Source organism: Hippocampus bargibanti, linkage group LG06, assembly GCF_051943395.1.
Source record: "Hippocampus bargibanti isolate YZ-2025 linkage group LG06, ASM5194339v1, whole genome shotgun sequence".
Taxonomy (NCBI): Eukaryota; Metazoa; Chordata; class Actinopteri; order Syngnathiformes; family Syngnathidae; genus Hippocampus; species Hippocampus bargibanti.
In genome coordinates, this window is record NC_142739.1 from 7,996,835 (window position 1) to 8,057,782 (window position 60,948).

The 60,948-nt window shown below is 40.1% G+C and overlaps 4 protein-coding genes and 1 long non-coding RNA gene across 9 annotated transcripts in view; 1 reads left to right on the plus strand and 4 right to left on the minus strand.

Moving 5' to 3' along the window:
- nek10 (NIMA-related kinase 10) overlaps nt 1-13,104 on the plus strand; it is a 20,064-nt gene extending 6,960 nt beyond the window's left edge. For 2 of the 4 annotated variants that reach the window (XM_088999453.1, XM_088999455.1), the window contains 24 exons: nt 320-447; nt 1,426-1,487; nt 1,552-1,623; nt 1,717-1,781; nt 1,844-1,946; nt 2,029-2,157; nt 2,418-2,564; nt 2,756-2,801; nt 2,874-2,995; nt 3,166-3,268; nt 3,348-3,423; nt 4,859-4,988; nt 5,099-5,169; nt 5,372-5,579; nt 6,784-6,853; nt 6,968-7,024; nt 7,095-7,144; nt 7,378-7,411; nt 7,489-7,580; nt 7,660-7,770; nt 7,860-7,959; nt 10,013-10,053; nt 10,726-10,781; nt 12,967-13,104. In XM_088999453.1, the coding sequence (XP_088855579.1) occupies nt 320-447; nt 1,426-1,487; nt 1,552-1,623; nt 1,717-1,781; nt 1,844-1,946; nt 2,029-2,157; nt 2,418-2,564; nt 2,756-2,801; nt 2,874-2,995; nt 3,166-3,268; nt 3,348-3,423; nt 4,859-4,988; nt 5,099-5,169; nt 5,372-5,579; nt 6,784-6,853; nt 6,968-7,024; nt 7,095-7,144; nt 7,378-7,411; nt 7,489-7,580; nt 7,660-7,770; nt 7,860-7,959; nt 10,013-10,053; nt 10,726-10,781; nt 12,967-13,012 (2,119 nt within the window). In that variant the 3' untranslated portion in view covers nt 13,013-13,104. Of the gene's footprint in view, nt 1-319; nt 448-1,425; nt 1,488-1,551; nt 1,624-1,716; nt 1,782-1,843; nt 1,947-2,028; nt 2,158-2,417; nt 2,565-2,755; nt 2,802-2,873; nt 2,996-3,165; nt 3,269-3,347; nt 3,424-4,858; nt 4,989-5,098; nt 5,170-5,371; nt 5,580-6,783; nt 6,854-6,967; nt 7,029-7,094; nt 7,145-7,377; nt 7,412-7,488; nt 7,581-7,659; nt 7,771-7,859; nt 7,960-10,012; nt 10,054-10,725; nt 10,827-12,966 lie in introns of those variants that run through there. The other 2 variants (XM_088999454.1, XR_016115406.1) reach the window with 2 other exon arrangements.
- A 2,818-nt stretch (nt 13,105-15,922) lies between these two features.
- On the minus strand, nt 15,923-34,121 carry LOC148896308 (retinoic acid receptor beta-like). Of its 2 annotated transcripts, none has more exons than XM_088999458.1 (8): nt 31,589-34,121; nt 30,034-30,188; nt 27,872-28,013; nt 21,749-21,921; nt 19,594-19,770; nt 18,332-18,536; nt 16,305-16,463; nt 15,923-16,121 (listed from the first exon to the last, which is right to left on the minus strand). In XM_088999458.1, the coding sequence occupies exons 1-8, from the start codon at nt 31,776-31,778 to the stop codon at nt 15,973-15,975; spliced, it is 1,350 nt and encodes a 449-aa protein (XP_088855584.1). In that variant the 5' UTR covers nt 31,779-34,121; the 3' UTR covers nt 15,923-15,972. The 2 variants fall into 2 exon arrangements, with proteins under 2 accessions (XP_088855584.1, XP_088855583.1); XM_088999457.1 differs by having other exon boundaries at nt 21,749-21,924.
- A 138-nt stretch (nt 34,122-34,259) lies between these two features.
- On the minus strand, nt 34,260-43,647 carry nr1d2a (nuclear receptor subfamily 1, group D, member 2a). Its single transcript, XM_088999456.1, has 8 exons — nt 43,333-43,647; nt 40,470-40,718; nt 40,299-40,387; nt 39,863-40,007; nt 38,227-38,852; nt 36,798-36,983; nt 36,505-36,715; nt 34,260-35,219 (listed from the first exon to the last, which is right to left on the minus strand). Exons 1-8 carry the CDS (start codon nt 43,361-43,363, stop codon nt 35,020-35,022), a joined length of 1,737 nt encoding a protein of 578 aa, XP_088855582.1. The 5' UTR covers nt 43,364-43,647; the 3' UTR covers nt 34,260-35,019.
- Nucleotides 43,648-45,364: 1,717 nt separating this feature from the next.
- Nucleotides 45,365-46,212, minus strand: LOC148896310 (uncharacterized). The gene is made up of 3 exons (XR_016115168.1): nt 45,609-46,212; nt 45,512-45,567; nt 45,365-45,430 (listed from the first exon to the last, which is right to left on the minus strand). It is a non-coding gene; the product is annotated as an uncharacterized LOC148896310 (long non-coding RNA).
- A 4,851-nt stretch (nt 46,213-51,063) lies between these two features.
- On the minus strand, nt 51,064-59,480 carry LOC148896311 (ubiquitin-conjugating enzyme E2 E1-like). The gene is made up of 6 exons (XM_088998764.1): nt 59,347-59,480; nt 57,904-58,087; nt 57,219-57,269; nt 54,663-54,795; nt 51,894-52,041; nt 51,064-51,356 (listed from the first exon to the last, which is right to left on the minus strand). The coding sequence occupies exons 2-6, from the start codon at nt 58,056-58,058 to the stop codon at nt 51,259-51,261; spliced, it is 585 nt and encodes a 194-aa protein (XP_088854890.1). The 5' UTR covers nt 58,059-58,087; nt 59,347-59,480; the 3' UTR covers nt 51,064-51,258.
- Nucleotides 59,481-60,948: the final 1,468 nt, after the last annotated feature.

A 60,948-nucleotide genomic window follows, 5' to 3' on the forward strand; every position in this document is an offset into this window, starting at 1 on the left:
TTGCTGTTCGTTCGTGTGCTTCCGCCGAAGATCACTCCGCCAGCCGTGGTGGGTGTGTATTATGAAAATAGTGCTTATTATAAGGTTTCATTTTCATAAATGTGACGTTTGTAAGACGAAAAGTTTGTAAGATAAGGTGTTTGTAAGTTGAGGTCTCACTGTATTCTGTGGGTCTTGGAATTTGAGTGAAAATGGCAAAAACCCTGGCACTGGAGTGGACCCATTTTTGCACGTCTGGCAGTGAATGAGTTAAGAATCTTTAAAATAGGGCCAAAATAAACATCCAAGAGAAGAGAATGACAGAGTCATCTTTTTTCAGCGATCGGCACTTTGTCTGTGACCGCTTGCCTGTCGAGAAGCTGTCGAGCGGCAACAGTCACATGCGCGGAGAACATACGAAGATCGGACCTGGGGAGGTTGCTGACAACCTTGTTGCCCTGAAGTCAGGTCAGGTAGCAAACAACAACAGCACAAACAAGACACATTTTTCTTGAAGGTTAAAGGTCAAGGAGCAGTAGTTCAACTAAATGATTTGTTGCATGGAAAAACAACATTCAATCTCCCTGGAGATGTCTTATCAGACCAAGAGAATGTCAACATATCATTTCCTCTACAGAGATTCAGTCACATTACATAAGATGTGACTTGCTCTCATTCCAAGCTTGTTTTTCAATAACTCAAGCGGCCATGCTTAATAATAATCATCTCAAATTCATTCTTCCATTCTGTGCCAGATAACCTCTCCAACGGCACCCAACCGATTCAAACTCAGTCAAAGTAACAAATATGCGGATTGTTTAAAGGAGGTTAGCTATAAGTTTTATTTGCCTAACAACCCGAAGGTTCTAAAATGTAGCACTTTAAAAGTTAAGGTGTTGGTTAGCAGTGTTAAAGTGCTGCGTTAGTTATGATTAACAGTTTGGGGCTAGCTTCGCGTTTCAAGTTAAGGTTAGTGGTAGGTTGGTTAAAAATGTATTAGCTAAGAGGCTATTTGTAGCATGGTTACAGGAGGACAGGATATACATTTTAAAATTCTATCTCTCAATTATAAAAAGATTAACAAGACTAAGACACATTTGGAAGCGCTTAAGTTTAGTTAAGTTAGCGATTAGTAATTGGTCGAAGGCTACAATTTGGAGTAAGAACTAGTGGTTTGGGGTTAGCAGCAGTTGGTCACAACACTCTTGCACATTGTTACTGGGGGGTATTCTTGAAATGTGATTTGAGTGGATTGGTATGGCGGAATATGTTAGCTAGCGGGTCTTTCATTAGGTTCAAGACTGTTCTCAAGAACAGAAAACGCATGAAATTGTTTATAAACAAAAAAAGGTCAGAGAACATTGTAACAGGACAGTTAAAAATATGCATTATTACTGAAATCTATGAAATAACAAATATTCCTTTTTTTGTTTTTGGGGGAGGCAGCCTGCTGCACAGCTCTGACCGAGCTCAGCCTGGAAGACTCATGCGCTCATCAAATTGTGCTGGTCAGTTTACAACACGAAATGATTCCCAAACAACAATTGAATCCACTTGACTTTGCCCTATCAGGAAAACGGAATCTATGTCCTCGCCAAATTGATTTTACCACAAAACTCTGGACCCAAGGTATCATCTTTGCAGGTATGACGTTTTGTGTTTCAGATATGTGAGTGATGATGGTACACGTTGTCTGTGTCTGTGTGTGTTTAGTAATATGACCCAATGTGTTGGCAGTGTTACGCCTTCCGGGCACTGCGCTTTCTTTTCAGTGTGGAGAGGAACAGACATCGCTTCAAGAGGTATTCATGACATCATCCCAGTTAACATGAGTGATATGTCGCTTGTTTTATTCTCCTTCCAGGCTCTTTCCCACGGACCTTTATGAATCATTTATCGACGTGGGCCATTACATGCGAGACCTGGAGGCCTACGAGGGTCTTCAAATCAAAGTGTCACAGTATTCTGTGAGAAATAAACGCGAACCAAGACAGATTATTTTATAGTTTTCTCGTTTTATCGAGTGATATTTTTGGGGTTGTCTCACAGGAGGAGGAGTTGGAGAGCCTGCGAGATAACATCATGGCCGTGGACCACAACCGGACTGTTCTTGGGCTGATTAATGGCTACGCTGTACTGGATCACCTTGGCACTGGTGCCTTTGGAAGTGTATTGAAGGTGCAGGCTCGTCAGCGTGTGGTGTCAGCCCAGAGTTGTCTTTCGAGCTGGCAGTCAATGAGTTAAAAATTCTTTGTAGGTACTCGATAGGGTTGTTGTCAGGGGATTATTTCTCCCTGGAAACACAGGATGCGGCGTACAATCATCAAAATGACTTTCAGTCACTACAAACAGAACAATCAAAATAATTACGGGAAGCAAGTCGCGTTTTGGTCTGCTCAAATCTCAAGACATAACCCGACTTCCGTGACTCTGTTGAGGTTTTTCAGGTCCAGAAGCAAAGCGCTGGGAATATGGTGGCCCTGAAAGAGGTCAACCTCCGAAACCCGGCGTTCGGCAAAGACAAGAAGTCACGAGACTGGAATGTGGAGAAGATCATTGCCGAGTTGACCATCATCAAAGAACAGGCCAGAGCATTTGTTGTTGTTGTTGTTGTTCGAACAAAGTAAAGACTTAGGGAATCTATCTTAGGGCATGAAAGTGTTAAAAAGAAATAGTTGTTGTCATGGTCTCTCCATAATGTCCATTTTCACCGGTCGCTGGCAATTCCAGAATATAAGTCCACCAATGAACAGAACACAATTGTATTATTCTGCAGATGTCCCACCCGAACATCGTGAAGTACTACAAGACCTTCGTGCACGGTGAGGTTCTTTTCTGACAATCACGTCGTCTAAGAAAATGCGACATAAATTGACCGGCTTTCCCCTTTTAAGACGACAAACTGTATATTGTGATGGAACTGATTGAGGGAGTTCCTCTACTGGAGCGATGCAACTCACTGAAGGAGAAGAAGCAGCGCTTCACTGAGGAACAAATCTGGAAAATCTTCATCCAGGTAATAAAGGGACGATGCTGCGTGTGTATATTCTCATCTTCAAACGGACCATGCTTGGGTATGTGCGTTAGGGTTAGGGGTTGGGCGACTAGATGGTTAGGAGAAGGGTTTAGGAATAAATCTGCAGATCGTGGTATTGAAATGCTCTGTGGGTGTGATTTCCTCCACAGATGTGCCTGGCCTTGAGATACCTTCACAAGGACAAACGCATCGTCCACCGCGACCTCACACCCAACAACATCATGTTGGGTGACGAGGAGAAAGTCACCATCAGTAAGCTTCATCCTTCTAAGCAGCGATGTCACACACGTGTTTTGGCTGGGGTCTTTAGCATATTTATTTTCACCCGCAGCCGATTTTGGCCTGGCCAAACAGAAGCAGGAGAACAGTAAACTGACCTCAGTGGTGGGCACCATCTTGTACTCTTGGTGAGAAGAGACGACGTCCATTTTCTGTTTTTTTAAGGGAAGTTCATGTGCCGTGTTATCAGGTGTATAAGGCGGACCGTAGTATAAGATGCGCCCCCGAGTATAAGGTGCACCCCCAATGAATAGTGTATTTTCAAACTTTTCCCATATATGGGGCGCATCAGACTTCAATGAAGGTCATGTTTAAAATATGTTTCCATAAATAAGCAGTGTCTGAAACTCATGACAAAAAGTTAGCGGACACCAGGGCAGACAACTGTGAAAAGTTGCCTTCCCCATTTTTCACAACTTGCATAATAAGACGACTAATCGCAAAAAAAAAACATTGTTGCAAAGTACTAAGGATTTATTTTATTAAGGATGTACCGACCACAAATGCTCCCTTGCTTAATTGATGGTAAATATCCTTTGCAGATGATTTTGCTCCAATTGTGGTTTGTCCATACACTGTTTGGCATGTTGCACAATGCAATGTTTGCGTTGCGTCGTCTGCTACAAGCCACGTAACTCCTCTTTCCACGATCCTTTTAATAATCATACATTGATTTTTAAGTGCCTTGCAAAACTCTCAAGTACACTTTACAGTCACCGGATAATGTACGTCTACGTTTTGTAGTGTCATAAATTTTGTTAGCTTATTTTCAATCTTTCTTCTGGGGGTGAGGTTCTGTGCATCTACTTTAGAAAATGATATGCAAATGCGGGCCTTATAACACTCGGGAAAGTCCGGGATCACGAAGCAGGTTTCTGATTGGCTGCCGTGCCGAGTATTCAAATTGCCAAACTAAGCAAAATTCCAAAATTTCCAAACCCACCAAAGATTTCGAAATCTGAATAATTTATTCAGATTTCAGAATCTTCATTCAAACGTTTGCTTTATCAAATAAAGCAGATGCTTGATTTGAAAAAAACATATCTATTTTTTTCGTGAAAAAGTTGTCGGCCACCCGGGCGGAAATGTTTTGTAAGTTGTACGCCCGACGTAAAAGATGCACGCCCCGGGCATCCGGACAGACGTTATTTCAGACACTCATACAAAGCACACCACATTATAAGGCGCTACAGTAGATTACGCACGACTTGTTCTACAGGGGGAAATGGAGTCGGTGGCTGCTGACAGTCATTGCGCGACCTGTTGTGGCTCAATATGACTTCACATATAAGGCGCACTGGATTATAAAGTGAAGGGTCTTCTTTTGGTTTGGATTGGATTTACCTTTATTAGTCTCGCAGTGGAGAAATTTACATTTAATTCGTTTATATTTTGAAGAAGATGAAGGCTTTTGGGTGCGCCTTATTCACCGGAAAATACGGTAAATGCTTATAAAAGCATGCTATTGAGTTGTAAAAACAAGTCGAAGCTAAATCAAGACATATTTTGCCTCTTTGTGTGTGCACATGTGTGGGTGTGTGTGTGCGTGTATGTGTTTGTCAGTCCAGAGGTGGTGAAGAATGAGCCATATGGCGAGAAGGCCGACATTTGGGCTCTGGGCTGCATTGTCTATCAGATGGCCACCTTGGAGCCGCCATTTCACAGCAACAATATGTTGTCGCTGGCAAACAAGGTGGCCTCAAAAACACACGCAGACGCACACACATACATGAACTGAGATTTACATAGCCTTATGTGTGAGAGAATCAATATTATTCAATGTTGTTTTTGTGTGTTTCGTAGATTGTTGAGGGCATCTATGAGCCACTAGAAGATGGAATATACTCTGAAAGGATGGGGGACATGATCACATGGTACCAGTCATATTAGATAAACACATAAACAGTTTGTATGCATTTTAAAATGGTTGTGTTGAAAGAAAACATTTTTAACCAAAAGTCTTTGAATCTAGATTTTCAACATTATAGAATAGGTGGATTTGAACCACACTTTTTAATTTTTTTCCCTGTTCTCGCTGTGAGGAAATCATATCATCACTGTGTGTCAATAACGCAGGTGCTTGAGTCCAGACCCAGAGCAGCGTCCTGACATTGTGGCAGTTGGCTCTCAGATTGCTGACCTCATGATGAGGCACATGGATGCTTTGTATGCTTCCCACTATGCTCTGGAAAAGCAAGCCGAGCGCGCCAGGAAACGAGCGCAGAGGTATTTCCTGGAAGGGCGGCGGAGTGGGAGAAGCTGTTGCAGTTCACTCCTGACTCAGGTAGTTTCTTCTCTCTGGAGCAACACTGTTTTTAAAAAAATATCTCCACTGTATGATTGCCAGACTTGATTTATAACTAAAATGCTGTAATGAAGCCTCCTTTTTTGACAAATGTGGACTAGGGCCGTCTTGATTAAGCTTTTTTTATATATTTGATGATGCTGTTACCCATAATATATTGAATACTCCCTTTGAAAACAGAAGCCAGTATATTATTCAACTATTTTCTTTGAAAACAGAAGCCAGTATATTATTCAACTATGTTTCTATGTATATTTTAAAGGTTGGATTGGTGACATGAAAACAATTCCCATTTTTGTGTTGTAAAAAGCAAATACAATTTGTAACAACCATGAAGTCAACACATAATTTGCCTTCTGCATGAGATTTTCGGCTGGGGGACTTGAGTTTGGAACCTGTTTGTATTTTTTGACTGGTTTTGGATGAGATAAAGGGAAAGTTCTTGAACCGTTTAACATAGCGTCCCCAACCTTTTTTTTTTGAGCCAAAGACCAGTTTAATGCAAGACAATATTTTCAGGGACCGTCCTTTAACATGAGATAAATAAGATGAATACAAAAAATATATATGAGCAACATGAAAACCGTCTAATTTTCGAAACTTAAAAATAAACATGATACATGACAGGAGGAACGTTCGTTCGATCTGAACGCAACGCTTTGTGGTCACTATTATGAGGTTTAAACGTGCCTTCAAAATAAGATACGTCGCAAATACAAAGTGTAAGAAAATACGACTCACCAACCATCGCCGCATATTATGCAGTTTGCTTGGTGCATGGGAATCTCGGGTTGAGATGAATCGTATTTTAACTCAGACTACTGATACTATCGATTAAATGTAACTTTCTTTTTCTTGAAAGGCTTTAGCTTCACTTCAGTCAACTGGCTGGGATGTTCCCCTTCCCAACGACGTGTTTTGTTTTGATTTTTACTCATTTTGCTAGCTGCTATGTTTCTTTTTCCCGGTAATTTATCAGGTGACCAAGAAGCGTACCTACATGCGTCATGTTGTGACATACTCTAGTCTAGACGGAATTAACAGAGAGTCCGGGATGTTTTTCAAAATAAAACGCAAAACGCCTTTCCCAAATACGACATAAATAGAAATAAAGTAAATTCCTTCTTTATGTAGAGCCTCGTACCAAACGACTCAAGTTTTTCCTTCTTTTTTGTGCTTCCAGACACAAACATTAACAACGCCTGAATTTGTGAGTTTTCCCCCAGGCAACATGGAAAATAATCTCAGTTTAGGTAAGTGTCCTTGAGAGTTTTGAAAGGCGTTTATGAATGAAATATATTATTATAATTATAGTTTCACAACATCAACCAATCTGTGACACTGAATACATATTAATATTGTTTCAGACGACGCTTCAGACCCCGAAGAAGCAGGGACTAAAGACGAGCAAGGACCACCCGACAGTCAGTTGCGTATCTGCAGTTTGTATGACCAGCTTTTAGCCACCTAATTTTTTTTCTTACAATTTATAAGGGTCAATATCTGCCGCCTGCGATAGAACTCATCTCACTCCATGTGGGCAAGTAAAACTTGGTTGTATTTACATTTTTCAATTCAAGTGATAAAATTCAGATTTTTTTCTTCTCTCGAGTTGTAAAATTGGGATGGAAAAAAAACTTGGTTTGGGAATATTGAATAATTGTGCTACTTGAGTGCAAAAAAACTGAGTCATTGGACAATAAGTCCAACCCTGTCAATATCATGAGTTGCTTTCAGAAATGCTTATTAAAACGTTTCTTTGTGTCATTTTAGGGAGGATTTATTGACAGTGAGGGTGAAACCCAAATCAGGTGTCTATGGAATGTGATTAAAAACTATCATTGTTGACTTTGAGAATCTCAATTTGGTAAATTTGGTATCGGGTCAGGAATCTGCGTCTCCCTGAGGAACCTTCGCCAGATCGAAGATCCAATTCACAGGTTGCTGGTGCAATTGCACAAAGTGCTCTATATCACGCAGGTACAAACTCCTATTTCACCTACTGGACAGTGTTCTTTTCAAATGAAATCTTAAACTAACATTTTGATCCTTTTGCCAGCAACCTCCAGCTCCACGTCACAATGCTAAGAGGCAGCTTATCGAAAGATTCAAAAAGTATCTTTTCCATTTTGGCAGTGACCCACACAACCTGAAAATGGAGCTCAGCAAGGTTGGTTACCGAGCCTCCATTTGGTTTAGATATCTGGCTTCTTGCCAACATTTCATAAAGGAAGTGCCTGCAATATTTCAACGGTGCAGCTGGTCCAGGGGTCATGTGATTTGATGGAGTCTGGTTCCAGCAGTCCAGACTGGTGGCCGGTGGTTCTTCCCTCCACCGGAGACACTGATGAAGACTCAGGTATAAGTGTGGTTTCCTTAAAAACAATCAATCAATCAATCAATCAATCAATCAATGAACGAACGAACGAACGAACGAACAAACGAACGAATGAAGGAATGAATAACAATACTGCTACAGTGAAACCTCGGTTTACGAACCCCTTGGCTTACGAACTTTTCGGTTTACGTTACATTTATGAAAATTTTACCTTGGCATACAAACTATTTTTCAGGATACACACAGAGCTGCCACAATGAGTGATGTGTCGTTCGCGAACAGGCCCGTTCTCTTAACAAAATGGTGGCCACTGTTTTTGTCCGCTATTCCCCGCCCCCAGTCTTCGGTTAAAGCCACGTGATTGGTCAAGAACGCAGCAGTGGTGAATGGGGTTACAGACAGAGAGAGAGTGAGGCCGGTCTCCAAATAACAAAATGCCGTCTTCGGTTAAAGCCACGTGATTGGTCAAGAACCCAGCAGTGGGGGGCGGTGGTTAAACATTAAAGAGACAGGCAGACAGAGATAGAGTGAGAAAACACACACACACGAAAGGGAGATGACAGAGCTTGAAACAAAAAAACAAAAGTGTGAGAGTGTGAGAATAGTGAGAAAATGGCTAGAAAACAGTTAAAATACCCCATCACTGTCTGTGTATCCCATGTACACTTGATGCAAAAAGCAATCAACCCAACTAAACAGATCACAATTGATGAAGAACTAGATACAATTATCACAGAGAAAGCACCGACAAGGGATCATTCCTCAAGATGATGAAAGAAGCCTATGTTCCTCATCAAGTGTTTCATGCTGAGGAAACTGGACTCTCCATTCCATCAAGCCATTAACGACCATCACAAAGGTAAATAAAATGACTTTATTGTATAGTACTTTATTGTATAGTAGTATAGTATTTATTGTATAGTATTGTATAGTATTGTACAGTTTATTTTTTTTTAATCATAATACTATTGCACATTTATTATACATAAAATAAGGTATATTTTGTGTAGTTTTAAAGGACAACCGACGTCTCCGGACAAGTTGTGTCCATAATTTGTAAAATGGCTTCAAATGACTTCTAGTAGGCGTATTTTAATAATATTCCACCGCATATAGCTATATTTTATGTTTTAAGACTCGCGCTGAATATTCAGGCAGTCTTGTTTTTGAGTTGGTGATGAGTCCGTACGTGATATCACTAAAGGACCGCCCCTGACCGTAAAAAAGACGCATTGTTAACGGTCCTTCCATCACGTCAATGTATTTTGCTGTACTTGTTTGGTCTGGGAACCTCGTGTTGCACCCAAAAGCCGCCAGAAGGCCAGAAGAGGGCGTCCAAGCGCCATATGAGGAATTTATCAGCCTGTGGAAACGGAGGTGGCCACAGGAACGCGCCATTTTGTGCCTCTTTTTTTGGGTGAGAGATCTCCCCCCAATGTTGCCTCAAAATAGCACAAATCAATTCTTTAATTGATTGCAAACATGTATGCTGTCCTCTTCAGAACTATTTGAATCATATTCATAACTGGATGTGTAACAAGAAAGCATATTCTCCGAATCTGAAGCCATTGTTTTGATTCTCCAGCAATGCAAGACGTCTTGGCGTGACGTCATGAACTGGGGGCGGGACTTTCTGAAAATGCCCAATTCGCAGCTCAATTTTTTGGCAGATTTTGGACACTTTAAGTTATTTTTATTGGTGTTTTGCATTTGACTAATAATATCATACTGCGTGTTTTGGGTATTTTAGATGATATTAAACGTTTTTCTGATGTCAGTTAAAAAACAAAAGTGACGTCGGTTGTCCTTTAAAAATTAAAAAGTAGAAAATTATGTTTTATGGGGACCTGGGGACGGATTATTTTCGTTTTAATGGTTTCCTATGGGAAATTAAGTTTTGGGATACACACTTTTCTCCTTACACACTGTGTCTGGGAACCAATTAAGTTCGTAAGCCAAGGTCCCAGTGTACTACTATTATTACTACTACTACTACAACAAATAATAATAATCATTATTATTATTATTATTATTATTATTATTATTATTATTATTATGCTTCTGTCTCCCGCAGGTGACATTCTGAGGGAGGGAGTCACGTATGAGCAGATGCAGGTAGAAATTGAATTATTGTTATAATTATTCAGAGGAAGCAAAGTACAAAAAATCTTTGTAGAAAAAAATAAGACTGCTATAGGTGAAGTCAAATCCATATATTTGACTAGGTAAGTATAAAAAAATAGAGACTGTAGCCTGAATAGTGCGGAAGACTAAGTACAAAGTATTTGTAATTACTGTATTTTCCGTTGTATAAGGCGTACCCAAACACCTTGATTTTCGTCAAAAGATGACCCTGCGCCTGATATGCAGGTGCGCCTTAGAAATGAAGTAACATTGAGCCACAACAGGCCTCGCAACTATTGTCAGCAGCCACCGACTCCATTTCCCCCTGTAGAAGTGCGTAACCCCAGCCTCTGCTATAATGCCTTATAATATGGTGTGCCTTATATTTGGAGAACTTTTATATGTTTCTATATTATACCTGTATTTGAAAAATGTTTTGAATTCATTGAATCTACGCCCTATATTCTGGTGCGCCTTATAAATGGAAAACGTTTGAAAATACACCATTCACTGGCGGTGCGCCATATACTCCGGTGCCTCTTATACACTGGAAAATACGGTACAGTAGTCATATTCTATATAAATCAATATGTATTGTATTATATATTCCACCTCTGATGATATTTTTTGCTGTTCCTGAAACCCCAACATGGTTGTCTTCAGGCCATGGTTGAGGAACTGCTGGATGAAAGTGGCTACTACAGAGATGAGAGTGGCAGGTGCGCTTCACCATGGTGACGAGTTGCTTTCTGTGTGGGCAGCGAGTAGGTTGTACAAACACATTTGTGTGTGCAAAACCACAGACTCACACACAAGTAAAGAAAAACAAGTTTATCGAGGAAAGGAGCCTGTTTGGTCAGTGCTTATAAATAAAATGTGTTAATATTATTAAACACACAAAGTGCATGTACTGTGTACACACACACACATGATAAACATTATTACTTTAACATTTTTTTAATAATACTGTACTGTACATCCCAAACTAATCGACTAATGGATGCAGAATATTTGTTTTAAAGGACAACCGACGTCTCTGGACAAGTTGTGTCCATAATTTGTAAAATGGCTTCAAATGACCTCTACTGAGCGTATTTTACAAAGATTCCACCGCGTATAGCGATATTTTATGTTTTAAGACTCCCGCTGAATATTCAAGAAGTCGTGTTTTTGAGTTGGTGACGAGTCCGAATGTGACGTCACTAAAGGACCGCCCCTGACCGTAAAAAAGACGCATTGTAGCGGTCCTTCCATCACGTCAATGTATTTTGCTGTACTTGTTTGGTCTGGGGACCTCGTGTTGCACCCAAAAGCCGGCACAAGGCTAGAAGAGGGCGTCCAAGCGCCATATAAGGAATTTATCAGCTTGTGGAAACGGAGGTGGCCACAGGAGGTCGCCATTTTGTGCCTCTTTTCTGGGTGAGAGATTTCCCCCCAATGTTGCCTCAAAATGGCACAAATAAATTCTTTAATCGATTGCAAACATGTATGCTTTCCTCTTCAGAACTATTTGAATCATATTCATAACTGGATGTGTAACAAGAAAGCATATTCTCCGAATCTGAAGCAATTATTTTGATTCACTGGCAATGCTAGACGTCTTGGCGTGACGTCACGAACTGGGGGCGGGACTTTATGAAAATGCCTAATTTGCAGCTCAATTTTTTGCAGATTTTGGACACTAAGTCATTTTTATTGGTGTTTTTGACTAAAAATATACTGCGTGTTTTGGGTATTTTAGATGCTATAAAACGTTTTTGTGATGTCAGTTAAAAAACAAAAAAGTGACGTCGGTTGACCTTTAAAGCATAAATGTAAATTGCAAGTCAGAATAGCTTACAATGTAACTGCAAATAATTGAAATAAAAATGTAAGTGCATTTTATAATGTCACTGACAGCCACGCATGCATATATGCAGTGTCTGAAGCTCATGACAAAAAGTTAGCGGACACCAGGGCAGAAAAGTTGCCTGCCCAGCCATAAAGTTGCCTGCCCCATTTTTCACAACTTGAAACAGAATAAGACTCTGTTTGGCAATTTGCATACTCGGCACGGCAGCCAATCAGAAGCCTGTTTCGTGCTTCGGACTATCCCGTGACTGCAAAGTGTACTTGAAAGTTTTGAAAGGCGCTAGAAAGAGGAGTCCACGTGGCTTGGAGCAATGTGGTTGTACCTTTTGCTTTATTGAATAAAACAAACATTTGATTTGAAAAAAAAACACGTCTTTTTTTTCTTTAAGAAGTTGTCGGCCACCCGGGCGTTTTGAAAATTGTACGCCCAACGTAAAAGTTGCACGCCCCGGGCTTCCAGGCAGATGTTATTTCAAACACTGATATATGTTAAGCTTGAGAAATCATAAATCGGGAGATTTTCGTACTGGCGACTGCGTGTTAAAATAATGTGAGCGTTACAAAAGTGTAAATTAGACGTAAATAAAACACAACAATGCGTTCATTGTTTATAAATTCAATTAGTATACAAATGTATTGTGATTTTTTTTTTTACATTTTCTTTTGTTTCACCTTACAAATGAACTGTCTGCATTGTGTCAAGAGTTGCTTTATTAAGTGAGTATTGTGACTATGTACTGTGGTCAAAATCGGGAGTCTCCCGACCACACTGAGACTTATCATGTCCGTGCACGTGAACAACTATTTAAGTGTTCTTGAGAGTTTTGAAAGATGCTTATAAATGGCATGTATTATTATTATTACTTTGAATGGGGGGGTGTCGCTGTCAAGACTTGGTTTTAGTGAACTGTCCTACCTTTGGCCACAAGAGGGAGACAAAAGATTATAAACACGTCTCAAAGTCATGTATTTGGGCGTCTTTGGACTATTTTGCTTCATTCTTCAACGAACTCGATTCATATTAAATTTCCTGTGCTTTGTGTTGATTTTTAGGGAGGCAAAGAAAAAAAGCAAACCCCGTCCACATTCTTCCTCTTGAGTCACACACGCCGATCTACCATTTGAACTGAGTTCATGAACTCTTGAGGTCTTTTCGTCTTTGCACTTATGTGACGTAACACGTGGCTGGTATAATTAAGGTAAGGAAGGTTTTGCTCTGTCACTTTCAGTATGAAAACATGTAGTGTTTTGATACGCAGGTAGAGGGCAGTGTTGCGATAAAAAACAATCATAACCTATTCATCTTCAACCATTACTAATGTAGTCAGTGAGTGTGAAATATTTAATGGCAAAAAGTAGACATCATTGTTACGCAAAATTAGGCTTGTGCTGTGAAGAGGTTGCCATAGCAACGTTGCTTTCTACAGACCGGAACAACTCATGGGATGCTAAGGTGAGGTACGTAATACAATGGAAACTTGACAGTCTCAGTTCTGAAAGACTTGTTAAAGGCATCATAAAAGATCGCAACATTAGCTTGAAGCTACATCCCGTTACGAAGCCAAACAAATGCACACTTGGCAGTAGATTGAGTCACTGGTTCTCAAAATGTGGGTGCAGGGGACTGGGGGGGGGGTCAAAAAATGACCGTGATATAATTTGAGAAAGTGTACATCTACACGTGAGACTTAGGCCATTAAATAGTCTCTCCTTACTTCACTTTGACGCAATTTAAAAAGTTCATATAATCAGATATTTTTTTTTACTTCAAGTCAATGTAACTCATTCACTGCCAGACATGCAAAAATGTGTCCACTCCAATGCCAGGTTTTTTTGTCACCGTCACTTGAATTCCAGGACCTACAGAATATTGTGTTTTAAATCTACATCAGGGGTTTCAAACTCGCGGCCCGCGAGCCAAATGCGGCTCCCGAAATAATATTTTGCGGCCCGCCTTGATATGAAAGATTAATGTTAGTGCGGCCAGCATGATTGATATGAATGAAACTTGTGTGTGGAGCTGAACAAGTAGGCAAGATAAGCATTGTTTAGGACAGTTCATGTTCAATATTTTCTTTCTGTTAAGAAAGTTAAAGGTTAAAGAACTGTGAATACAGACATTTGAAACTTTTAACTTTTGAAAATTTATTTATTACTGGTTCATTATTTTTTTTAATTCATTTTTCCATTTATTCATTTAATTCTTTTTTTTGTGTGTGTTAAAAATAAAGATTTTGAGAACATTGGAATGTTTTATCTGTGATTTTCTTGTGGAAAAACCGATGCGGCCCAGCCTCACCCAGACTCTGCCTCCAGCGGCCCCCGGGTAAATTGAGTTTGAGACCCCTGATCTACATAAACATTCAACACAGCGTTAGAAACTTTAGACAATCCTCTTTCATCAGAAAAAAAGTTAATTCCTAAATAGGTCTGGAGTTATATGATCTTAAAATGAGGGTGGCTGTCCAAAATACAATGCAATACATACACATTGTTTTATATAGTGCTTGAACAACAGCTAAAGCTGGAAACAAATTCCTTGTGTGTTCTACATACTTGGCAATAAAGATGATTCTGATTCTGATTCTGAACAAAGCACTAACATGGAAAAAATGGAAATGCTGCCCCTTGTGGAAAAGAAAAAAAAACATTGTCAGAGGCCATGGCCAGTGCTTTATCGGCACCCAAGCATGATAAAAAACCTGAACGAATTCGGGAATGGCGTTCTTCGTCATATTTTCAATTCCTGAATAAATTTGTGAATGGCAGTGAATGAGTTAAAAATAATATTGTCTGATATGTTCCTAAAAACAAAAGATACAGTATACATAAAAACAGTGCTACCTGTTTATGAATTTGTGGACACTCTTTTTAAATCTGTCCCACAAGATACAGGTAACATCCGACTTACGACCGAGTTCCGTTCCGACCAAACGGTCGTAAGTCGAAATGGTCGTATGTCTAAATCCATTCAAAATGTTCAATAGAGACTCGAAGGCTAAATGACATGCCAACTCTCCCCTTCTGGTGCCATCACACATTCGATTGCTGTGTGAGATGCTGGCTGCCTGGACAAAATTGTCCGACGCCTTGCTGGCCTGCTAGCGCGTTGTAGTGCCAGGCGTATAATTAAAATGGTAAAAAATAGGGTCTGGAGGTCATGGTCGAAAGTGCGGGTGGTTGTAAGTCGAGCTGGTCGTAAGTCGGATGTGAACTGTACAGTATTCTGAAATATTTGCCGATTTGCTGTTTTTGTCCACCCCATCCCTCAACAGGAAATTAATGCCTTGGGGTCAATGGAGAATACTTTTGTAATTCACCTGCTGAAATCTGACTTTGTTAACCTTTGTCTTCATGTTTGATTGCTGTTAGGAATACACACGAGGCTCTTGAGGGGAAAAATTTCTATGTCTATATATTATGTATATATGTCAAAAAACTTTGAAAAGTCGCTTGAGTGCTCTCGTTCCAAGCATGACGTTAATGGTGCCGTGTGTGGTGGTTAACACGTGTTTCCACTCACGTGCAGGATCACGGGCCCACGTGGCAAGCCAATTATCAACCTGCCTCCATCTTTTTTTCCCCCTTGATGGAAAAATCCAATTACACACGGAACCTATTCAGTTATTCCAATGACGCGGCATACAAATAAGTGACCACTATATAAATGGAGTGTTAACATGTTTTTCCTCAAATGTATATTCTTGTCATTTGTCAAATGTAAACTTCACAAAAAAAAGAGATGTTAATTTTTTTTTTGTCTTCATGACCTTACCGCAAGTGCTGTTTCTTACAAAAGTGACTAGCCCTGCCCCTTTTCGATGGTGCCAAAAGGTAGCACAGAGCAGATGATAGCAAGCAGATGTTATACTGTGCTACTGTGTCGCTAACACTTTAGAGATTTTTTTAATGCCTGTAAAAGATCCAGAAACTAACTCCTACTTTGAACCCTGATATTTAACATGAGGTAAAATAAATGCATAAGCAATATAAATACATACGGAACATCTTAGAAAAAGTTAGCTTCTTTTACTTTCTTCTTGGTGTTTCCTGAGATGGTTAAGGTGATGAGCGCATCCCTCCACCGTCTCGACCGTCCGAGTGTTGGCTATGGTCTTTGTTTTCCGGGACCTCGTCCAGCATCTCCTGGATCAGAGGTGGCATGGCGCCCGGGATTTCCATCTTCAGTGTGACCACACGCTCCGCTCCTGAAAGGAAAAAAAAAAACACACGCATTTAATTTTTTTAACCCTTTAAGGGCCAGTGGTTACTACAATTGACTTTGATATCAAGGATAAGGTTAAGACTATGCAATGTAAGGTCTATATTTCAAGAAGCTCTGTTTCAAGCAGTTTTATTGGGTGGGGTTTGGGGGGGTCAGAGGGAGGCACCTTTCGCGCTGATGCTGCGCAAGTCTGTTATCTTCATGAGCGCCCTGGGGAACAGGAGTTGTGCACTGGGTCGACGTTTTCGCGAGTAGATTTTCAAAGCCTCCAGCAGAGGCTCTTGGAGCACCTCCACCTTGGAGGGCTCCTTAAGGTCCTGCCGATCTGGAAAAACAAATAAATTCAAAATGAAAGGCATGAATGGGTCATTTTGTGTTTGTGTCTGTTTTCATTGTTTAATACGTTGCTTGAAAAGAATACAGCTACACCTCTGAAATGTATTATTATAATTAGCACATCCATGGCGTTTCCTATTATATGTTAGCATTAAGCTCGCTGACTGACAAAATCACAATGTTGTTAGTACTTGTTTTTCGTTATGTGTTAGTTTTGGATCATATCCTCTGTGTGTTTCACGAAACAGCGCCAGAGTTTAAAGGACAACCGACATCTCCGGACAAGTTGTGTCCATAATTTGTAAAATGGCTTCAAATGACTTCTACTGAGCGTATTTTACAAAGATTCCACCGCAAATAGCTATACAGTAAAGTCTCGTTATATTGATATCGGTTATATCGATAGTACCGCTTATTACGATACTATTTTCATTTCCCTTGCATATTTGGCTGCCCTCTTTTGGCGGCTTTTGTTAATGGAGATCAGCGCAGGATCGGATATATCGATATTCCGTCGTTATATCGACATTTTTTCCAACTCCCGAGAATATCGATATAACGAGACTTTACTGTATTTTACGTTTTAAGGTTTTTGAGTTGGTGACGAGTCCTAACGTCACGTCACGGAAGGAACGCCCCTGACCAAAAAAAGACATAGCTTGCATCACCTCAATGCATTTTGCGGTACTTTGTTTGGTCTGAAAACTTCGTGTTGATGACGAAATTAGAAGGAAAACACATAAATAACGCGATGGTGAATCGTTGTGTGTTGCGCCAAGACTTCTGCAGTGTATTTGATGTTCACTTACAAAACATCCCAGGAGACAATTTCCACTGAGCTTTGTCGCCCTCTTCTGCCTTTTTTTGGGTACTGTGAGTACTAAAGAATTTGTCACTACATTCCTCTCCAGATGCACCAAAATGACCTGAATAAATTATTTAATCGATTGCAAACATGTATGCTTTCCTCTTCAGAACTATTTGAATCATATTCATAACTGGATGAGTAACAAGAAAGCATATTTTCCGAATCTGAAGCCATTGTTTTGAATCTCCAGGAAGGCAAAACGTCTTGGGGGTGACGCGACGAACAAGGGGGCGGGACCTTCTGAAACTGGCCACTTCCAGGTTCAATTTGAAGTAGTTTTTGGACACTTAAGTCATTTTTATTGGTGTTTTGCATTTGACTAAAAATATACTGCGTGTTTTGGGTTTCTTAGATGCAATAAAACGTTTTTCTGATGTCAGTTAGAAAACAAAAAAGTGATGTCGGTTGTCCTTTAAGCTCCATAAATCAATTTATGAAAACATTGAAATAAAACCATTGTTATGGAATTTTCTGGACATTTTTCTTCTTAACTCATTCACTACCAGAGGTGCAAAAATGTGTCCAGTGCCAGGGTTTTTGTCATTGTCACTCAAATTGCAGGACCCACAGTTTTAGGACTACAGAAACATTCAATGCAGCGTAAAAAACCTTAGACTCTCTCCTTTAATCAGAAAAAATACTTAAATGGTTCTGGAGTTATATGTGCTTGAAATGAGGGCGGGTGTCCAAAATCAATGCATTACATACATATTGGTTGATATAGCGCTTTAACAACAGCTGAAGCTGGAACAAAGCTCTAACATGGGAAAAAGAGAAATGCTGCCCCTTGTGGAAGGGACAAACATTGCCAGGGGCCATGGCTAGCGCTTTATCGGCACCCAAGCATGAAAAAAAAACCCATAAATTCGGGAATGGGGCTGTATGTCATATTTTCAATTCCTGAATACATTTGTGAATGGCAGTGAATGAGTTAATTTGTAATATCGTGAAACGAGGGTTGAAAAGGTATTGACAGGAGCATGCGGTACCCCCAGAAACGAGGCAGATGGCGCTGAGAAGTCCGCTCTCGGCATCATCCATCTGCAGAGGCAGCATCTGTCCAGCGAAGGTGAAAACCGGATCTGTGAGCGGCCCAAAACCGGCATTGTGGATCTGAGTTCGAGTGAGGGTCAGGCCATCGGAGAAGGTCATGGTGTCCTTGTCGGGTGTGTAGCGAGCACAAATCCTCAGAATCTCAACAACCAGGAGACAATAAACTTAACACAAAAACTGAAAGGGATTCCTCTGAACTTTTTTTTATTTTGTCTTTTGGAACTTCTTATAATTTGTGATACAGTACGATAGGCACCTGCATATACAGAATTTACAGATGGCGCTAAAGCACTACTTTCCTCTTTGCCATTTTCTAGCATTTTAGAAAGTCATACAAAAACGTTAAATTGGTGAGTTTTGAAATTAGCAGTGACCCCCCCTCCCAAATAAAAAATTACAAACAGGTAAACATGACTGAATTTATTTCCGATCCAAAAGCAACTAATGTTCTTACTACTAACTCATTCATTGCCATTCATAAATTTATTTGGGAATTGAAAATATGACATAGGTCGCCATTTCTGAATTTGTTTGGGTTTTGTTTTTTCATGCTTAGGTGCCGATAAAGCACTGACCATGGCCTCTGGCAATGTTTTTTTTTTTCCACGAGTGGGCAGTATTTGCCTTTTTTCCATGTTTGATTTGTTCCGGCTTCAGCTGTTGTTAAAGCGCAAATACAGTAAAGTCTCGTAATATCGATATCGGTTATATCGATAGTACTGTTATAGTACTGTTATATCGATATTTTTTCCGACTCCCGAGAATATCGATATAACGAGACTTTACTGTATATAAACCAATATTTATGTATTGCATTGTATTTTAGACAGCCGCCCTCATTTCAAGCTCATATAACTCATAATTTAGGAATGAACTCTTTTTTTTATGATGAAAGAAGAGCGTCTAAGGTTTCTAACACTGTACTGAATCTTTGTCGTCCTAAAACTCAATATTCTCTGTCATGCTTAGGTGCCGATAAAGCGCTGTATTGAATGTTTATGTCGTCCTAAGACTCAATATTGTGTGGGTCCTGGAGTTCAAGTGACATTGACAAAAACCTTGGCACTGGAGTGGACACATTTTTGGCAGTGAATGAGTTCAATACAATGGATTCAGGTTCCTTCACCAAATGCCATCCAAATCCAACTTTTCAGTGATACAAAGCGCCATTTGCTCAAAGTAGAAAATAGTTTCTCACCAGCATGTCCAGGCAGGCGGCCCTAAGCAGGGTGATTTGGTCGGCCATGTGGAGGCTAGTAAATCCGGGCACCCTTTTGGCAAACTCGACCACCTTGATGATGCACCTGGTGGCTAGCTCGCTGAACTTGTCCCAAAGACCCAAGTCCAACTGGATCCTTTGCTCAGAGCTGGACTTCTACATGGAGAGGAAGACGTTGAGATGGCCCAAGAGTTCATATTCACTCAGAGAGATTGTCAATACTATAGCGCTGCAGCGTACCATCAAATCAATATTGTTATAATAAGATACAAGAACACAGAATCAATAAAATGCACGACACTCACCAAATATGAAGATGACAAAATGTATTAGTTTGTAGAGATTGATTAAAAAAACGTTTTGATAGCTTGTAAAGTTTTGCTTGGACCAACCAATGAAGACAACGCAAAAAACACTTCGGACGAGGCATGTCAACAAAAATATATTTTAAAAAATCAAGAAAAGCTGCCATACAAGACCAAAAGTACTTCTCAGGAACTAAGTTGCGACTGCTGCTCTCTTCTATGCTTTGGGAAGTAACATCAGCGGAAACAAACTGAGGCTAACGATACGATTTCGCTCGTTAGCATCTTTGGCTAACGAGTGAACATGTACAGTATTTTTATGTATACAGGATACTGTAAAGGGTAAATCTCGTAGCTGGTTGTCAACATTTATTCTCCCTAGTAAAGTAAATAAGTAAAGGTAATTCGTGTTACCTTGAATTTGTTGAAGATTGATGAGTGCGTTCATAAAAATGATATTGTATTCAAAGTATTGCTTCCCATAGCACAGGGCTCGGGAACCTTTTTGAATAAGACAGCCATAAAAGTAAAATACTGTATTGAAATGAAATGTTTTTTCAGTGAGAGTCACACGCACACGCATGCACACAAACACGCATGCACGTGATTTCAACAAAATGTCAGAATATATGATTTAAAATAACCTTGGGATAATACTCACCATTAATATGAATAGTTTTCCGTTCCTCGTGATTGGTAAAAAAATCTCGCCAAATGATCAGAATGAAAGTCAACTTTCCATCGGCGAAGCTACTGCTAGCTAGTCTGCACACTGCTCATTAGCTTGCACGCTTGCTTTCTGCTGACTCTCGCAGAAGTATATTGATGCTAACGTTAGCATGGGGCAAGTGCCACTGATATTCAACTGTTTCATTCATGGTATTGTTTCATTGCAAATTAGAATCACGGCAGAACTTTTTCTCTGCACAATGTTTTTTTTTTTTACTCGTCAGGCTTATTTAAAAGAGGGCATTTACCTGTTACGACATCAACGGCCATTGTCAATTTTGCATCTTTCCTCTTCCTCACTTTTTTGATACAGATGAAAAGTTACGGCAGTTTTTAAACTTACAGTATGTGTTGAAACCGGTCCCCATCGTGAATTTTATTAATCTGATTGTTTAAAGAAACAGCCCCAGACCTACTATAATTTAAGATACATTGGTTTGTATTACTAATTAGGAAGCTCCAAGGCTAGTTGTTCTTGAACTTGTTGGAGGTACTGAACCCAACCAGAAATGTTCGTAATTTCTAAATGATTCCACATGCTAGTGGAAAAGCACTACCTTAGTTATTATCGCGCATCCGCGTTGATTAGGAGCGATGCGTATGTGCAACTGTCGCGGCTTGGAATTGAAGCGGATTTATGTGGGACAGGAGATGTGAAACAGTCTCTTTTCGTCAATGTATTCTACATCTTAGTGTTTGCTTTCAACATTTAGCTTGTAGCAGAGGTGCACGTTTCACCATGACGCCCCTGATCCACTTGTGAAAAGGACACTTTGCTCCTCTCCTCTTTCATCTAAAACTGGTTCACGCAACAAAGAGGATGCAGGAAGTGGTTAAGATTCAATGACTGTGGCTTTTGCGTTGTGTCACATGTTGTTTTTTGTTGTTTTGACTTCAAGATGGTGCTGCGAGAGTGTCTGACTTTACAGCAGCTGCTGTATTTTGTTTTTTACTTCTTCCTTTCCTTTACACTTACTTTCATCACTTTGCTGCTGTGAAATGTAAATGTATCCACTGCAAGACTAATAAAGGCCAATCCAATGCAATTATGAAGCTCCTCAACTTACTTCAAGGTACTTTTTTATTTTGTCAACACTCACCGTAGTGTATTGTCCGAGTTGGCGCAAAGGTGGGAATGTTTCCCTATGCGCTCTGCAGATCTTCTCCACGATGGCGTCCAACTCTGCCGTCATCTCGTACGTGTCGCCGATGGCCATCTTTGGAACCTCGTCCTCTTTCTTGGCCTTCTTCTGACTCGGTCTGTCATTCCTCACTGCTGAAGTCAGCAAATTATCAACATGCCAAATGTTAATTATTATTATTCATTAATTTTCTGATCCCCTTTATCCTTACAAGGATCACGGGGGGTGCCGGAACCTAACCCAACCATTTTTGGGCAATTGGTAGAGGACACTCTGAACTGGTTATCAGTCAATCGCACTCATAGACAAAGCCATCTGCGCTCACAATTACACCTCAGGACAATTTAGAGCAGAGGTCCCCAACCCCCGGGCCGAGGACCGGTACCGGTCCGTGGGTCATTTGGTACCGGGCCGCGCAGAAAGAATAAATAATTTACATAAAATGAAAAATTACCAGATTACATCCATCTATGATTTAGTCTTGACGCATGTCAAAACGCTTGTCTAGGTCACGTGATATATACCGTTAAAATTAGCCCACCGTAAGCTAGGAAAATGAGTAAAAAACAAACGTCTTATTTTTTGTATTTATGCGCCGCTTCGTGAAAATAGTGTCTGACATTAAACCGGTTCGTGGCGCAAAAAAAGGTTGGGGACCACTGATTTAGAGGGTTTCATTCATTTGCCTCTCATGGAACGTGAGAGGATACTGGAGTACCCAGAGAAAACCCTCGCAGGCACAGGTAAAACATGGAAACTTCACACAGAAAAGCCAGAGCTGGAATCTAAAAAGTTTTTGTGTGTTTTTTAATGAATGAAAATAACAAAATAAGACATTTGTTTTTTACTCATTTTCCTATCTTACAGTGGGCTAATTTTAGCGGTATATATCATGTGACCTAGACAAGCGTTTAATTGCATTGACATTCATAAAGTAATATGTAATGCTAAATTTTTACAAGAATTTTAATGCTCCATTTTGATGTCGAATTTTAAGGAGAGTTTAAATTAGTCATTTTATATAGAAAGTGCAACCATTCATATTAATGCTAATGTAAAAAAAATGATGTTAATAAATGGTCATTTCAAAAATAGTTTTCGGGAATTGAAAAGCATGACGTGGAGCGCTATTCCCGAATTTATTCGGGTTTTGGTTTTTCTTGAGGGGGTGTCGATAAAGCGCTGGTCAGACCTCTGACAATGTTTTTCCCTCCCACAAAGGGCCAGCATTTGACTTTTGTACATCTGCCCCCATTTCAAACTCAGATAATCTAGACCCATATAACTAAGGAATTAACTCATTTTTTCAGATGAAATAATAATAATAATAATAATAATAATAATAATAATAATAATAATAATATATTTTATTATCAAGTGCCCTTTAAAGCGCTCAATGACACTTTACAGTCACAGACAAGCATAGAAAAAAACAGATACAATAATAAATAAAATACAAAAGAAAGAAGAGAGTCTAAGGTTTCTTACGCTGCATTGAATGTATATGTAGTCCTAAAACTCCATATTCTGTGTGTCTTGCAATTTGAGTGACAATGGCAAAAACCCTGGCACAGAAGTGGACACATTTTTGCACATCGTCTGGCAGTGAATGACTTGCATGCACAGTCAGACACTTAAAGGACAACTGACGTCACTTTTTTGTTTCCTAACTGACATCAGAAAAACGTTTTATAGCATCTAAAATACCCAAAACACGCAGTATGATATTTTTATTCAAATGCAAAACACCAATAAAAATGACTTAAAGTGTCCAAAATCTGCAAAAAATTGAGCTGCGAATTGAGCATTTTCAGAAAGTTCGTGACGTCACGCCAAGACGTCTTGCATCGCTGGAGAATCAAAACAATGGCTTCAGATTCGGAGAATATGCTTTCTTGTTACACATCCAGTTATGAATATGATTCAAATAGTTCTGAAGAGGAAAGTATACATGTTTGCAATCGATTAAAGAATTTATTCCATGTCATTTTGAGGCATCTGAACTACAATGTAGCGTCCCAGAAAAGAGGCAGAAAATGGCGACCTCTTGTAGACATGACAGTGTATTGCGTTTCCACAGGCTGATAAATTCCTTATATGGAGCTTGGACGCCCTCTTCTGGCGCAGCATGAGGTTTTCAGACCAAACAAGCATTGACGTGATGGAAGGACTGCTACAATGTGTCCTTTTTTTTCGGTTAGGGGCGTTTCTTCAGTGACGTCACGTACAGACTCGTCACCAACTCAAAACAAGACTTCCGGAATATTCAGCACAAGTCTTAAAACGTAAAATATAGCTATATGCGGTGCAATCTTTGTAAAATACGCTCAGTAGAAGTCATTTGAAGCCATTTTACAAATTATGGACACAACTTGTCCGGAGACGTCGGCTGTGCTTTAAGTACTTTAGTGAATACATGCTGAATGTAAGTACATTTGTTAAGGTCATAACGCAAGAAAGCCGGAGCAACTATTCCAAGCTTTCATGGTCTAAACTTTGATGCTTTTGAATTATTTTGTTTTGTTTTGTGACTAAAGCAGGTTTTTCACCCTCAAACAAGTATGGAACACAAACACTTGAACTCAAACAAAGCAGTGACCGAAAGACTGTTTCAAAAGCCAAACACATTTGTAACGCAAACTCATTTCCCCACGTTGTCCCACTGACTGAGGCACATGTGCACCGATGCTATTACGCAACAGGCCACGCTGCCCTACTTCTTGTTCTCTTGCTAAAGTGTAAAGAGTCCAATGTGAAGAGCTCATGTTGCGTCCTTATTCCATCTTCCCGCCTGTGTGTGTGTCTGTGTGTGTTCGTGTGTATATGCGTGTGTGTGTGTGTGTGCGTGTGTCTGTGTGTGCACGCACCATGTGACGCCGCCCTTATGTAATGTACCACAGCCTGCCCGCCTCCGCGACATGTGGCCACGTGTTGACCAATGACAGAGCCTACCTGCTACATAATTCACACGCATGTGCCCGCTGGGCTATGTGGGTCACAAATACGTATTTTCAGGCGCATGCACTGTCATTTTTTGGGAGGGGCGGGAGAGGTGCTCAAGTTAAAAACAAAAACGAAACAAGGCCAGTTACTAAAAACTGAGGTTATTGTCGGTTGACTATTGTCATGATAGGAAGGCATTCGGTTGACATGGCGAAAAAACCCAAAACAAAACAAAACTGTGCATTGTGCGCGCAGCATTCGTGCGCACACACGCTCTGATTAAGTCAACCAAAATACCACGGCGGCGTGGCCATACAGTCGAATGCAAAATTAAAACAAGTACACTCTCGGGTGGGCCATACTGCACATTCATCGTGAAAGATAAATAAACAAACAAATAAATAAACACACAAACAAATAACCAGATAAATAAACATAAAAACAAATAGATAAATAAATAGAAAAATAAATACATGCATGAATAAACAAAAGAAAACAACAACCAATAAATAAAAAAACAGACATATGAATGAATGAGTAAATGAATAAGAGCAGAATAAATAAATGGATGAACAGTGAATAAATACATAAAAAGCTTATAAATGATTCAGTAATTAAAGAAATAACAGGCAAATAAAAAATAACATAAATACAGTAAAGTCTCGTTATATCGATATCGGTTATATCGATAGTACCGCTTATTACGATACTATTTTCATTTCCCTTGCACATTTCTAGTATTTTTATGTATAATTAGTACCGTTTAGTACGATACCCGGTTATTACGATAATCCGGTTATTACGGTGCTCCTTTTCATCCCCCGCCGGCCATTTTTGTTGTTTATATCGATATATCCGTCGCGCCATTGGTCAACTTGGTCACGTGTCTTGTTACGTGAGCCGCCATCGGTCGCGCCATTGGTCGACTTGGTCACATGAGCCGCCATCGGTCGCGCTATTGGTCGACTTGGCCGTGTGACTTTGTCACGTGACACGCCATCGGTCGCGCCATTGGTCAACTTGGTCACGTGTCTTGGTTACGTGTCACGCCATCAGTCGCGCCATTGGTCGACTTGGTCAGGTGACTTGGTTACGTGCCCAGCACCCGTGTAGCAGAGCCATTTTCATTTTCAGACACTAGCTCGTGTGTAGCAGACGAGATTGAAGTGTTTGTGTTAAAAGGTAAAAATGGGAAGCAGAAGAAGATTGATGACTTTTTTTAAATTGTATAGATAATACAGTAAGATGTAAGCGTTGCAGTTTCCCTGTTGTGTTATGTACATGCCCACTGTACTGTATATGAATGCAATCGTTTTTGCAACAATGTTTCTTGTTTTGTCGGCTGAAGCGCGATGATTTTGAAAATTATTAACATTCCATACTGTGTATTAAAGGACAGCCGATGTCACTTTTTATTCAAATGCAAATAAAAATGACTTCACGCCAAGACGTCTTGCATTGCTTGTGAATCCAAACAATGGCTTCAGATTCGGATAATATGCTTTCTTGTTACACATCCAGTTATGAATGTTTCAAATACACTGTAGTTCTGAAGATTAAAGCATACATGTTTACAATCATTAAAGAATTATATGTGCCATTTTGAGGCAACATTGGGGGAACATCAAGGGAGCTAATGGCCAGCTCGGTTTCTTATATGGCGCTTGGCTGCCCTCTTTTGGCGGCTTTTGTTTAATGCTGTTCGGCGCAGGATCGGATATATCGATAGTCCCGGTTATATCGATATTTTTCCGGACTCCCTTGAATATCGATATAACGAGACTTTACTGTAAATAAATAAATAAATAAATAAATAAATAAATAAATAGCAGACATATGAATCAATGAGTACATAAATAAATAACAGGTGAATAATTAGGTAAAAATATACAAACCTTTATAAATAAACAAATAAATGAATGAATAAATAAACAAACAAATAAATAAATAAATAAAACCTTTTTTTTCCCACGTCATGCGATGGGCAAATTAAGCACATGACTTAGCTTTTGAAGAGTAGACACGGCGCACCATGTGACACTGTCACGTCAACAACAGCAAAACAAGGCCTACAAAAACAAAAACCACATAGCTATAGGCTAAGCGGGGATGCTGTTCTTCACTCCGATCCTAACTTCTATATTTTTTGGGGAGTGGAGGGTGTTTAGTAAGGTTCAGTGTGGCCCAGTCGTCTCATAATGTTTCCTGTGATACAACAATGTTTGCCCCTATGAGCAGTTTAACTCATTCACTGCTCTTCACTAATTTATTCGGAATTGAAACTGCGAAGTAGAATGCCATTCCCGAATTTGTTTGGGTTCTTGTTTTTTCATGCTTGGGTGCCAATAATGCGCTGGCCAATACCTCGGGCAATATACAGTTTCAACCAATATAGGTACAGTAAAGTCTCGTTATATGGATATTCTCGGGAGTCGGAAAAAATATCGATATAACCGGAGTATCGATATATCCGATCCTGCGGCATGTAAATTTTCTCCTTGCGTTCATAGAAATAGTATCGTAATAAGCAGTACTATCGATATAACCGATATCGATATAACGAGACTTTACTGTATATGCATTATGTTGTATTTTGGACAGGCGTCCCCATTTCAAGCTCATATAACTCCAGACACATATAATTTAGGAATTAACTGTTTTTTTTCTGATGAAGGAAGAGCGTCAAAGGTTTGTTACGCTGCATTGAATGTTTATGTAGTCCTAAAATTCAATATTCTGCGAATCCTGCAATTTGAGTGAAAATAACAAAAATGAGTACATTTATTAAGGTCATCACGCAAGAAAGCCAGAGCAAATATTCCAGGCTTTCAAATCATGGTTTGCTTTGCTTTGAGTTGAAAACAATCATTATGGTTTAAAATTAGAATTTAAAGCCGAGGGAAGGATTTCAAGTTAGGGTTTCAAGCTTGTTTTAGGATCTCAGATTAGTCGCCCAAAATGGGGTTAGCGTTTAATATTAGTGCTTGAAGGCAAGATTAGGGCTTCGAGCCAGATCAATGGCTTCAAATTCAGTTTTTAAAATTGCATTTTCAAAGTGGGATTTTAAAGCCTGTTTCCAATGGTGCCATACTGATGCTAATGCTAATGGTAGCCGTCAAAGGGTGTGTTGGCACTTACATTGTTGGGACATGCCGACAGCCAAACACTTGTTCAGCCTGCAGTACTGACACGTGTTCCTGGTCACCTTGGTGATGACACACTTCCTGTCTCGCTGACACGTGTACGACATTTTCTTCTGGACGCTGCGGCGAAAAAAACCCTGACAGAGGGAGAGAAACATTACAAAACAGCGAGCCCATTGTTATTGTTTCATAAAATAGTGGCAAGGTACTATTAACTATAAACCCCTCAACCCACTACAACATAGTACCCTGGTGCGACAAAGCTACAAAATGGTGGCAAAGCACTACTTTTGTCCATAAAAAAAATACTCTTGTTGAAATGAGACCCCTCAACTCACTTCAACATACTCCCTTGGTGAACGTATGCCACTAAATCATGGCAATGCACCGCTTTTGCTCAAATGAAGCCCCTCAAATCACTTCAGTGTACTTTCTTGGCACCGCGAGGCAAAAATGGCTATAAGACAATAATTTTGATTATTAATTATAAGTCAGCATACTTTCTTGGGATCAAAATGCCACAAATGGCAGCATGATTATGGTTTTGTCGACATGAAGTTACTCAACTCACTTCAGTATACAGTAATACCTCGGCTTACGAATGCCTTGACTAACAAACATTTCAGCATACGAACGATAAATTCAAGAGAATTTAATCTTGGCATACGAACTATTTTTCGGGATACACACGGAGCGCAACAATGAGTGATGTGTAGTTCGTGAACGAGCCCGTTACCTAAACAAGGAAATGGGAGCGGACTTTTTTTTGTCCTCTATTCCCCGCCCCCAGTCTTAAAGCCGCACGTGATTGGTCAAGAACGCAGCAGTGGTGGGGGGGGGGGGGTTTACAGAAACACAGAGCTGCAAACATTAAATAGATGGGCAGACGACAGAGCGAGAGCAAGAAAATGGATAGAAAACAGTGACAGTTTGACTCGTTTCAACTTTGATAGTTCAAAGGCAGAGTGTAGACTGTATGGTTAAAATATCCCATCAATCAGGCTCCACAAATAACCTGCACAAGCCATGTGTACATCCAAAAAGCTATCAACCCAGCTAAACAGAACACAATTGATGAGAAACTTGGTAAAGCATGGCAATTTCACTCGGATATCGTCAAGAGGTAACCTGGAAGTTCATCATCCATTGATGATTTCAAGGCCAGTCACGGATGGTTCGAGAACTTTAATCGTCGTACAGGGATTCATAGTGTCATTCGCCATGGTGAGGCAGCCAGTTCTGACGATAAGGCTGCCAAAGCTTACAAGGAATCATTCCTCAAGATGGTGAAAGAAGAAGGCAACGTTCATCATCAAGTATTTAATGCTGATGACACCGGCCACTCCATTCCATCAAACCATCAACGACCATCACAAAGGTTAATAAAATGACTTTATTATATAGTACAGTTTATTTCTTTAATTATATGGCACATAGCATACATAGCACATTTATTATACACAAAATAAGGTATATCTTGTGTAGTTTTCAGGCTTAGAAAATTAGAAAGTAGAAAATTATGTTTTATGGGTTCCTGGGAACGGATTATTCTCATTTTAATGGTTTCCTGTGGGAAATTAATGTTTGGGATACACACTTTTCGCCTTACACACTCTGTCTGGGAACCAATTAAGTTCATAAGCCAGGGTATCGCTGTACTTCCAAGACGTCACAAAATGGCGTCAAGGAAACATCGGTCTACCCGAGCGACACTGTAGTGTATTGTTGGTGTCTCAAATGTGTGTGGATGTGAGGTGTGGCCTACAAGTGCTTTTTGTGAGCCTTCACATTTTGTACATTCATCCAATCAGACGTAACCATTTGTCTCCATCTGACCAATCAAACCCAGCCAAACAGTCACATGATTGAACACGCTGACAAAATGTCAGTGTCTCACTTACGTGAAATAACATCTGCAACACGCATTCAAGCTAGGCTTACCTTACACTTTACGAAAAATAATACGTGCTGCCATTAGTGCCAAAAAGCTCTCAAATATCAGCGTACAAAAATTTCATTTTGAACTTCAGAAAACTCTTCACTTGTTTCTGAGTAATTGAGTACTTTTTAGTCAATACTTATTTACTCTCACTCAAACAAATGGTTTGAAGAACTGACTTGCAGAATATTATTCAGAGGTACCCGGGCTCTACCTACCTTGCAGCCCTCACAGGCGCTGACTCCATAGTGGTACCCTGATGACTTATCCTGGCAGATGAAGCAAGGTTTGTAGGTGCGAGGTGGCGGAGGGGAGTCAGCGCAGTTGCTCAACGTGCGCTCGCTACCGGGCAAACTGCCGGGGTTTACCATGGCTGCAAAACAACGTTTCAAATTTGGCTTTCATGAAAAGGTGAGCATTTGAAATTAATATTTCAAGCCCGGCCTGGGTCGGAGTTTCAAAACAGGGTTTGGCCTAGCCTGGGTTTGTCTTTCAAGTTAAGGTTTTAATTTGAGTTTTAAGTATATTCGGTCTTTTAACTAATTCACTGCCATTCCCCAGGCAGATTGACCACTCCAAATTGTCCCTCGGTGTGAGTGTGAGAGTGACTGTTGTACCCTTTGTGTGCCCTGCGATTGGCTGGCAACCAATTCAGGGTGTCCCCCGCCTCGTGCCCGAAGACAGCTGAGATAGGCTCCAGCAACCCCCGCAAACCTAATGAGGCATAAGCGGTACGGAAAATGGATGGATGGACTGCCATTCCCGAATTTATTCGGGAATTGAAAATATGACATGGAGCGCCATTCCCGAATTTATTCGGGCTTTGTTTTTTTTTTTTGCGGGAGGATGCTGATGAAGCGCTGGTCAGACCTCTGGCAATGTTTTTCCCTTCCACTAGGGGCAGCATTTGCCTTTCGTACAGCCATCCCCATTTCAAGCTCAGCTAACTCCAGACCCATATTAATTTGAAATTAACTCTTGTTTTCTGATTAAAGAAGAGAGTCCAAGTTTATTACGGTGAATTGAATGTTTATGTAGTCCTAAAACTCAATATTCTGTGAGTCCTGGAATTTGAGTGAAAATGACAAAAACCCTGGCACTGGAGTGGACACATTTTTGCAGCGAATGAGTTACATTTTTTTTTTTTTTTTTTTTTTTTGACGACGATACTAGTACAGCGTGTTAAACAAATTCCTTGTGTGTTCTACATACTTGGCAATAAAGATGATTCTGATTCTGATTTTTTTACATGTAATTGAAATATTACTGATATGGAAAAGAATGAGCAAAATGTTCTGGAAACAAATGAAAAGACGATTGTGAAGTAAATGAGTTAAAATGTGCAAAAATTTATTTTTTTATTTATTTATTCATCTTCTACACATTAAATAACACAATGCAAAATATGACAAAATTCAGTTTGTACATCCTACTCATAAATAAATAAATAAATAAATAAATAAATAAATCTGATTTTTTTTTTTCCCTTTGTTGTCAAATTAAAAAAGAATCCACACTATTGTAGCATAACGTTCGATAGAATCGTCCAATGCTCTGCCTTTAATTGACATTTGTATCGTTGTCTTTTCAAATGTCAGCCAGGCAGACAGTCACAATTTTCCAAACATTTCACCTTTCAACATTTCAGGACTTTCATTCCGCGAAGTAACGTCATATCTTTTTGTTTTACTGCTTTAGCAGAAAAGCAGGCCAGTACGGTTCGTTACCGTCAACATTGTCGCCATACTCACGTCCGCTTCGTTGTGTACTTACACTGCCAGTGTCCGGGAAAGTGCTCCGAATGTTCGGCGGCACTGCGTCGCTGCCCCCCGAAGTGGTGGTGGTGCTCCGAGTGACGCTCCAGGCGACGCCGCCGTGTGCAGTCCGGGCTGCCGGCCGTCACCGGGAACGGGCTCGCCGGCTCCGCGCTGCCAAACACCTGAAGGTCCATGTAGTCGAACATATTTTCTTCTTCTTTGGTGTTTTGTTGTTGACGATGAGTCGTTTTTCTTGTCGGTGTCAGCGAGCCGCAAAAAAACAGGCAGCAGGCAGAGTTTGTTGTTTTGAACCAAAACCAAAAAGTTGGACGGATCCACTCGAGGAGTACAAGAAGAAAAAAAGGAGTCAGTGAGCACTCGGCCTGAACTCTGCGTGACCCGCCTCCGAGCTATGACCTTCAAATGACCCACAGTGACGTCACGTCACGTTCGGCGAACAGCTTTTGAATGCCTTTTCTTTCTTTCCGTGACTGCCCTTCTTTAACTTAAAAAAACACATGAAGGAGTTTTTACAAAGCAAGACGAATACAACAATAACAGAACACAAATGGGAGAGGTAACAGACTAACCATAATAATTTCGATGTAACAAAGGGGAAAAATGTTTTATTGTTGATTTATTTTCACAATAATAAAATAAAAATTGAGATCTAACAGGATAACCATAAAAATAGCTATATTTTTAGTAAAATAATTTCGATGTAGCAAGGGGGAAATTATTTTATTGTTATTTTTTTTCATCTGTAATATTCTTCAACAAATGACTTAAAATAACCCCGTGCAATTGTACCATTCCAAAAATATTCCTGTAACTTGATGGATTTTGTTCTTCTGGTTTTATTCTATACAAACTTGATTGCATACTTTGACTTTTACTATACCCACAAAATGCTTTTTTTTTGCTTTGAGAATTTTTTTGGGTAAAAACCATTTGTTTCAATAATATATATACACAGTATATAACAAAATCTAATACATATTTAACTGTCATAAAATACAACTTAAATACAATGAAACAATATGGCTTAATCTTATTCTTATATATTATTTTAACTAGAGGATCTTTAATGGTTGTTGAACCAATGAATTGGTGTTCTTTTTTCCCTTTTTTAATCCCTTTGTTTTTTTCCTCCGTGTCTTTGTGTCACTTTGCTGTTGAATTGTGCTACACAAATAACTTGCCTTTATTCTCATAAAATCATTTAAAGTGAGTTGTAATTTGAACTTTTTTTTCAAAATAAGATTATTAAACTATGAGAAGAATATTTTTTAATTAATATTGAATTCAATCTCAGAGAATTTTTCCCTTGAAAAACATTTTGAAAGTCTTAATAAAAACACACAGTTTTCCTTCCAAAATATATGACTATTACCATGAAATGTTGAATTTTAAAATATGTGACTGGTATGGTAATTTGGATTTTTTTAAATCTGAATTTAAAAAAAATCTTTTCTAGTTGTTTCTTTCCTTTCCTGTTCCTTTGATAATTTTGCTGCTGTGAAATGTACATTTCCCCATGCAATGCGAGACAAATAAAGGTACATCCGATCCAATCTATTATATGTTAATTTGAAAAATACCTGCATTTAAAAAAAAAAGTAATTTTAGATTAAGCCTGCTTTTTTTTAAACATTGTGAGCACATCGTGTTGTTGCTCACCCCCCTTGTGAAAGCGTAACATTACTTTCCCCATTGAAGTGTGGAATAATTCCTCAATCCATCATTGTAAGCCAAAAGAAAATAAAAGGTCATCTTTTCAAAGGCCAGCAAAGGATGGAAGGCATGTGACCTTTTTACACAATCAATAGCAGGCCTCGTTTGTCTTCATCCACGATGTCTCCTCTTCCTTATGCTTTGACTTTAACAGAGAAATATTTGCGCTTGCGATGAGTCCTAATTCAATCTGTTGCAACATTAATAAAGTGGCTCATCTTTAAAATTGGATGAGTGGAAATATGTTCTGTTTCAAAATATAACCCCAATGTAAACAACACCCACATCACCATGCAATGAAAAAAAAATATATATATATATATATATATATTTGCAATTTTGCATTGTCTATTGTTTGCTGGGATACCTGCTTCAAATGTCGTCAAATTTCGACCAAATTTTCTGTTAGGTATTTTTTTTCAGGGTTTGTGTAAGTTCTCAGTCGTACAGGAGTGCTCCGTCGATGAAAAGGTTTCTTCAGCCGTCATCTGTACTTCTTTTAAGGTGTGGACGTTTGAATCCTCATCCGAAGATCTTCGACAGCAAACTAAAGTCGTGCTGGTAACCCAATGGACAGGGGTGGCGGTGCCGAACCTCTGCTCTGATAGGTCCCTGCTCTAAGGTTGGGGAAGCAGTAGACTACTCCCTAAAGCTAATCTGATTACTTATTTTATGCCTGGCTCTGATTGCCTCATTAGCATTTTTTTCAGCAATGAGATATTAAAAAACTATCCAAGACAATTCTCTCAGAGAAAGATCAAATAAATACATACAATAATATAATAATAAAGACAAATCCAATCCAATATAAACATCTACTCGTATATTAGGTGCTCGTCGAAATTTTGAATACCATGAATATTTTTCAAGAAAAAAAGGTATATTAAAATTGAAAGTTGGTCAAACATCCATGCTCATTATGCCCTCTACAAATAAAAACACCTGACTGCTCATTTTCTTCTTCTCACATATTTATTCATTTATACTATACATATTTGTCTATGTTCAAGAGATATTTATATATATATATATTTTATGTATAGATATTTACAGTTGACAGTGTTGCCAAGTACAAGAAACAAAAAAAAATGAACGACACTTTTCCATGTTCAGTGCCGTGCAGAAAGCACATTTTTTTGATTGTAAAAGAAAAACAACAAAATCATACATAGAAAAGTGGAAAGTTCAAAACAAAAAGAATAAAAACAGAAAAAAATCATGCTGACTTTTGGGCCTCAAGCTGGTTGCCACCTCGCATCGGTGGACTCAGGCCAACTTGTGTGAATGTCTGGAAATCTTCAGGCGATGCGGATGCGCGTAAGGGGTGAGGTGTGGGTGTTTAAGAAAGAAAAAGAGGGCGTGGGATAAGAACAACAAGAAGACTATAGTACTAAACACATACACATACAGTCAACGGAGAGGAGGAGAAATGGCCACAAGCACGTTTAGCCATGCATCAGCATTAGCAGCACATTGGTCACATTAGCCTGTTGTCGCTATCAACGTGCATCGAACGGCTTGCAAAAGAAGGAAACAAATCTAATACAAAATGAGCATCATTTGCATAACGCCGGTCAAGTTTTCAAGTGCCTCTGTGTCGGTTTGCAACAATCCTCTCCAAGAATACAGTACGATTTCTTCTCATCTTTAAGAGTCCATTGGTGTGCCCACCCGCGATTGTCCGGGTGTGGGCATGGCGCGCCGGTGCGTCCGTCAGGGGTGCACCTTGAAAGAGAGCAGCTCCTCCGAGTGCATGTTGTTGAGGGATCGCAACTCGGGCAGCTTGAGCAGCAGTTTGGTGAAGGTGGTGGCCGCCTCGTCGCCGTGGTTCTGCATAAGGAGCTGGCGCAGGGCCCGGATCAGCTTGTCTTGAAGGGCTTCCACCGCTGTCAGGTCCTGCAGACCCGATCGGTCTGGGGGGAGAGAGAGAGAGAGAGAGAGAGGAAAAAAAAAGAAAACTCAGTCACTTGATCATCAACGCCGTTTAGTTTTTAGTTTGTGTCATGTGAATAAATGATGGAGCTTTTATTCTTCAAAAATTAAGACTTTTCTGAAAAAAAAATCTGAATATTTCTAATATTTCCTTGAAGTAAATTACTTTTCTCATTTAAAAAAAATAATTAAAATAATATTGCCTTCTTCCCCAATATTCTCAACTATGAAACAATTGTAGAAAAATTACATTTATTTATTTATTCATTATTTATTTGGTATTTATTAATTGTTTATTTATTCATGTATTCAAATATTTATTCATTTCTGTATATATGTCTTTTTATTTATTCATTATCAATTGTTTATTTATGCATTCATTATTCATTTTTTTATTCATTATTTGTTTATTTATTCGTTCATTATTTATCTCTATTTTGAATTTATTTAGTCATTCATTTATATATTTATTCGTGTATTTATTTATTTATCTATTTATCAAATTTATTTCAGCATTCATTTATGAATAATAATAATAATAATAATAATAATAATAATAATAATAATAATCCATTTCATTTCTAAGTGCTTTTCAAAACTTTCAAGGTCACTTTCTAGTCACAGGATACATTTTTCTGTGTGTGAGCAGCGGCAGCCACACGCGCCAGCGTTCACTCAACCCGGAAGTAACTCGGATATCATAGTAAGACCAATAGATAGAAAGCTAGCTAGCAAGCCAATAGATAGCTAGTAGCTAGCCAGGTAGCCAGCTAGATAGCCAGTAAATTGACAGCCAGCTTATTTATTCGTTTATATATTCATTTATTTATTTATCTATTCATTCATTATTTGTTTATTTATACAGTCATTATTTATTTTTTATTCAATTATTTATTTGTTCATTGTTATGTGTATGTTTTTGTTTATTTTTTTATTTATCTGTTTATTAAATTTATGTATTCATTTATTATTCATTTCTTTATTTGTTCATTGTGTGTTTATTTATTCATTCATTGTTGGTTTATTTATTTATTATTTTTGATAATGTCTTTTTTCTTTCCTTTTTTTCTGTTCTTTCCTTTTCCTGAGGGAGAATATGACTTGTTGTTTGGTTAGGACTTAATTCGTATGCTGTCATATTTACCATTCAGAAATAACATAAAAAAAAAAACGGCCGGGTTATGAAAACACTATTTGAGGTTCTTCTCAAAACATTCCTCCTGCATTCCGCCGTCAAATGTATGCAATTATTTTTCATGACCTTACCAGCAGAGACGAGGACGACGGCAGTGAAGAGGCTCATCTCGTCGCGGTCAAGCTTGAGCGCGGTAAGCTTCTCGCTGAAGTCGCACATGGACGCCAGCAGTTCTCCGGCGCCCAGTACCCGCAGCGTGTCCAGGCTGTAATGCTTGCCGCTCAGGAAGGTCACCGTGCGTTCGGCCATGTTGAAGAGCGAGGCGAAGCGCACCATCAAGACCTGACGCCGCAAACGCATGGAGTGAATCGGGCTGTCGAGCGGGTGTTTTACAAGACGATGAGGTCGGGGGGCACGGATTTACCTCGAAGGTTCCGGCCTTCAGCAGGCCCACTTGGTCGTGCTCCAGGAGGTCTTTGAAACCGGGGATCCTCTTGGCAAACTCCACCACCTCGCGCACAGCTGGTGTGAAGCTCATGGAGAATTCTTCCCAGATCTCCTGGCTGGGCTTGTTGGGGTCCACGTACGGGGAAGTGTTCATGGGACACACCTGGTAGGTAAGGAGGAAAGTGACTTTAACAACGACCCCGTGCCATTTGTGACAACAATACAACAGAAAAGAAAACAGAACGGGAGGCAGAGAAATGCGGGGATGAAAGCGTAATCGGGAATCACATGGGAATTTGGTGAATGCGGAAAAACGCTCCTCAACGTTCGCCCCACAGTGCAAAGTTGCAGGGTTTGATTCCACATGTTCCTGCGTGCTGGGTTTACATTCTCCCCTGGTGCCTGCATGGGTTTTCCACGGGTCCTCCCACATTCCCAAAAAATATGTGATTGTAAGCACAAGTGGTTGTTTGTCTATGTGTGTCTTGTAGTTGGCTGGTCGGAATAGTTGAGAGAAAGAATTGGACCAATAAAAATGATTTTTCGAAGGAAAAAAAATGGAAAAAAAGGAATTTGGGGAAGGAGAAAAATACAATAATATTATGTTTTGGGAAATGTGGAAGATGGACGTCACAAAATTTCTTGCTTCGTAAAAATGTAGCAAGTTTACAAACGGGCGAAATACTTATTTTTTCCACTCATTTTCTGCCATTCCCAAAATTATTCGGGAATTGAAAAGTGTGACGTAGAGCGTCATTCTCGAATTTGTTTGGGTTTTGTTTTTTTCTTGTGGGGGTGCCGATAAAGAGCTGGTCAGACCATTGGCAATGTTTTCCCTTCCACCAGTGGGCAGCATTTCCCTTTTTTCCATGTTAGCGCTTTGTTCCAGCTTGAGCTGTTGTTAAAGTGCCGTATAAATCAATATGTATGTCTTGTATTGTATTTTGGACAGCCGCCCCCATTTCAAGCACAGATAACTCCAGACCAGATATAACTTAGGAATTAACTATTTATATATAATAATAATAATAATAATAATAATAATAATAATAATAATAATAATAATAATAATAATAATAATAATAATAATATATTTCATTTATAAGCGCCTTTCAGAACTCTCAAGGACACTTTATGGTCACAGGATTTTTTTTTCTGCAAGTGAGCAGCAGCAGCAGCCTAAAACTCAATATTCTGTGGGTCCTGGAATTTGAATGAAAATGACAAAAACCCTGGCACTGGAGTGGACACATTTTTTGCATCGTCTGGCAGTGAATGAGTTAAAATATGTTTTAAGTTGAACAGTTGGAAATTGTGGACAATGGTGGAAGGAACACTCTTTTCAAAATTGAAAATCAGAATAAAAACAAAAGTGTTGCTGCTGAAAAACAAGGAAGTGGACTCACCAAGTGAGCTCTGCCATTGGTGTAGGCCCGCTGGTGCTGCTGCAGCTGTTGTGGCTGCTGAGTGTCCATGGGACAGGTGGGGGCGCTGCCTGTGCCATGGTTAAAGTGCGGGTACATATGCGGAACGTCCCGGTAACCCGGCATGGCCACATCATTGTCGTTGGCGTTGTTGTTCCAGCAGTTCCAGCTCTGCTGCGTCATCTCGCCGCGGACGTCGCCGCTGCTTTCCACAGACGACTGAGACGTCGTCATCTGCGTCTGTCTGACAACGGCGACGTCGTCCTCCCCGCTGTCGGAGCCGCAGGACGAGGACGAGCTGGAATTGGTGTCCATGGAGACCACCGACTCAGCGTCCTGCAGGGTGCACTGCGGGGACGAGGGGTTGGAGCAGGACGGCGACTCAGAGGAAGACGATGATGACAGCGAAGAGGAGGACGACGAAGAGGAGGAGGTGGATGATGATGACGATGGCGAAGGGCTGGTGTCATTGGGCAATGGTGGGCTCTGGTGGCCGTGCAGCATACTGTGCAGCTGGCTGTTGTTGCTCATCATGTTATTCATGGCGTTCTGCATTTCCAGAAGCATTCGCTGCTTTTCGCGCTTGGGGATGCGACCGAATCGCACAGCTGAGAAATCACAGTGATCATGACATCAGTGTCAATTTCAAGAGTGTCGCGGGGGTGGCAAACAAATGATGTCACGGGCCACATGCTTACATGATTTCGCAATCAATCGTCTTTTCATTTCTTTCCAGACCGGAGTTTTTTTTCCAAAACATTTTTTTTCCAGAACATTGCTCACGTTTTTCCATATCACTGATAGTTCCATAAAATGTAAAATTTAACTCATTCACTGCCAGACTATGTGCAAAAAAATGTGTCCACTCCAGTGCCAGTGTCATTGTCAATAGAATTCCAGGACCCACAGAATTTGAGTTTTAGGACGACATAAACATTCAATGCAGCGTAAGAAAACTTAGGCTCTCTTCTTGTATCAGAAGAAGAGTTAATTGCTAAATTATATGGGTCTGGAGTTATATGAGCTTCAACTGAGGGTGGCTGTCCAAAATACAATGCAATACATATTGGTTTATATAGCGCAGCTGTAGCTGGAACACAGCGCTATAACATGGAAAAAGGGGAAATGCTACCCCATGGGAAAGGTAAAAAACATTGCCAGAGGTCTGTCCAGCGCTTTTTTAGCACCCCAGCAAGAAAAACAAAACCCGAACAAATTCGGGAATGGCGCTCTACATCATAGTTTCAATTCCCCAATAAATTTGTGAATGGCAGTGAATGAGTTAATATTCTTTTTTTAGTTTGCTTGTGCATCGTAAAATATATATTTTAATCATTAAAAAAGGTATATAAACAAAAACATTGGATGGAAATATTTATTTCCAATGTTTTTAATTAAAATTACATTATTTTCCTCAGGGCACAGTTTCTATGTTTAATTTTGGTTCCCCCCAGTGGCCAAATATATTACTGCAATGTTTTCCCACCCTTTCATTGACCAATTTTCGGAACCGCTTTCGATTTTCTGAAATGCTTCTCCGTGATTATCCACTGACAAACTCAGAAATTGATAGATTTGTAATTTTTTTAAAGGTGTAGTAGCAGTGAAGACGACGCACCATCTCTGGACATGCCAACAGCCAAGCACTTCTTGAAGCGACACTGCTGGCAGCGGTTCCTGTTGATCCTCATGATGGTGCAGTTCTCCATCTTGAGACACTTTTTGTACTGAATGTTCTGCTGGATGCTCCGGCGGAAGAAACCCTGCGCAAGCACACCAACACTCAAAGTCACTTCTGGCATCAACACTACTTTCATTCCTTTCATCACTTTGCTGCTGTGAAATGTAAATTTCTCCACTGGGAGACTAATAAAGGCAAATCCAATCCAATCCAATCTTTTCATGATTTACTTTATTTGAATTGTGATTTTTCATTTGATAGGGATAATTTCGATGGGAATTATTTGGATATGTTTCAAATAGGCTTTTATTATACATATTTTTTTAATTTGGATGTGAATTCGGTGACCAAATGTCTTATTGACATGTCTAACCTTGCATCCTTCGCACGCATGAACACCATAATGGAAGCCTGAGGCGACATCTCCGCACACTTTGCACAGCAGCACCATGCCATTGATTTCTAGGAGGTAAACAAGACATGATTATTATTTAGCCACCAGACAATATGAATGACTCCGTTTCACATGGCTCCACCCACATACTCGTAATATTGCTCTTGGCGGAGGTAGATGAGCGTCCCGCCTTCTCCATTCCGTTTGACCCTCTGGTTCCGCTCTTGTTGGGTGGCGCTATATCCACCACCATGCCCACCGCCCTGCTTGGTAGCGAGGGGCGAGGTGGGGTGGGCGAGGTGGAGAGGAAGGCGCCTCCCACGCCGCCGCTGGGGCTGGTGCTCATGCAGGACTCTGGGCTGGAGGCAGCGCCCGATGAGATGTAGGCAATGACACCGCCTGAAAACAGGACATGAGGAGATGTTAAATAAATGGACCATGTCGTATCAGGTAGAGGATGGCTGTTTAATGCCAATTGTTCTTTAACTCATTCACAATTTTATTTGGGATTGGAAAATATGACGTCGAGCGCCAATCCCAAACATGTTCGGTTTTTGTTTTTTCTTGTTCGGGTGCCGATAAATCGCTGGCCATGGCCTCTGGTAATGTTTTTTTCCTTCCACAAGGGGGCAGCACTTCCCTAAATTCAATGTTAGCGCTTTGTACCAGCTTCAATGCTATATAAACCTATATGTATTGCATTGTATTTTGGACAGCTGCCCGCATTTCAAGCTCATATAACTCCAGACCCATAACATTTAGGAATTAACTATTTTTTTCTGATGAAAGAAAAGTGTCCAAGGTTTCTTATGCTGCGTTGAATGTTTATGTGATCCTAAAACTCAATATTCTGTGGGTCCTAGAATTTGAGTGACAATGACAAAACCCTGGCACTGGAGTGGACACGTTTTTACACATCTGGCAGTGAATGAGTGAAAGCAGGGTTTGTTTTTTTTTGGGGGGGAGGGGGTGAAATCTTGTAGAAATTTTCATATTCCTGAAGAATTTGTAATTAATTTTGGAATCAATTTTTATGGCGTCCAGGGCTCTTAAAATATATCCACTTTTGAATGCTAAAGCTGCTTTCTTTTAAGCATGGAGGTGTATTTGGGGATAACATTTTTATTTAGTTATGAATTTTGTGATTCATGATTTTATGGCAAAATCAAATGATTTTTTTGGTTGATGCTCAATTTCAACCAACTTCTTACCATGGTTAAAAATGTTTCTATGAAAACCTGCAACAGGTTGCTGATATTAAGTCAAACATTGCTTCAAATCTCCTTTTTCACGGCGACTTCGCATCCGTTTTAATCCATTCTTGACCTTTTTCTTGCTCATACCTTTTAAATTTAAAGTTTTGGATGACTTGAATGGGTTGTGTTTTACAGTGTTCGCTGGCACACATGTGCGCACTGCTGGTTGGATAACAAGTGTTACGTAAGAGGCCATGTGCATGGAAGCATGTGAATACATGGGAGCTGACTGTAGGCTCAGACCAGGTCACCGAAGCAGGGGAGCAAGATAAATGCCAAAGATGTCGAATGGCACAAGCGCACACCCAACCCTAAATAACTGATAACACCCAAAACGTGTTTTTTTTCCTGGACATGGTTGAGATGCCCTTTTAATTTTTGAATTTTCACATTTTTATGCAATGACAAGCCAAAAGAATTGTTCATAACATTGCCAATTCTGAGATGATTCAAACAACCATTTTAACAACCGTTTGTGAGTTGTATACTTTTTGGACATACATGTATTAGATATTTGATAACGTTTATTCAACATGTTTCAATTACAGTATGTGAAAAAGTACTTCCTTCTTTTTAATTTTTGTTGAGAATTCCATGTATGGATGAATGAATGAATGAAAAAAATCCCTTTAAAAACATTCGTAGGGATTTTTCTTTTTAAAGTGCGCATAGAACGCACATTTAAGCTTTCAAATGGCAAACGTTTGTAAACATTGATAATGTGATGCGCTTCAAATCAAGCTCTAATGAGCGTTTTTTTTTTCATTCTTGTTGTCGTCCACGTAATGATTACCAAACGTGCACCGTGACTGCTGTGTTTTCGGCCCCACGCACACGTGTCGCGCGAGTCCCGGCCGTAGGTTGCCGCCAAACCGCTGAGAATGTGGGTCATCCGGACTCACGTGTACCTCACACTGCTGTCCACTGCTAGATTATGCAATGTGACGCGTCATAGGCGCGCCAGCAGCCAATCACAGAGCGAGCTGGACGGGACAAGTGTACACTATGCCACGCCTACTAACTAGTCAGCAGCCAATCAGAGATCACTTAGCGAAAAGCGTGTACACAGAGGCACATGGCTAGGCTGCCGTGTCCATGTGAGCCCGTCCGAGGAAGTGGAACACGGTTGTTGTGTCAAGTGGAAAGTGAATGAAGCAACGGACTCTAACCCACATTTTGACACTAAAACGCGACTTTTGTCAACGTGCGATCCTTGACTAAACACATGCTAAGGATTTTAAAGCCCTATTTTAGACGTCGTGGCTTTAAAAAGACATTTTAGGTCGAAGGGGGTCGATTGTTGTGTCTGTGAGTGAATGAATCGAGGGTGTACTGGCACCTTTAACCCACATTTAAACACCAAAACATGGATTTAGTCTACTTTTTTCCCATCGAATAACCAGTGGAAAACCAAAAAAGCATTTGAAGTTTCCTTTCAAATGTCAAAGCTTTAAAAACGTTTTTTTTTTTGTCCAAAGAAGTGGAACGTGGTTGTTGTGTCAGTCGTCACGCCAACACGATTATAAACTCGATTTTAATTGTGTGTAACGATGAGGAACACATTTGAAGCGTTTTGTGCCACAACTTTTGGACAATTGTTTAGCATTGAGTTGTGCTGACAGTAGAAATTAATCCCTCGTAATGTACGACAAAAAACACCTAATTAAGTGAAACTTAAAAAGGCGACTAGTGGAACAATATACACGCTGCGTTTAACGTTTACGTGACATTTTACATTCAATGCTTCGGCTACTTACCAGGTTTAGCTGGTCCGACGTCCTCGGGCATGTCAGCGAGGAAAATAATGAAAAATCAACTCAAAAAGCAAGTTGAGGCGAACTAGTGACTGAAAGGAAGGGAAGAGATGACCGGAACACAAATGCGCTTCAGCGGGTCATATATGTTCCCCAGGTCTGCTACGGTGACTCACGGCTTGTGTATGTGAGGTCGGGAAGGCTTGAGGGAGGATTGGGGAAAAAATGAGAACAGGAGGAGGGACACAGATTCAGGAACACCCCCCTCCACCTTTTCCTCCGGCTTGCGGCGCGTCAAGAACTGAATGTTCCACCGCCGTCGTTTGGCTCTCATGCGCTGACCCCCTCCGCCCATGTGACCGAGGTCCAGCCTCTCTTCCCCGGCCACGCCTTGTCGGGCGGCCCTGCTGCGACCACTTTAACCCAGTGACACACTTTCAGGGCACCGGGTGTGGGCGGAGCTTAGTCGACGCAAGTGACGTAACGCAACCGAAACAGCGGTCACGTTGCAGCCGCGAAGTGCTGCGTGACGCGGCCTGTGCCCGAGCATGCGCAAACGTTCGCGCTCGTGTCAGCAGCAGTCGCTTCAACCCACCTCATTTTTTAAATGCTCATGATATGTACTTGTGTAAACATGAAATTAAGCTCAATAGTGGACGAAAAACACAATAGAAGGAATTAACTCATCGGAAGTCTTGTATTTGAGTCAAAATGAAGTAGTACAACTTAATTTAAAAAAGGTTTTCGAAGGGAAGCAACATCAAAATAACGAGACTAATGTAGCTGCAAAAGTGTGCACAACTCTTTGCCGTGACTGTGTGGAAAAACTGTCAAACACATCTGCTCTCAATGAACGTGGCAGGTGTGCACTGACTTCCATTGAGCATGGGTGGAATTTCCTCTAAGACACAGGTGTCAAAGTCAAGGCCCGCGGGCCAAATCCGGCCCGCCACATCATTTTTAACAAGTCAAACTTGTTAAATTCCATGATGATTGCTAAAATCTGAGCCAAAATTTCATATTTTTGGATGTCAACCACAATAAAAGTCATTATTCTTGACTTCAGATTTGAAAACGAGTTATTCATTAATTTGCTGTGTGCTCTATATGTAATATTTGAAGGGATTTAAACATTCTAATGGGTTCCCCAAATTCATAACGGCCCTCGAGAGGAAACCATAACTACAATGTGGCCCGCGGCAAAAAAATGACTTTGACACCCCTGCTCTAAGAGAACGCGCGGAGGTGTTAAAATAGGAAAAGTGTGCATTCATTTTTTATACATGCTCATGAAAATCATGTAATCCGACAAAAGTTTATTTATACGCTTAGCCAATGAGGGGAAACTATCTATGCAAGTGTCAAAACCATGTAGTCCATTTTTAATAGGACTTTTTAGGTCATTTTTTTCCAAATAGGAAGATGACATAAGCATTTAAAAAGCATCTATCAAATAATATTGTCGGCCTACTATAAACATGAAATTGTATCCCGTCCCCTGAGGCTTTAAGCGGGTACCTGCATGTTTTGTTTCACAAACGTGAAAGGGTGTATAGGTGTAAATAAGTTGTGAGACGACTGTGTTTGATTTGTTTTCAGTATTTTGAAGCCTTATGTTATGTATATAACGATTTTGCTTTAAATCATTCATTTAATGTGTCAAGACTGTTTTTTGTTGTCCAAGAGGAAGTTGAATCCTTAAAAAAAGGATTTAAAAAAAATTAAATGTCTCTTTGAAAAGTGAAAAGCATGTATATACTTTTACCATTAATAAAATAAATTTCCCATTACACTGAGACCTTGGCTTACGAACTTAATTGGTTCCCAGACAGTGTAAGGCGAAAAGTGTGTATCCCAAAAATTAATTTCCCATAAGAAACCATTAAAATGAGAATAATCCGTTCCCAGGTCTCCATGAAATATAATTTTCAATTAAATAAGCCTTAAAACTACACACAACATACCTTATTCTATGTATAATAAAATGTGCTATTGTATTGTAATGAAAGAAATACACTGTACTGTATAATAAAGTCTTTATTTACATTTGTGATGGTCATTGATGGCTTGATGGAATGGCGTTGGAGGTCAGAGGGAATTGCTATTTGGAAAGAGAGTCACATTCCATAAGGACTGTAATTAAAGAAATAAATTGTACTGTACAATAAAGTTTTTTATTTACCTTTGTTATTGTCGTTGATGGCTTGATGGAATGGCGTTGGAGGTCAGAGGGAATTGCTGTTTGGAAAGAGTCACATATGGACTAGGAGAGTTTTAACCTTTGTGATGGTCGTTGATGGCCTATGGAAGGAGAGTAACCTTCCATAAGGACTGTTGGTAACTCAACCTCTGGTGTGGCTTCTCTTCTTTGCTTCTTTGGAGACTCCTTATCATTTTTGCTGAATAAAAACCTCTTAATTGACACCTGTTGCTTTTTGACTTGTAAGGTCTTACGAAACGGAGGCATCACATTATCGTTCATCCTGTTGATGATTCTCATAGCCACAGTCTTAGTAATCTTGTTTTGTGTCTTCTTCGGCAGAACACGAGTCTGTGGTGTTGTCTTTTTCAGTCCCATAACAGCAAAATTATCTGTAAAAAAACTCATTGGAGGTAATCGACGTTAGCATTCAGAGAAAGGAGAGAAAGGGGGGGTGGAAAGATGGGCCGGCCGGCTGAGGTGCTGTTCGGTCGTGTGCTTTTGTGTTCTTCCGCCGAAGATTACTCCGCCAGCCGTGGTGGGGGGCGTGCATCGCGAAAAGTAGGGCTTATGCCAAGGTTTAATTTTCATAAATTTAATGTTTGTAAACCGAAAAGTTTGTAAGGTAAGGTGTTCGTAAACCGAGGCCCCACTGTAGTTTCTATTCCCGAATAAATTTGGGAATGAATGAGTTAATGGGAAAGCAGTTCAGTGTACCCATCCTTTGTGGAGACCTTAGGGGGTGTGCTGGAGAGAACTCCCGCTGGAGACTCCCTTGTTCTGCTGGGCAATGCTCATGTGGGCAATGACAGTGAGACCTGGAGGGGCGTGATTGGGAGGAATGCCCCCCCCCCCCCTATCAGAACAGGAGTGATGTTTTTAGAATTCAAGTGAAAATGACAAAAACCCTGGTACTGGAGTGGACTCCTGGATTTTTTTCTACTTCTTTCTTTCCTTTCCACTTCGTTTCCTAACTTTGCTGTTGTGTTACTTCCGGGTAGAGTGAACACTGGCGCGAATGGCCACCGCAGCTCACCTGCACAAAAAAAATCCTGTGACTGGAAAGTGTCCTTGAGAGTTTTGAATGGCGCTTAAGATTTAAATGTATTATTATTATTATTATTATTATTATTATTATTATTATTATTATTATTATTGCAAATCTGGCAGGTAATTAGTTAAAAAATGTGTCAATGTGTTTCAGACATGTTGGAGGTATGCAACTCTTACATGTTCTCTGTATAGTGCAGATTTTCACCGAGGCTTCACTGAATACATGAGCCTTTAGGGTGTTCAGTACATGGTATGTCTCAGTGTGACTGTTTCCCCGCAGCACTGGTGTCACGTGCACACACGGCATGTCTGAGCAGTTGTGCGTACACAGTGTTCCCAGCGCCTGCAGCAAAGATTCATTGGAAAGCTTAATGGGGGGGGGGGGGACTCTGCCTCACTTTGTCCGATCTTGGCTGCCACTGTTGTGTTTAAATATAGTGTTGTGTGGATGTGTGTGTATGTGTGTCCACCGGTATTTTTTTTTAATGTACAAAACACTAAGCCAGGACACATTCCAGACCTAGAACATTTGGGTGTTTTTACTTCCTGTCTCATATGCTTGTTTGTTCGAAACTTGACCATTAAATGTGAAATGGTTTACATTTAAAGCCAGTTTGCCAGTTTCACTTGTGGCAAACGGTGACATTTTGAGGGTGAAGGTAATAACCCCATGACAGACAAACACATTCATGTCCACACGCGCAAAATGGGGGCACACGTTTGTCAATCAAACTATTTTTAACAATGTGTGCTTTTTAAACCTGTTCTTTTTTTTGTAGCTTCAAACTTAAACCACAAAAAAATGATTCTTATTATAATTTCTTTTAAATTAACTCATTGTGTCTCGTTATATCGATATTCTCGGGAGTCTGAAAAAATATCGATATAACCGGACTATCGATATATCCAATCCTGCGGCATGTAAATTTTCTCCTTGTGTTCATAGAAATAGGATCGTAATAAGCAGTACTATCGATATAACAGATATCGAAGGAAAATTGTAAAGAGCAGTACATTGGGGAGACTCAACAAATTCTCAAAAAAAGACTTTATCAACATCGCAGGGATAATACTAGTGGGCCTCAATCGGCAGTACATTTGCACCTAAAAGCTACTAACCACTCATTTGACGACAATGAGGTTAAAATCTTAGCGAAAGAACATAGATGGTTTGAAAGGGGGGTAAAAGAAGCGATTCTTATAAAACAACAAAATCCTTCATTAAACCGGTCTGGTGGTGTGAGGTTCAATTTGGATCGTTCATACAATAGCCTGCTCAGGCAAAACAGGTTAGGCAACTTTCGCAATGCTGATGAGGGTCGTTATGCTGATGAGGTGATACCGGGGGAGTGGGGGTAATAGGCCAATCGTTAGTCAGGAATGTAGGAACAATCAGTGGGGCCACAGGGGGGGGTCCCGCGCCCCCCCCAACCTGAGAGTAGGGACCTATCATAGCTGTGTCCGGCGCCACCAGGTCTGGACATTAGGGATATATAAATGGGGCCGATACGACCAGTCAGACTTTAGTTCGCTGACGAAGCCTCTTGGATAGGAGGCGAAACGTCCGAAACCTTCACTTTTGTACAGATGACGGCTGAAGAAACCTTCTCATCGATGGACCACTCCTGTACGACTGAGAGCTTACACAGACGAACAGATATCGATATAACGAGACTTTACTATATATATATATATATATATATATATATATATATATATATATATATATATATATATATATATATATATCTTCTGCCGCTTATCCGGGGGTAAGGCGTTCCCAGGCCACCTGGGAGACATAGTCTCTCCAGTGTGTCCTGGGTTGTCCCCGGGGTCTCCCGCCAGTGGGGCATGCTCTGAATACCTCACCAGGGAGGTGTCCAGGGGGCATCCTAATTAGATGCTCGAGCCCCCACATCTAGCTCCTCTCGATGTGGAGGAGAAGCGGCTCGACTCTGAGCCCCTCCCGGATAACCGATCTTCTCACCTTATCTCTAAGGGAGAGCCCGGACACCCTACGGAGAAAGCTCATTTCGGCCGCTTGCATCCGGGATCTCGTTCTTTCGGACACAACCCATAGCTCGTGACCATAAATGAGGGTTGGGACATAGATCGACCGGTAGATTGAGAACTTTGCTTTTTGGCTCAGCTCCTTCTTCACCACGACAGATCGATACAAAGTCCGCATCACATCAGACGCCGCACCGATCCGCCTGTCGACCTCTTGCTCCCTTACACCCTCATTCAGCGCTTGAACAACAGCTGAAGCTGGAACAAAGCGCTAACATGGAAAAAAGGCAAATGCTGCCCCCTCGTGGAAAAGAAAAACATTGCCAGAGGCCATGACCAGCGCTTTATCGGCACCCAAGCATAAATAAAAAAACAGAACAAATTTGGGAATGGCGCTCTATGTCATATTTTCAATGGCTGAATAAATTTGTAAATGGCAGTCAATGTGTTAAAAACTGTGTGAATTCATTCAGACATTTCTCAAAGCTAATAAACGAGATACCTATACTCGTACTAAGTTCATCCTGTCTACTTGATATCTAATTTTAAGCAGATTCTTTACTTACAGTGTATCAAAAATGCTTAAAATTAAAATGAGATACATATACTGTACTATCATATAACATCTCAAAGGAAACAAAAAAAATACAATTCTTAACTCGCATAGTGCTCCAAACAAGAAACTTACTCCAAATCTGTCACATAAAATAAAAGTACATTATCAATTACGACTCAAATTGGATCCCTTGAAAGGTACGATAAGAAATGTCATAATATTAATCAATCAAGGTGTGGTGTGATAAGCTGGGACAAAGCATTAACTTGCAGAATAACCATAAACCAGTTCCTGCTGATGCGGTCCATTCACACTATCACGTAGAACATTTTGTTTGTGCACTCCAAAAAATGTTTGGCTGCTGAAATAAAAAAATGGCAATTTCCCCACTGTTATTTAGCTTTACGATAACAGCTTGAAAAAGGAAATAGCCAATGATAAAAATAATAATACATTTAATTTATAAGCGTCTTTCAAAACTCTCAACGACACTTTAGTCACGGGATATTTTTTCTGCGGGTGAGCAGCGGCAGCCACACGTGCCAGCGTTCACTCAACCCGGAAGTAACTGTTAGACTGATTCCAAAACATCTGCGTCAGTAAGGATCAAAAAGCAGGGAGTGGAATAACTCATTCGCTGCCGTTCCCAAATTTATTGAAGAATTGAAAAGTGTGACGTTGAGTGCCGTTCCCGAATTTGTTGGGTTTTAGTATTTCTTGCGAGGGGTGCCATTAAAGCGCTGGTCAGACCTCTGGCAATATTTTTCCGCTTCTGCAAAGGGGCAACGTTTCCCTTTTGTCTATGTTAGCACTTTGTTCCAGCTTCAGCTGTTATTAAAGTGCAATATAAATCAATATGTATGTATTGTATTTTGTACAGCCACCCCCATTTCAAGCTCAGATAACTCTATACCCATACTCGGCAAATTGTTTGGGCACAACTTGCTTGCGTGCTTTGTTTTACTAAAATACTTGCGGTGTCCCCATAAATGTCAATCATTTACCCTTTTATTAACTTCAAATACTAGTCTCTAAGCCCCCCCCCTAAAAAAAATTATTCTGTACTTATTTTTCAGGCATTGTCCGGTAGAAGAATTTCCTTTTCCAATTTTATACATGTGTATTCTACCCCCCCCCCCCAAAAAAAAAAAAGATTTATACATAAATATATAATAATAATTATACATTTCATTTATAAGCGCCTTTCAAAAATCTCAAGGTCACTTTACCGTCACAGGATAAGTTTTTCTGTGGGTGAGTAGCGGCAGCCACACGCCCCAGCGTTCACTTAAATAGATAGAAAGCCAGCTAAAAGATAGCTAATAGATAACCAACATATAGATCGCCACAAGAGGCAACTACATCAACAACCATCCATCACAAAGGTAAATAAAATGACTTGATTATACAGTACAGTTAGTTTTTGCTTTTTTGAATGTTGCTTTGCCGATTACCATTTTGTGTTTGGGAGTCTTTTACTGAGCGAGTTGCTTGTTCTGTAGCCACAAAGGGACATATGTCTTCTAGTGCCGATCCCAAGCACAGAGGGTTGTGTCAGGAAGGGCATCCAACGTAAAAGCTTGGCCAAAACAAACATGCGGATCAAACCTCTAAAGATGGAGGACACTGATTTGCTGTGGCGACTCCTCGAAGGTAAAAGCCGAAAGGAAAAGAAGATAACTCTAGACCCAAATAAGATAGGAATTAACTATTTTATTCTGATGAAAGAAGAGATTCTCAGGTGTCTTATGCTGAATTGAATGTTTATGTATCTTAAAACTCAATATTCTGTAGGTCCGGCAATTTGAGTGAAAATGACAAAAACCCTGGCACTGGAGTGGACACATTTTTGCACGTTGCCTGGCAGTGAATGAGTTAATACATTTTAAAAATGACAGAAACACAATTTCTTTTATGTTGTGTTCTTTTATTTCCATATTGGCGCAGATAACTTAATCAGGAAGCAAAAAAATATACCAGACAATAATGTACTAAAAATCTGAGATAAAAACCAACCCCCCTCCCCAACAAAGACAACCAGGAGCCCCCACCACTCCTTGTACCTCCTCCTCGTCTCCTCCTCCTAAGCCCACTGTCGTCCCCTGCAGGTTCAAGTGGCGTATCGCTTGGTCCACTGTTTGGCTGTTCGGTCATGTTCGGCTCTGTTGGTTGTGTACTGGGTGGCGATGCTTCCCACCAGTGGGTCGGCTGCAGGCAAAGTTGACTTCATTAGACTGATTTGTTTTCATGGTCATTCAACAGACTCAACTGCCACACGGACCTAAAATTTAACTTTTGGTGACAATTGCGCACAACATATTTATATCTGTCTGGTCTAAGTGGATTGAATGTGGTAGGTTTGAGGTGGGAATTTTTATCTTAAGAATCAATAATTTATTAACCAGCTGACATCCTCATCTCTCTAATGACAAATCAAAATGGCAGACGGAATTATTGGTCATGTTCCCATATCAGATGACTTGTTTTCAACTATTAGAAGGAACCATGGAAGTGTGCAAATTGCCATAAAACGGTTGCTTCCTACATTTCCAGGCATACATTCTTGAACTTTTCTTTTAGGTCTACACATGCCTAACAAATTCCTGTTGCTATGCCAAGTAAGCTTCAAGGGGTTTTAAAAAATGGTCACAAGGGTTGGTCCCCAGAAGTATATATATGTGTTCATTTGTGTGCGTCAACTTGGTCACATTGTAATTGCTATTTTAAACAGAGCGCATGTCTTACCTGGGTTACAGTCTGTGAGCAGAGAGCAGATGGACAGCAGCACCTTGGAGATAGTGAGGGCGGGGCTCCAATTATCCTTCAAGATATCCAGACAGATCACACCTTGACTGTTAATGTTGCAGTGGTAGATCCGAGTGCGGAACGTCACCTATAAACACATACAGATTAGCAAAAAAAATCTTTAAATACAATGCTAAAAATGTGTATTTTTTGTCACATAAATTTATTGACCAAATGGCACAACTGCCGATTTTATTCTTAACTTGCCCTAGCCAAATCAATGAACAATACTAACGTGCATTTAAAAAAATGTCCGTGTAGATTCTTGGTCACCCAGATCGGGGTAGATTTTACATTTTTGTAATTGGGTTGTTGTTAGGCTAACTTAGGTGGTGACCAACCTTTTTGAAACTGAGAGCTACCATTTGGATACCCATTCATGTAATAGTCACATTTGAAATCAGACGTGCTCAAATTGCCGCTTATAATGTAATATCACATGCGATTGCCAAAAGGTACGGTATTTTCCGTAGTAAGAGGCGCACGACCAATGAATGGTGTATTTTCAAACTTTTTCCATATATAAGGCACACTGGAATATAAGGTGCACCTTAAATGAGAAAAATGTCTAGTATAATATATACATTATATATAAGTGTTCCAAATATAATGCACATCACATAAGGCACTACAATAGAGGCAGGGGTTACACACTACTTCTACAAGGGGGAACGGAGTCGGGGACTGCTGACGGTAGCCAGTGTTCACTCAACCCGGAAATACTCATCTATAAAGACATATCATGATTTCTCCCAATAATTAATAAAGAGATCAATATGGAACACGTGATTTCAATCAAATCTTTGCTAGCATTAACATTTTCAAATGATCACTTGTACACCATTGTTCGAAAATGAACGCCCATTCCTGGCGAGCTACTTTTAGAACAGGCACGCGGGCTAGTCGTATGCTGCTGGGGTGGGGGTGGGGGGGCATTGGTTGCTGACACGTGGAATAAAGAAATATGAATACGATGCCTGTACTAACACGAGGCCGTAAAAGCTGTTGTTGATGTTGAGGTTCAGTGCAGCTCATTCACTCGCGTGCACATTTATGTGGTGCTTAGACGCCCCCTAGAGGCCACTTTATGTCAGTGTATGTTAAATCAAGTTACGGGAGTCAAGACACATAAAACACGAAAGGGGTGGATTGAGGGGAGGGGGGGATTGGAGCAAAAATAAATTATACAAATCCTAAAACTCTTGTTTGCTGAATCAGTTGATTCCGTGACCAAGCTCGCGACTCAATTTACTTGCATATCAAATCCCAGTTTTCTTTGTTGTTATAAGGAGAAAAATTATGAATCCATTCCCCCCCCTCCCTCAAAAACACGACCACTTGTGTCTACTGGAATGCAGACAGTCTCGACAGTTTATACAAGAGGCCTCAGTTGGTGCTGCTGTTTCTGTTTGCAACAGAATTTAAAATCTGTTCATCGTTGTCTGGTCTACAATAGTATAACATGGACCCCTTGTTTGAGGTCGATGACGCAGCGGGCTGCTAATTGCGTTAGCATTGAGCGACATCGGATGTATTCACAGTAAAGCTTTGCTTGTTCATTAAAATGCCACATCACATTCAAATTCATTCGGGGATACGTTCCGGACACTGAAACGGCTAACCTTGATAGATAGAGAGGTGTGACACCGTCTAGTCGTATCATACTGCGTCCGACTGCTTTTCTATTGAGTGCTTCATCCCTGGGGCTCAGTGAAATTAAGTGCTATTTGACAATGGCGACTCGAGCTGTATGTTTTATTCATAGCGCTTCATAGTTTTTGTAGGTATATGTGAAAGGTCTTGACACTTTTTTTATTGTGTCAAGACACTTGTAAGATGTATTCTGCATGGGTCATTCTCAATGGCCTATTTTCGTAGTTCATCACATCAAGACATTTTTATAATCTCATCCTTCAATTGTACTAATTAGGCGACAGGATTAAGAATAGATTATCGCAACCAAGGTGAATGAGTCCCATTGGGACCTTTAATACATTCACTGCCAGTTACGAGTTTATTCGGGAATTGAAAATATGACGTAGAGCGCCATTCCCGCATTAGTTCGGCTTTTGTCTTTTTTCTTGCTTGGTGCCAATAAAGCACAGTCCAGACCTCTGGCAATGTTTATCCCTTCCACAAGGGGCAGCATTTCCCTTTTTACCACATTAGCGCTTTGTTCCAGCTTCAGCTGTTGTTAAAGCAAATATGTATGTATTGTATTTTGCACAGCTGCCCCCATTTCAAACTCAGATAACTCCAGACCCAGATAATTTAGGATTTATTTTTTTTCTGGTGAAAGAAGAAAGTCTAGGGTTTCTTACGCTGCATTGAATGTTTATGTAGTCCTAAAACTCTATATTCTGTGGGTCCTGAAATTAGAGTCACAATGATAAAGACCCTGGCACTGGAGTGGACACATTTTTGCACATCTGGCAGTGAAGGAGTTAATCGTGTCTCTCATTCAAAACTGTAAAGCCGTCCGGATCTTTAAACGCAAATGCACATCACTCAACATTCACTCCAACATTGTCAGTGATGAAAATATTTTTCTGTTTAAAACGCAATGTCAAATTATTAAAGAACATTAATTAAAGCATGGAGGATTTTTTGTAAAAGTTTTTGGTCATTATATGGTGTCTATTCACCAACTACGAATGTGTTTGGAACGCATTGTCCGCCATAAAAAGCGCCTCAGTGCAGATAATATACCTTGGGTGGCTTGAAAGGGTAGTCGGGCGTAAAGGCAATGTCCAGGAAGAAGACGCCCCCTTCATACACAGAGCCTGGCGGTCCCAAAATGGTGGACCTCCACTCATAGATGTTGTCTCCTTTGGGGCCGGCGCTGCGCGTACACAAGAGGAAACAAGTGAGGCAAGTGATAGTGTTGCATGAAACCGCATCCTGACAACACTCGAGGTGAAAAGATCTGCCAAGCAGGCGAATGCAATTGTATCGATACCATAGTCACATCACAACATTCTACTGACACCCCCCACCCAAAAAAAGTGAAAAATGAGACATTCTCTGGCAATATTATTTCGTTCAAAGAAACACGGAAACAAATTTTGATCCTTTTTAACTCATTCACTGCCAGACGTGCAAAAATGTGTCCACTCCAGTGCCAGGGTTTTTGTCATTTTTACTTAAATTCCAGGACCCACAGAATATTGAGTTTTAGGACTACATAAACATTAAATAAGAAAACTTAGACTATCTTCTTTTATTAGAAAAATAATAATTAATTCCTAAATTATATGGGTCTGGAGCAATGTTCCCTCTAAGCTGCGCGCGTGGCTCGGCTCACTAAAAAGATCCAGCTCTTTTGGCTCCCAAATGGTTCCTCAGTTTATAGTTGTATTAAGTTCATCCTCTCTACTTGATATCTAATTTAAAACAGATTCTTATCTTACAGTGTATTGTCGGTATTCAAATACCTGACATGTTTCGGCGTCTACTTCCGCCTTCGTCAGAGTGTCCCGGATGTTGTTGTTGTTGTTGTCAACATCCGTGACACTGTGACAAAGGCGGAAGTAAATTAAAATTGGTTCCTCAGTTTGTTTGTTGTTTTTTTGTTGCTTAAATTAATAAACTACCAAAAATCATGTAAAATTATGTGAAAAACAAATTACTCATGTAAAAAATACACTATATCAAATATTTTATGGCTTGATTTATATGTGCACAGAGAGCATCCACAAACTTTCACTTTCCCTGTGGTTACTCTGGTCTGATGATCAACTGACACTAATGTGCTTTTCATATTAATAATACTATCGTCTTCTTTTCCTTTCGGCTTTTCCCTTGACGGGGTCGCCACAGCAAATCAGTGTCCTCCATCTTTAGAGGTTTGATCCGCATGTTTGTTTTGGCCAAGCTTTTATGTCGCACGCCCTTCCTGACACAACCCTCTGTATTTATCCGGGCTTGGGACCGGCACAAGAAGACTTATGTCCCTTTGTGGCTATCATACCAACTAGTAAAAAATATAATAATTGAATAATAATAACAACATAATGTGATAACATTTGTCCACCTGTATACCCTAACCCCCCTCCCCCTTCTCCTCACTGCTGCGTGCGTCTGTAATACTCCCCTCCCCCCTCGACAACGGATATCGACCTATCACGTGCAGCTTTGACCAAAGACTGGGGGCGGGGAATAGAGTACAAAAAAAAGTCGACTCCCATTTCCGGCTCTCTTCATTCACTTCAGAGATCCGGCTCTAAGAACCGGCTCGTTCGCAAACGACACATCTCTAGTACACATCTGATGTTGCTCACAGTGGTCCTCAGTGAGCTTGTATGTCTGCTCAGACACAGGAAAAATTAGAGGGAACATTGGTCTGGAGTTATATAAGCTAGAAATGAGGGTGGCTGTCCTAAATGCAATGCAATACATACATATTGGTTTAACAACAGCTAAAGCTGGAACGAAGTGCTAACATGAAAAAGGGTAATGCTGCCCCCTTGTGGAAGGGAAAAAACATGACCAGATATCTGGTCAGCGCTTTATCGGCACCCAAGCAAGAAAAATAATTAACTAATTCAGGAATGGCAGTGAATGAGTTAATTAGGGTGGAGATTATTTATATTTTCACACACTAACACACACACTGGTGAGAGGACACTTTGATCCTCTCCTCCATCTCCAACTGCTTCGAACAACAAAGATTGCGCAGAAAAGTGGTTAAGATTAAATGACTGACTGAATGTGTTGTATCATTTTGTTATTATGACTTCAAGATTCCTTTACAGCAACTCATATACTTTTTATTCTTCTACTTTCTACCTTTCATAACCACAATAGTATAAATTAGAATTTCTCCATTGTGAGACGAATAAAGGATGTTGGATACGTCATCAGATGGCTTCAGGATTGTTATTTTTTTCTGTGTGAAACTCATTAAAAATAGTGTATGGAAATTGACTAAATTGGTTGTTAAAATAAAAATGTTATCATCAATAAAGTTTACTTTCAGAAATTGCAGACACTGATACTTTTTAACAATGAGGGATGTATTTGCCAAATATAAACGTGAGTTCACAATGTTCAATTGTTTCGTGTCATAAATTAGTTAAAAGCAGAAATATATTGTCGATTTTTTTTTAATCTAAAATGAAGAGAACATTAACACAATATTTCATTCTTCAAACTTAAATATCCCAAATGATTTTTGCCCAGACAGTGTACTCAGAGACCCCTACAAGCATGCATGAGACTGTCACAATCAAGTGTAAAACGAGCAAAGAGCTGCTTGTGACTCACCTGCAGTTTGGTGGCGGGTCCAGTGTGATGTCAGCCAGCTCTTTCTGAATCCTACATCAATGTATTCACGTAAAATAAAGCAATTACACAAAAACAGCATTGTGAGCAAACACAAACAGATTTCATAGTCTGGAAATGAAAATGAGCTCTGTAGTTAAATGCTATGCCTGGCTCAAAATTATTAAAGATGACTGAAATTTGGAATTCCTTAAAATCAGTTGTGGTATACAGAATTTAACAGTTTTTCACTGTTTCCACTTTCCAAAGGTTTTGGGTGGGATGAAGAATACCTGACACGAGTCGTGCAAATTTCCCTGGCGTGGGCCGATTAAAGGTTTTCTGATTCTGATTCTTCCACTATATACGAACTCAAGAACTTTTGTTGGCATGAGAGGTTATCTGCTCAGGTGCAAAATGTAGTGCCGAGCTATGTCCAACCCCCAAAAATGTGTCTTCCATTCTGACAAACCACTGACACTCCAGTTGACTCTTGACAGGTTTCAATAGACACATCCACAGCATTCCAGTTTGATATGTTATGATTTAAAAAAAAGCCTGATGTGTGATTACATTTTGCAGTGTTAGCATTTGTCCGTGAAGTGTCACTTTTAGAAGACTTTGTTTTCACTTTATAGGGATTTAAAAAAATGAACACATTGATATGAAATGACAGTGATGATGTGACCTCTTGGCACTGGTGGAAAGCAGCTTGGAGGTCTTGCTCATGCTGGCTTTGCTCTCACGCTTCTTCTTGCAAGATGTATCCTTCTGTCTGCTCTGGCTGGATGACGGCGGCGATAACGAAGAGCTGGTGCTGGCACGAGAATCCTCATCCGACATTCCGGTTTGGATTGGAGAAGAACCCGGACCTGAATAACACAGTCATTGGCATTAAAATGTTGTCATAAAATGCATCATAAATGCATAATATTGTTTAATCCTATGCATTTTCAGTTGACATTTCCTTGGTGAGAACAGAGCATAGGGAATTCCAATTTATTTATTGATTTATGATTATTGTCGTCATGAGTTTTCACCCTGTGGGAAAAAAAGTCAGACGTACGTTATAACCTCACGTAATTGCAATTCGAGATCACAGAATATGTTTCTTTTGCTCATAATTTAGTAAAGGAATGGCAGTTTGCATTTTTGTTACTGCAACGGTAGTCAGTCTCAACAGATTCTAAAGAGTCCGTCTTGTTCGTCAGAAACAGTGCTCAACTGATATTTTTGAGGGAACTGCAATTTCTGTTATTTTCAGAATCAGAATCATCTTTATTGCCAAGTATGTAGAACACACAAGGAATTTGTTTCCGGTAGAACAGAAATGCTACATAATATTGTCCAATCGGTCTGCATTGGACCGCACTTAATGTTATTTTTTGGGGTGTCCTGTAAATGTTAGCATGCGGCTCTTTAACTGAAATTACATCACTGACCTCGCAGGCACGATGAATAGGCCAAAAGAGTGTCTTTGTTATCCTCATTTATTTATGAAAATGCAAATAATATTGAATTTTGGGATTGTTAAATTAGCTTGATGGCGAGAGAATAGTGAATACTTTTTCCCCTTTAACGTTAGCATCTCCGTTAGCTTTCGTGCTCGCATTGCTTTCATTTAATCGCTTTCATATTTTTGGTGTTAAGACGCCACTGGTTATTAAACAGTGGTGCTTAGGATAAATGTTGTCACGACGGAGGAAAAAACAATAAAAAAGTGTGGCATAAAACCCCGTCGGAGCAACTGCAATTCATCAGGCCCTACTAAGGCCATGACTACTTCCTGGAACGCTGTGGCTACGACGGACATTTAAACTGGGACCTAACGTACGCGTTAAACCCGTTTGAGTGTATATCAAAGCACGAGTGGACAAGTTTAAAAGAAAAAGGAACGTTTAAATCATACACTCGAAAGCCTTCGGGACACGACTCCGTGTCGGCCATAGCCTCGGCCGCTTTCCCACTACAGTCTATTATGTTTTGTCTCGGATTTTCTTTAACACTGCTCGGCGGTCACAACAATTAGTCAACCACAATGGAGGCATAGTAGTCCATCAACCATTTAAAGTCATCAAGCAAATGTTGCGTTAGTTCATTCCCCATGCTCGGCTCGATCATCAGCACTCACCCAGTCTTTTGTCTGGACCTCCGCCGGCTAGCTGGCTGATGCCTTGTCGCCCTCTGCGGAACGGAAGTAACTCTCCTCGGCCGCAGTGGGCTGGACTGCGCCGGTGCCTGCTGGTGGAGGTGATGTGGGGATGAGGAAACGCCGCAACCGCGACGTCAACGTTTCTCGACGCCTTCTCCACACGCGCTCGCGTATACGCTGGGACTTTCGTGCACAGACACACCGCTCCAAGAAAGTGAAACGGAGTCCCGAGAAATCCTCTTTGTGGAAATTTGGAGCATCCGATTGGAATGACTTCACTGTGAAGATTTTTTTTAAGTGCTGGATAAACAATGACGTCATGGCGTCAACACCTCGGATTGCTTAAGGAATTTCAAAGTCACCAACTTGTATAAACAATTATTTTTTATTGCAAAGTTTGGACTGCACGAAATATTTCGGTCGTTACAGAGTATTTTTCAAATGATTTTTTTGTCGGCATTTCTTTGATCATGAAGTGCCTGTAATTACATTTACGTATTTGGTGACATTTTCGCTTTTTATGAGAGTCTCTGCAATGAACACTCAGTTTATTTATTTGCGTGATATTTCACAATTTCCAATGGGCAGTGATTTCTGAGGGAACAACAATGTACTTTTTTTGTACAACTTAACTGAAAGGAGGATGAAAATAAAATACGATTTAGAAATAGTACCCTCTTCAATTGTTTTTGGTTTGAAGTTTTCAAAATGAATTTGTACAATATTTTATTGAAAATGTATGCACTTGATTCCAACGTGATTAAAACTAAACACTTTTTGGTCTATGAGGACGTCTAGCGGTGGCCAATGGAACTGACGAGAACAAAAGGGCACTGCTATCTCTCGGCACTTAAACATACCTGTCAACCTCCACGGCTCCATGCCATTACAAACTGTCGTATTTTCCCGTACAAAATATCTTACATCATATTTTTTTCAAACGTGTTTATTTATGTAGTTTAACATGTTGTAATGTACATGTGCTTCGTTATATATTTCTGTACATATTTTTAATAAATGATGAAATTACGATACAATTACGATAAGAGGGATTATCCCTCGTGTGGTCCTGACATTTGCTCCCACTCTTTGTGATGCTTGCCTCTTCCATTCAACTTAATTTTAATTCAGGTTCAGCCATTGCGACTTGATGATTGTAGCCAAAGAAAATTCAAAACTACGGGTATGTTGTAATGTAGGCCTACTGCTCTGATTTCGCTTTGTTCACGTGTGATCGGAATGATGCAATGGGAAATCCCCAGGCGACAGACGCATGCGCACAGTAGCATCAAACCACTCGCTTCGTTTGCAACGAAAAAACGATACCGTGGCAAACTTGTTTGACTTAATTGATTGGCCGTTTCGTGATAGTCGGTGTATACCGGATACCCATAATTGACAAATTTGCGTTTTTCTGTACAGATTTTCTTGTACTTCGTATGCGTCTTAAAATACATAATAAACGTACTTCGTACGGTAAAAAACGTTTAGGTTGACAGGTATGCTTAAACATATTTTTTTTTAGTCTACTCAACGCAAGAAAGATGTGAGGCAGTTGTCAGAAAATGCATTTATCCAAAA

Bases quoted from the DNA above. Each gene is read 5' to 3' on its own strand.
- LOC148896308 (XM_088999457.1), bottom strand. From the start codon at position 31,778: ATGTTCGACTACATGGACCTTCAGGTGTTTGGCAGCGCGGAGCCGGCG. The intron at 21,925-27,871 runs GTAAGTGCCAAC...TGCTGACTTCAG, and splicing joins TGTCGGCATGTCCCAACAAT to CAGTGAGGAATGACAGACCG. The intron at 19,771-21,748 runs GTGAGTGTTGAC...CTCTCCATGTAG, and splicing joins AACTCGGACAATACACTACG to AAGTCCAGCTCTGAGCAAAG.
- nr1d2a (XM_088999456.1), bottom strand. From the start codon at position 43,363: ATGCCCGAGGACGTCGGACCAGCTAAACCTG. The intron at 36,716-36,797 runs GTAAATCCGTGC...TTGCGGCGTCAG, and splicing joins TGAAGGCCGGAACCTTCGAG to GTCTTGATGGTGCGCTTCGC. The intron at 35,220-36,504 runs GTAAGGTCATGA...CTCTCCCCCCAG, and splicing joins CGTCGTCCTCGTCTCTGCTG to ACCGATCGGGTCTGCAGGAC.
- LOC148896311 (XM_088998764.1), bottom strand. From the start codon at position 58,058: ATGTCGGATGAGGATTCTCGTGCCAGCACCAGCTCTTCGTTATCGCCG. The intron at 52,042-54,662 runs GTATATTATCTG...ATGTGTTTATAG, and splicing joins ACCCTTTCAAGCCACCCAAG to GTGACGTTCCGCACTCGGAT. The intron at 51,357-51,893 runs GTAAGACATGCG...CTTTGCCTGCAG, and splicing joins GCTCACAGACTGTAACCCAG to CCGACCCACTGGTGGGAAGC.